This window comes from Vulpes vulpes, chromosome 1 (assembly GCF_048418805.1).
Source record: "Vulpes vulpes isolate BD-2025 chromosome 1, VulVul3, whole genome shotgun sequence".
Taxonomy (NCBI): domain Eukaryota; kingdom Metazoa; phylum Chordata; class Mammalia; order Carnivora; family Canidae; genus Vulpes; species Vulpes vulpes.
This window is the reverse complement of record NC_132780.1, coordinates 175291581-175363669: the sequence shown is the minus strand read 5'-3', so window position 1 is coordinate 175363669 and position 72089 is coordinate 175291581. Positions and strand designations below refer to the sequence as shown.

The 72089-nt window shown below is 38.9% G+C and overlaps 2 protein-coding genes across 2 annotated transcripts; both read left to right on the top strand.

Annotated features, from left to right (window-relative positions):
* The first annotated feature begins 31182 nt into the window (after positions 1-31182).
* CGA (glycoprotein hormones, alpha polypeptide) lies at positions 31183-49771 on the top strand. Its single transcript, XM_025983857.2, has 4 exons — positions 31183-31295; positions 47511-47617; positions 48801-48985; positions 49427-49771. The coding sequence occupies exons 2-4, from the start codon at positions 47518-47520 to the stop codon at positions 49502-49504; spliced, it is 363 nt and encodes a 120-aa protein (XP_025839642.1). The 5' UTR covers positions 31183-31295; positions 47511-47517; the 3' UTR covers positions 49505-49771.
* LOC112908418 (developmental pluripotency-associated 5 protein-like) lies at positions 39366-39726 on the top strand (the record flags this gene model as incomplete). The annotated part of the gene is made up of 1 exon (XM_025983867.2): positions 39366-39726. A coding segment is annotated over one exon (327 nt), but the record flags the coding sequence as incomplete, so codon positions are not given.
* Positions 49772-72089: the final 22318 nt, after the last annotated feature.

Genomic DNA, 72089 nt, shown 5'->3' with positions numbered 1-72089 from the left:
CCAACCTCCCTTTGATCCTAAGAGCAATGAAAACAAAACAAAACAAAACCTCCATACAAACCTCATCCTATCCTGGACGAGGAAGAAGACACTGGAAAGGAAACTGTAGTCAGATGTTAGTGACAAGTCCCTTGAAAAGATGTCTGCACCTCTTCAAACAAAATTCTGGCTTGGGAGAGGGATGTTAACAGACTCTACAGATAAATTTGGGTATCCAAGAGTGGGTGTGTCTGGTGTCCTGCCTTCTTTCAGGTGGCCCCATGGGTCAGATGAGACGTTCTGGGTGGCAGAAACAATAAAGAGGCTTCCAGGAAGAAGTTCAATTGCATACAACTTGCTCTCTCCCCTGCTCCCTCTCCCTCTCTCTCTCTCTCTCTCTTAAAGATTTTATTTATTTATTCATGAGAGAGAGAGAGAGAGAGAGAGAGAGAAGCAGAGACACAGGCAAAGGGAGAAGCAGGCTCCATGCAGGGAGCCTGACGTGGGACTTGGTCTCGGGTCTCCAGGATCATGTCCTGGGCTGAAAGTGGCATTAAACCACTGGGCCACCCGGGCTGCCCATCCCTCTCTCTTTTTAAGAACTGTACATAGTAGATACATAATTAATGGATTAGAGCTATCTATAAAGAATATCAATGAATCAATCAAATACTTATTGAATGTTATATTGACCACCTTTGAAAACTTTTTAGAAAGTTATTGTATAGCCACATAACATGTGTTTTAAGATCCAGAGAAAGGAAAAATTCAGAGAAGAATGAAATAAGATTCATGGAGGAGACAGGTCTTGGGTAGGAGGTGGAGATATATTGGTTTTTAGTAAAAATACAACAAATCCCAAACACAAAAACCAGGCAAGGAAGGAATAGATCTTCAAAAGAATAATCTTTTATTTTTATTTTTATTTTTTTTTAAAGAATAATCTTTTATTCCTGGAATCCCCTGTAGGCTAAATCCCACCACTGTAGCCTGGCTCTACAGAAACTGAAAAAAATTAAAAATGAACAATAAATGACAATGCCTTTTCCCTTCAATGTGTCCAATCTAGTAATGGGCAAAAGAGTGCCTTTGTAAAGGCTTGGTTGTCTATGCAAATATGCAAGGAGACCACTTAAGCAGGAAAAAGGGCCAGGGAAAAATTACTGCTCCCTATTTTTGTTTCTCTGGCTAGTCTTCTGGTGGAATTGTCAAAAAAAAAATAAAAAATTATTCTGAAATGTATTAGAATCATCAAAACTAGAATAGTTTTGATAATAGAATCAAACTAATAGAATCATCAAACTAGAGAGCGCATTGCTGCTTATGTGAAGAACCAAGCACTACACTTTGGGGGATTTTCTCAGATGCCACATCATGAAATCGTGTGTGTGTATATGTGTCTGTGTGTGTATAGTTCACAATAAAGCCCTTGCACCTGTGTCTGACACATCATTCTCTCCAGGTGCTTTTCACACAAAGCTTAGCTTCTGTATAACTATTCCATTGCTTACTTGGAAAAGGTATTATGAAGTTGCTGTGGACTGAATTGTGTCCTCTCTAATGAATAATTAAGCCCTAGCCCCCAATGTCATGGCATTTGGAGATGAGGTTATGGGGAGGTAGTTAGATTTAGATGAGGTCATAAGGGTGGGGCCATTGTGATAAGTTTACTGCCCCTTTAAGGAGAGAAGCCAGAGTTTGCTTTCTCTCTACCATGTGAGGACATGGTGAGGTATTTATCTACAACCCAGGAAAAGAGCTGTCACCAGAACTGACCGTGCTGGCGCCCTGATCTTGGACTTTCAGCTTCTAGAACTGTGAGAAAATAAATTTCTGTTGTTTAAATCCCAAGAAGTATTTTATTATGGCAGTCTGAGCAAACCAAGCAGAAGAATTGGACTCCCTAGTGTGAGGATGTTTTCTGAATGTCAAGTGGTTATTCACTTTTAGTCTACAGGAGTGTATTAAGATGAACACAAACTACTGCTTCTTACCACTTATATATCATTACATCAGTGCCAGAGCTGGTCTGCATAAAATGCCAGTGGCAAAGACATACTAATTGTTATTATTTAAGAGAATATGACTTAGAAAACAGAAATATGCACAGTTGACAGAGAAGCCCTTCATGTTGTCTCAGGGATTAAGAAGTCTCACATTTTCCTCTGTTAAGGCCAAGGTTTTGCAATTTGTACAGCTTACACTTTCTCTGAGACTCTTATGGAAAAATAATCCTGTGCTGCTAATTATCATTGCATACACAGAACTCAAGATTTTTTGTTTGAGGTGTATGTCTACTTCAACAAGTATAAACCTGAAAAGCAGAGTTTAATGCTTAAGATTTGAGCCATCTACCAGAGAAAATGCCTGACTCTGTAGCAATGTCTTCTTGGAAAAGTGTAGTGTGGAGAAACTTCAGGATAATCAGATTGAATGATTAAACTAATCCCAAATTGGTAACGGCTTGCATCAGGTGTGGAGGCATGTGCAGGAGAAAAACTGCTTGAGTTATTTAAGCTACTCATAAGCCAGGAAAAAGAATTATCAGTCTCACCTTCGGAGGAAAGTCACATTATCCCATGAATTATTATGACTGTGCTGCATATACAGAATCAGGGCTGTCTGTATGAAAGTGGCAGCTAGAAATTATATTTGAAGTCTTAGAAGGCCAGCAATCCTTCCTAAGATGCAAGCTCCTTCTTATGAAATTCTAGTATACTTAATTTTATTTCTTTTTTTTTCTTAATTTTATTTCTGTATGCATTTTGATAATCATGAAGATTTTATTTCCAAAACAGGTGCACAATTATTTTGGGACCAATAAAGTAAAGAGAGAGTTGAAAACAGAAAAGAAGAAAATGACAAAAGTGTTAATGGAAAATTAGGAGAATAGGATTTTAGAAATCTAGAGTTAGACAAAGACGGAAAAAAATAAGCCTAATGTTGGAACCAGCCCGCTACCTCTGTTAGGACAAAGGACCCTGAGATATCTCTAAAGGAGCAGGTGAATTGGGGCCTCGCTTCAGGCATGCACTGGGATTCTGCGGACAGCAGTACAAGTTCTGAGTAATGAAAGAGGAAAGGCCTTAGCATTTGGGTGAAGAAGCAGGTGCACAAAAAGCACAACTTTTAGAATGGACGTTATCTCCAGGGAAGTGAAATGAGTTTACCAGCATTTTTGTGGGACTTAAGAAGGAGATTTGGAAAACTTTCTAGAAAGCAGCAAATGGTAAATAAAAATTAGTTGTGTGGTGCCCTTTATTACTCATTTAAAATGTTTTTAGACCCAGCCTCAATCAACCCCAGTCCCTATCTAATAGGTCAAACACGTAGCAAAAGGAAGACTATATTTGGTAGCTGTTTTTATATCTGTTCAGGTTCATAATTCCAGGGACGCCTGGGTGGTTCAGCGGTTGGGTGCCTGCCTTCGGCTCAGGTCGTGATCCCGGGATCCAGGATCGGGTCCCGCATCAGGCTCCTCTGTGAGGAGCCTGCTTCTCCCTCTGCCTATATCTCTGACTCTCTCTCTGAGTCTGTCTCTCATGAATAAATAAATAAAAATTTTTAAAAAGTTTCATAATTCCATGTCTGCAACCCTGGGGGACACAGGTGTTTCAGAATTCATAGATGTTTTAAAAAAAGGCATTAATTTTAGGAAAAGTATATGTATATACATGTTTTGCTGAAAAATATTGGGGTGTTTGATTATTTGACTATGAGTTACTTTCCCTAGCTCTATCAGGCTATAGACATAGATATAGATGTATATAGAGAATATAATATTATTTGGTATCTCTCTTTGGTACAGTTTGGGAAAGTAACTCCTAATCAAGTGTACCAGTATTTCTCAGCAAAACATAAATATTCACACAAAGTAAAATAAAGATTATAAATGGTCTTCTCAGTTTAGGCTTGGATTTACTGCCAAATGAGTGTAAGTTGGGTTGGATTTTACTGTCAACTAAATTATAAATAACATTTCAGGTTTATGGGATGCCTGGGTGGCTCATTGGTTGAGTGTCTGCCTTTGGCCCAGGGCGTGATCCCGGAGTCCCAGAATCGAGTCCCACATCGAACTTCCTGCATGGAGCCTCCTTCTCCTTCTGTCTGTGTCTCTGCCTCTCTTTCTCTCTCTCTTTCTCTGTGTCTCTCATGAATAAATAAATAAAATCTTTTTAAAAAATCTTTTTAAAATTTCAGGTTTAAGAGATTTTTAAATTTCAGACATAGGGCTGTGGAATTATGAACTTATATGACTTTTTTTTTTTAAAACCAAAACTCAGTTTTGGCTAAAAACTATTGAGTTCTGTATGCCAACTTGTACTTTTTCCACTTTTTCCATGACAACTGAGGTCATAAATCTGGGTTGGACAAGGTATAGACTGATACAGCATCCCTCATGAGAGCTGACTATGGAGGCATTTCCTCATAGAGACCAGGGATGCACAGAACCTCTGAAAGAATCTTGTTTTGTGATGCTGGTCAGAAGGACAGGTTCAAATTTTCCACAATTTTATCAAAAGTCTTTGATGAGGTTGAGGAGATATGCAATCTTATTAGAATCTCTTTGGGCCTTACAGATGGTCAGGAGGCCAGGGTGTTTCAATTCTGCACTGCTTCATTTTTTCATCCCAGAATGCTGACTCGTCCTATCAAACTCCAGTAAGCCCCCAAGCAGTGAAGAGCACATTCTGCTCAGCGTTTAAGATAAAGTGTATATTTTATTGCTCACCAATAGCATTCTCTCTCTTTTCATCAACAAGATCTCAATTATGCTGCTAAAAACATGCTGCATGGACTATTACTAAAAGTCAGACTGGGATCTAAACTGCTGAGCCACCCAGGGATCCCGTCAGACTGGGATCTAGTGTGCCATTAACTAGCTGACCCTTATGGCTTCAAAAACTGCAGCCCAGCCTGCAGTTACGCTAGCCTATGCCTCTAACAAAAAAAGAAATACCAACACCAAACTCGGCTACACCTGGACATGAACATTTTGGGAAAAATGAATGAGTGAACAAAGTAGAGAAGCAGAAGATAGGAAATACAGGAAATGTAAGGAAAGTAGATAAGAATCTCCCAGATAAGATGATCCCAAATCTATCTTGGATTGTAACTGAAAAGAAAGCTTGAAAAGCAGGGTAGGACCAGGCAGGGACTGATAGGCAGGTGCTATAGTGTCTCCATTATTAATCTTTGTAACTTTTGTGCCAAGTGTAGGGGGGATAATAATAATAATAATAATAATAATAATTATTATTATTATTAGTATAATAAATTTGCACAGAACATTTTTTTATGTGCTAAGCATTGTCTAAGTGTTTTATGTGACTTAGGCTTTTTTTTTTTTTTAAGAGATGTAGAGATTGGGTTGGGAAGGAGCAGAGGAGAGAGGAAGAGAGAATCTTAAGCAGGCTCCATGCCCGGTGGAAAGACTGAGGTAGGGTGGATATCACAACCGTGAGATCATGACCTGAGCTGAAATCAAGAGTCGTATGCTTAACCGACTGAGCCACCCAGTGCCCCTGAATTAGCTTATTTACTTCTCACAGTAACCCCATGAAAAGGATACTATATCCACATCTCATAGATGAATAGACTAACAAAAAGAACAGGGAAGCAAACTTGCCCAGATTTGTGGAGCTAGGAAAGAGTAGGGATTTAAGCCCAGACAGTCTCCCTCTGAGTGAATGCGTACAGGGATCAAACAAGAGGAGAAGTCAAAGCAATCCCAAGAAAACTGGTGATACTATTAGCAAGATGGAGAATGAGGCTGGAATGGAAGGGAGGTTGCAGGGTGGACAATGGAATTGTGGCCTGGTATCTAAACTCCCTTGTAGTTAGATATAGCCCTCAAGTTTTGTTTTGGGATCTTTCCTCTCAGAATCTCAGTCTGTGTAGCTCTCACACACTGGACTCTATTGGGCCCTGAACTGTGGAGGCAAGTGATTCAGGTGATTCCATCTTGGCCAGGCATTCAGGTCCCCTGGCCCTAGTCATTTATGGGTGACTGATCTCAAAGGAACCCATAAGACAGTAGGAGTCTTTTTTGAGGAGAAAGGCAGATGCTCTTGACTGCTGAGTTAGAACTCAGAGATTGTGAAGTCCAGAGCTGCTGTAGCCATCTGCTGTCATATATATGGAGTCTGTGACTAATGCCCACACAGTAGAGGGAGAATCAAGCTGCGGAGGGTTGCTGAGCTCCAAAGACAAGGCTTGAGCCCTGAAACCAGTCCAACTATCCCTCATAATGAAAGCCTCAGTTATATGAACCAATAAATCCCCTTCTAAAATAAGCTACATTTGTATTAGGTTTTTTTTTGTAACTTAAAAATACATACACTAACAAAAATAGAATAAGAATTTGGAAGAGAAATAAGTTTGGTTTGAACAAGTTGTGCATGAGGTTGTTAGAACAGTAACTGGAGATGTTCCACAGACATTTGGAAATATAAACTAAAATGCAAATGTGTAAAGATGTCTGCTCAGAGAATCTCCCTTTAACAGTTAAAGCTGATGATGAGGCTAATTGAACAATGAGCATGATTAAGCAGGTGATAGAGAGTAAGTGGAAAACCAAAGACTGAGCTCTAGGGCAGTGGTCTTCATCAATCTTCATAATGTATGTGCCCAGTCAATATACTTTTTAGGTTCTAAAATATTTCTATCATAAATTTAAGTAGTTGCAAGTTGTGTAATTTCCTGCATATTCTAAGTTTGACATTTTAAATTAAAATGGTTATATCACTCTTTTAAATGTATCACATGTAATGCAAATGCTATACCAATTTGATATCTATCATGAGCCATTTAAAAAAATATATGAACTCTTCTTTAATAAAGGAATTTTACATTGTCACCTTCTTTCTTTCTTCTTTCTTTCTTTCTTTCTTTCTTTCTTTCTTTTTTAAGAGTTTATCTTTTAAGAGTTTCTCTTTTAAGAGTTTATCCATTTGAGAGAGAGCATCAGAGATAGAGGACAAGCAGGAGGGCAAGTCAGAGGGAGAGGTAGAAGCAGAAACCCTGCTGAGAGGGAGCCTGACTCAGCCCCTGATCCCAGGACTCTGGATCATGACCTGAGCCGAAGGCAGAGGCTTAACTGACTGAGCCACCCAGGCATCCTCGCCTTTTCTTTTCAAATTAATTTCTATTGCATTTCTCCACATAATTTTATCCCAACATAATATATTTCAATATTTGAAAACTTTTAGTGGATAATCCTAACATCCCTTCTGGGCCACAAAAATATTTTTAGTTCTAATTTACCAAAACAATGTATATGTATTATGATTTGAAAAATATTAACACAAAACATTCAGGCAATGTAATGGAGCGGAAGAAGTTATGTTGTGGCAATATTACTCAATTTTTAAAACTTCTTTCAAGTTATATGCTAAAAATATTGCAACTGACAACTTGATTAGGGGCTCCTTCAATTTTGTTGAAAGCACAAAAACTTACAAAGTATTTGTTAGTCATTAGAGTCCGTTGATTTCTCAGAAGTCTCCCAAAGAGGCTTCACTAAGAGTTAGCAAATGAGTATTAGTTACTCTTACTCATTCACTTAGAGGCATCTCAATGTATTCAGAAAGGGTTGGGAATATTGAGAAACTATTGATGTCAATTCACCTTTGCAAATATATCTTGTGATTGACTTTTTTTTCTGAGACGAGGTAAAATCTTTGGAGCTTTAGGTTAATTCATTCAGTCTATTGAAAAATGTCCAACATGTAAAATGGCCACACCAGCCCTTTTGTCCAGCCAATGAGCCAAATCATACTTTCCATCAGATGAAATCTGATTTATTATTTATTATTTATTTATTTTAAAGATTTTTAAAAATTTATTCATGAGAGACACAGAGAGAGACTCAGAGACATAGCCAGAGGGAAAAGCAGGCTCTTGCAGAGAGCCCAATGCAAGACTCGATACCAGGACCCTGTGATCATGACTGGAGTCAAAGGCAGATGCTTGACTGCTGATCCACCCAGGCATCCCTGATTTCTTCTTTAAATCAAATGTATAAATTAGTATACATCCAATCAATTATCCTCCTTCTTAATTCTTTTTTTTTTTTTTAAGATTTTAATTATTTATTTGACAGAGAGAAAGCACAAGCAAGAGGGAGCAACAAAGGGAGAGGTAGAAGCGGGCTCCCCCATGCAGAGCTTAATCCCAGGGCCTTGGGATCATGATCTGAGCCAAAGGCAGACTCTTAACCAACTGAAACGCCCAGGCACTTGGTTCCTTCCTAATTCTAATGCTAGAGTTAAGTGTTTAGATTAAGTCATGGAGCTTTGCTAGGAATTCATTACTAAGTGAAAGAAAAGACTGTTATTTTGCCTAAAATTCTTTTGTTTTGCTCTCAGAGGTATATCTTCAGGGACAATGCACTTTGTGATACTACGTAGATGATCCAGGTAATGAGGTCTTTGAGCAAAAATGGCCATGACTTCTGCTGTCCTCCTCTACCATCCATCTAATATTGAAATATCTCAAAAATAAAATAAAATAAAATAAAATTGAAATATCTCAAGGGGCCTGAATGGCTCAGGATGTGACTCTTGATCTCAGGGTTGTGAGTTTGAGCCCCGCCTTAGGCATAGAGATTGCTTAAAAAAGTAAAATTGAAACATCTCAACAAAGATTTCCAGCAATTTCCTTCACTCTTAATGGAAATAGATTTAATTTTTTTTGTTTATTATTTTTTATTTTATTTATGATAGTCACACAGAGAGAGAGAGAGAGAGAGAGAGAGAGAGAGGCAGAAACACAGGCAGAGGGAGAAGCAGGCTCCATGCACCGGGAGCCCGACGTGGGATTCGATCCCGGGTCTCCAGAATCGTGCCCTGGGCCAAAGGCAGGCGCTAAACCGCTGCGCCACCCAGGGATCCCTGGAAATAGATTTAAGACAGAGAAAGGTGCTAAGGTCTACTGTGGGCTTATGCTATCTCAAGTAAAGATGGCTTCATCAATATACAACGGAACATTACTCAGCCGTCAGAAAGGACAAATACCCACCATTTGCTTTGATGTGACCGGAACTGGAAGGTATTATGCTGAGTGAAATAAGTCTATGGAAAGACAATCATCATATGGTTTCATGCATATGTGGAATATAAGAAATAGTGAAAGGGATTATAAGGGAAAGGAGGGAAACTGAGTGGGGAAAAATTAGAGAAGGAGACAAACCATGAGAGACTCCTAACTCTGGGAAACAATGGGTTGTGGAAGGGGAGGTGGATGGGTGGATGGGGTAACTGGGTGACGGGCAGTAAAGAGGGCACTTGATGGGATGAGCACTTGATGGGTGTTATACTATATGTTGGCAAATTGAATTTAAATAAAAAATTTTTAAATGAGATGGCTTGATCAATACAGATATTTTGAATTTTTTTTTTTTTGATATTTTGAATTCTCCCTATGTTTTCACTCTGTGGTTTTTACTCTCAGGGCAATACAATATGGTAAGTTCTGGGCTGCATGAGAGACATATCTTTATTTTGTAATATGAGAAATGCAATTATAAAAAGAAAGCGAAGGTGGGAAAGGAGCACAGACATGTCTTGACTGTGATATGTTCTTAAGCAGATCAAGTTTAGAAAAGAATGGCTATGGAATTTGAGGATTTGGAAATTTGATGGTCCTAAAACTATTCACACCCCGTTATCCTTTGAAAAGTCTTAGAGTACTCCCAGGGTCATGCAGATCTCAATTAAAGACTTTGCTTTACTTGTAGGAAGTTTGGAGAAGTGGAATCTTCTTAATTAATTATCAAGGAAACACTCGTGGAAAATAGGTTCTAAACCTGGGGTCTGTGGATGCGCTTTAGCATAGTGCATAAGCTCCCTAGAATTATGCTAAATTTTTTTGTGTGTTTGTGCATTTTGGAGGGGGGGGAGGATTTCCACAGCCTTCATCAGTAAGTAACTATTACTAAAAATGTTTAAATTTCGTGTTATGGAGAGAATGTCTTAAGTCTTAATGTCTTACTGTAACTAATGCATTCTTCCTTACTAGTGAAAGTTGAAAGATTATCTTATACCTTACAGGATTCCAAAAAGTTTTCAACAGCTTACAAAACTCTATATAATAAAACAAAATAAAATATTACTTTAGGTATGTGAGGGGCCAGAGTAGATAGAACACAGGGTAGGAAAATAATGTAAAGAGCAAGAGTAGAGCATAAAATGCTTGTTGAGAGGGTCTATGTACCCTTGCTGGGTCAGGCCGTGAATGTGGTTATATACTTTCTACCAGTCAACACGGGAAGGACACAGTCATCTAACAATATCTAGGAGTTGGATCAACTATTCTTTTCACTGAGTCCAAATAGAAATCCTTCCATAGTATTTCATGAAGAGATTTCTGAGGAGCATAGTGGACAGTGTCCTCAGTAATACCTTTACATTTTCTATAATAGTGATCTTTATAGGATTGCTCCTTATAGTAGCCTTCAGTGAAATGATTACGCTTCCTAAGAACTTACCACGTGAGAAACACTTGATGAAGATATTTATTTACATGCATCATGTCAACTAATCCTCGCAAAACCATTGTGATATGGAAGAGAATCAGGCTGAAGTGATAGTATGTAACTCGGAGACAGGTCATAAAAAGCAGTGTGACTTCTTGCCTCATTCTGTCTTTCTCTTGGCTCACTCGCTCTGGGGGTAGACCTCCCTCTCCCCATGTTGAGGGGCACTCAAACAAGTTATGGAGAGACCCACTTAAGTGAGCAATTAAGGCCGCCAGCCAATAGCTAATAAGGAACTCTTCTGTCAACAGCTATGTGAGGGAGCTTGGAGGTAGATTTTTCCAGCCACAGTTGAGCCTTTGCAGGACTGCAGCCCTGGTCAGAAGCTTGACTGCATCCTTGTAAGAGATCCTGAGTCAAAGTACCCAGCCAAGCCATTTCCAAATTCCTGACCCATAGAAACCAATATAATGAACGTTATTTTTTAAAATATTTTATTTTTTTATTCATGAGAGACACAGAAAGAGAGAGGCAGAGACACAGGCAGAGGGAGAAGCAGGTTCCCCACAGGAAGTCCTGTGTGGGACTCGATCCTGGGACTCCAGGATCACACCCTGAGCCAAATGTAGATGTGCTTAACTGTTGAGCCACCCAGGCATCCCATAAATGTTATTTTAAACCACTCAATTTGGGAGTAATTTCTCATGTGGCAATAGATAATTAATAGAAGTGGTAAAGGTACAAACCTCTCTGATTCTTTAGTCAGAAACAAAGAATAATTTAGAAAATATTTTAGAAAATCTGCGTGAATACATTCAAAGCAAAACCTTTCAAAAATTTGATGATGGTCATGTAGTCTCTCCCTAGAAAATGTACAAATGCACAATACTTAAACACAATTTCAAGGGATTTAGAGTCTTCCTGAGGCCCATCCAGGAATCCACAGACCAAAGGTTAAGAATGTGGTTTAGAGTAGTGCTTCTTGAACTTTACTGGACATATAATTCTTATTTTTTTAAAAAAGATTTTATTTATTCATAGAGACACAGAGAGAGAGAGGCAGAGACACAGGCAGAGGGAGAAGCAGGCTCCATGCAGAGAGCCTGATGGGGGACTTGATCCAGGGTCCCCAGGATCACGCCCTGGGCTGCAGGCGGCGCTAAACCGCTGTGCTACTGGAGCTGCCCCTGGACGTATAATTCTTGTTAAAAGTCCAGATTCTAGGGATCCCTGGGTGGCGCAGCGGTTTATCGCCTGCCTTTGGCCCGGGGTGCGATCCTGGAGATCCGGGATCGAGTCCCACGTCAGGCTCCCGGTGCATGGAGCCTGCTTCTCCCTCTGCCTGTGTCTCTGCCTCTCTCTCTCTCTCACTGTGTGCCTATCATAAATAAATAAAAATTTTAAAAAATTATTTTAAAAAATCCAGATTCTAAAAAAAAAAAAAAAATCCAGATTCTGATCTAGTAGGTCTGAGTTAGGGCCCCAGTTTCTGATAATCTAACAGACTCTCTGGTGATGTAAACATGAAGAGCCCCAGGCTTTAGTATTTTACAGTATACTGGTTGTAAGCACAGTTTAGGGATCTGAAAAGGCAGCCACCTCACCTCTGCACAAAGATAGCTATGACAGCATCTTTAGGCGGGCCAAAACTCTTCTCAAAGTGATATTTGGTGAGCACTAAAACATAGACAAATGAGCTCTCAGAAAATCAAAATTCTTCACCTTGATGATGTCTGCAATTATTTTATCCCAGAAAAACTTCAGAGTAGCTGTAACTAGACACTGACCTTGGTCATAAAAGTATTTTAGTAAAGGACCTAGAAGGGGTATACCTTTGAGAAACATAATTTCCTGGTGAACATAGTAAGTTAAACTGTGAAATACTGATAAGTAGATTTACAGTTTTATTTTTATTTTTTATGTTTTAAAGTTTTATTTATTTATTCATTAGAGACACAGAGAGAGAGAGAGAGGCAGAGACACAGGAGAGGAAGAAGCAGGCTCCCTGCAGGAAGTCTGATGTGGGCCTTGATCCTGGGACTCTGGGATGACTCCTTGAGCCAAAGGCAGATGCTCAACTGCTGAGCCATCCAGGTGTCCCAGATTTACAGAGTTTTAAATCATGAGCCCATTTAATGTTGGGTAATGATTGAACAAGTATAATGACTTTAATTCTAGAATACTTAGTCTCTACCCTTTTTTGGGGAAGTAATGGTTAATTCTTTCTTGAAGCCCATCTTGGAATGTTTGAATAGAGACATCATCTATATAAGAGAGTGTTTATCTTTCTTTTCTTCATAGTTGGGTCATGTATCCAGATCATGGAAAAATGTCAAATACAAGGGCAAAAAAATATCAAAGGGAGAGACCATTGCATGGGAGAGACCCATTTTGCCTCAATGGAAATCATTAGCTAATATATCAAGAAATCACTCTTAAAAAAAAAACAACACTTCTTTTTTTCACTCTTTTTCTCAAGCTACTTTAAGTATATACAGATTTTAAATGAGCATAAAACAAAACAAAATTTAAAAAAGATTTCTATTTGAGTTCATGTAACCTAACCAATAATTTATTCTATTCTCAAAGGAGAAGATGGATGAATAAAAGATGAGATAACTATTATTTGTGGCAAAGACAGTAATGGTCATTAAATGCTCCATTTGATCTCCTAATTTATCAGTCCTCTTATACTTTGTAAGCCCATGTAACTAGTTTGGGAACAAAAGTCATCTTCAGATTGAGGTAGTGAAAAGTCTATGTATGATTTTTCAGTCACTCTTTTCTTCTGATCAAGGATGCATGTGTTCCATATAGAGCATCCACACGTTGGTGGGGCCTTGGTCAGCCTGGGTCCCAGAAACTCCTCTGATCTGTGATGGATGTGTAGTATGAGCAAGAAATAAATGCATTAAGCTTTTTTTAAAAAAAGATTTTGTTTATTTACTCATGAGAGAGAGAGAGAGGCAGAGACATAAGCAGAGGAAGAAGCAGGCACCATGCAGGGAGCCCGATGCAGGACTCCATCCCCAGACTCGATCCTGGGACTCCAGGATCACACCCTGGGCCAAAGGCAGGCGCTAAACACCACTGAACCACCCAGGGATCCCCTAAATCTGCATCAAGTTAAGCCACTGAGAAATCAAGATTAATTTGTAACCACAGTGTAACTTTGTATATTTCAACTGATACTTTAAAAAAATTGTATTCGATAGAGTGTATTAGGGGGAGGTGATGACTGCCTAGGGAGAAAAGAAAGAGGAGAGGGAAAAAAAGAAAGAGGAGAGGAGAAGGAGGTGCAAGGAGATGTGATGTTAAATGTAATGCTCAGGGAAGGCTCCACTGAGAAGTCGACACCTGAGCAGATAGGTAGTGAGGGAGAGGGTGAGCTGTGTCTGAGGAAAGTGTATTTGGGGCAGAAGGCATAGCCCTTAAGTGAAAAACTGTTATCTCTAGAATCAGCAAGAAGGATGTGGCTGAGCAGACAGAGCAATGAGGAGAGTAGAAGGTCAGGTCAAGAGAAGAACAAAGATGGGCCAGTGTGAAAAGGTTTGGATGGACGGTCTCACTCCATCCCTGAAAGGGAAGGGTGGGTGGTGGGGATGACAAGCACAATGCAAGTCAAGGTTTAGTAGGGCAGCACGTGCAAAGGCGAGACACTGCTATGTTCCAAGAACAGGTGCCAAAGAGAAGGCTGAAGAGGTGGGCCTGAGTCAGGCAGGCCCCTCAGGGCTCAGGGGACCATGGGAGCAGGCTGGGATATTGCCCAGTTGGCAAGGGCAGAGATGAAAGGAGTGTAAGTGGGGGGTGGATGGGGCAGATGTGCTTTAAAAGATTCTCCTTGGACTCCTAACTCTGGGAAATGAACAAGAGGTAGTGGAAGGGGAAGTGGGCGGGGGGTTGGGGTGACTGGGTGATGGGCACTGAGGGGGGCACTTGGCGGGATGAGCACTGGGTGTTATGCAATATGTTGGCAAATTGAACTCCAATAAAAATAATAATAATAAAAGATTCTCCTTGCCACTGCTGAAGAATAGACCGGCAGGGTTTTATGGGAGGAGGGGGATGGCGAGAGACATCCAGGTGAACAGATTTGCGACAACTCCGGAGGCTGAATCAGTAGGAATTGCTGGTCAGGACCTTATGTGAGTGGGAAGGTGGAAATCACACCCTTCCTATTGGTTTTCAACTAATACATTTTTCTTCCTCCCCTCCCCCACTGATACATTTTTTTGTAAAAGAGTTCTCCGACAAGATAATCGAAGAACTTAATAATGTTAATAGGGAAATGGCTTTCTCTAAAGAATGCCTGCTCTTCATAGCAAACATTGGTTCGAGAAATCCAGCATTAGTTTAAAACACACAGAATTGGCATGCACATTGGATGGAAGATGTAGTAAGTTACCAGGTTAAAGAATTGCCCTTTGAAAATGGGATTAAAGTACTATTGGTATCTAATTTGACAGGTTTCTATGTGTAGAGTTAATGAAGGTGAACAAAGTAGTGCGCATTCAGGAACAGTGCTTCAGGCTTGACAATTTACAGTCACACAATCTCCTGTGCTCCTACTCTTTTATCCATTTAGGTTGAGCTTTTAAAGTCAATATACAGGAACGCCTGGGTGGCTCAGTGGTTAACCGCATCTGCCTTCGGCCCAGGGTGTGATCCTAGAGTTCCAAGATCAAGTCCCACATCGGGCTCCCTGCATGGAGCCTGCTTCTCCCTCTGCCTGTGTCTCTGCCTCTCTCTTTCTGTGTCTCTCATGAATAAATAAAATATTAAAAAAATAAAGTCAATATACAACAGATGAAAACAATACTGATACTTAACCAGAGAGCATCCTAGATTGTGGGAAGCTAGGATTTGAGTTCAAATGTTGGCTCTACTGCTTCCCAGTTTTCTAATAAGTGTCTTTTCATTTCTGTCAAGATTGTTCCTTTCATTCAGAGTTGTTATGATCATATTATGGTGATATGATGTATATCAACTGCTTAGTCTGGGTTCTGACCCCTAGAAATAGCTTATAACTATGATGATAATAATGATGGTTTCATCAACCAAGATCCGAGGTTCCACAGTTTAACTCACAAATTTATACCTTGAATAACTTGGCCCCAGATCTTGCCCTCCTTATCCGATCTGATCTGATAGTTAAGCTCAGATCCTGCTGTAACCCAAGATGAGTTTGTTTGAGTGTGTGTGTGTGTGTGTGTGTGTGTGTGTGTGAGGGAGAGAGAGAGAGAGAGAGTGAGAGAGAGATTTCTTTCTTCCTTTAAAAAAAAAGAGAATGAAGGAGATTAATCATTTTTAGAGAATAATAAGCCAATAGCGACTTCTGATTTGTTTCAAATGTCTTGTTACTATTTATGGCTTTTGGCTCCTGCAATCTTTATCAAACTGCTTGCTGAGAGAGTCCAGTTTGTTGAGAGACAGTGGCATATATGTGATCAGCAATCCATAGATAAGACGTGAGAGGAGCAACCTTGCCCTTGAAGTGGCATTGCTGAATTTTAGAAGACACTGTATAGCAAGAAGCCACCCATAGAATCGAGAAGATTCCTGATCCCTTTAACCTTTCCAGGGCCTTAAGTCTTACCATCCAATCCTGAGAGTAAATTACTTCTAGGTAAACGATATAAAGGAATGGAAAAGGGGAAAAATAATCATTTTATCCTCGTCCAAATATTCTATTTGAGAGAAAGCAGGGGGAAATAAACATGATATTACCTGTAACTATATCCAAGGTGGAGATACAGCCAAAACTTTTTCTAGGTTTATCTTACTTGCTACCTTTCAGGATACCTAAGAATTTTTTTCTTTTGAATAAATATGTTGGAATCTTAAGGAGTGACTCACCAGAAAGCTTAAGTCGGGGCTCCACAGGAAGTCCCCACCAATCCTTCATGGGTGATTTAGGAAAAAATGAAAATTAGAAAAATATAAAAGAGAAGTTATATATCCAAAATTCAGGGTATGCCTTTATTAGGGAAATTTGAGAGTTAAATTGCATGAGGATGAGAGAAGTAAGCATGGCTAATTCATCTTTATTTCTGATGGATTTTTTTTTTAATGTGGAGAGAAAAACTCTAAAAGTTCTCAGGCCTATTTCTCAGCTAAAATTTGTTTCCTTTAAATTTTGAAAAAAAAAATTTGTTTCACATTTTGTCTCTTTTCTTTCAGAACATTGTTACAATTTGTAAGTGTATATTTATTTGTGCTTATTTAGTACTTGTTACCCCTACACAACCATAAGCACTGGGAAGGCAGGGATCATACATATTTTGTTCATGTATAAATTTTTTTTTTGTCCATCATTGGTGTCTGGATGAACAGTATCTGGTACATGGGAGGCATTCAATGAAAGTTACTGAATATACAGTTACATCTTATAATGTTATATTTTTATATATGTGATAAAGCTAAGTTCTTTTTAGAATATATACATATATTTTCTATCTGTAGAATATATATATATATATGTATATCCCAGAAAGCCAATATATTAGAATCCTTACCTTTAACTTACCAACTGGTGATATTACAATAAAGAAATCTGGGGATCCCTGGGTAGTTCAGCCGTTTAGCATCTGACTTTGGCCCAGGGCATGATCCTGGAGTCCCAGGATCGAGTCCCACATTAGGCTCCCTGCGAGGAGCCTTGCTTCTCCCTCTGCCTGTGTCTCTGCCTCTCTCTCTCTCTCTTTTAAAGATTTATTTATTCATGATAGACATACACTCACTCACACACACACACACACACACACACACAGAGAGAGAGAGAGAGAGAGAGAGAGAGAGAGAGAGAGAGGCAGAGACACAAGCAAGCTCCATGCCGGGAGCCCGATGCGGGACTCGATCCCAGGACTCCAGGATTGCACCCTGGGCCAAAGGCAGGTGCCAAACCGCTGAGCCACCCGGGGATCCCTCTCTCTGTGTCTCTCATGAATAAATAAATAAATCTTAAAATAAAAGAAAGAAAGAAATCTTAGCTGCTGAGGGTAGTCAAGGGAGTTTAACAGATGAATCAAGTAAAAAACTGTTCACTCTCTAATATTGTCTGGAACCTAGACATGGTATATGGGTGGTATGCTTCAGTCTGTGTCAGGCACCATGCTACATAAAGAATATGCAATAGAAAATAGTCTTTACTCCAAAGGAGACAACAGTTCAAGGGGAGGCAGAGCACTGAATCCTCACCATGTATGATGGCAGGTGTTGGACAACATCGAAGGAGTACTCTTGGGGATGCTTCACTCAGGATAGGGCAGACCAGGGATGATTACCATAAAGGTGTTGCTAGGGCTGAATCTTAGAGGATAATAGGAATTTTTGGATAGTCAAAGAAAAGACATTACAGGCAAAGTCATGAGACATGGTAGGTTCAGTGTACCATGACTAGTATGTATTAAAAGAACAACAAGTTGGGTGGCTCAGTTGGTTGAGCACGAGACTCTTGGTTTCAGCTCAGGTTATGATTTCAGGGTTGTAAGATCAAGCCCCTCATGGGCTCCACTCTCAGCAGAAAGACTGCTTGGGATTCTCTCCCTTCCTCTGCCCTTCCCCCTGCTTGTTCACACACACACTCTCTCTCTATGTCTGTCAAAAATAGATAAATATTTTTTAAAAAAGAAAAAAGAACAAACAGTTGATTTAGAGGAGTGATGACAAAGGAGTTAGGGAGCTTGACAAAACAAAATTGAAAAGGTTTCAAGGGTCACGCTAGGTAGTTAAGATTCTGTTTCCAAAAGCAATTGCACAGTACCTGGCATAGAATATTGACCATCACATTGCTGATGGTTCTGATGTAGAGGCTGCTCACAATCGATCCAGAAATCAAAAGGCATGGTCACAGAATTGATGTGTGGCATCAGGACTGTTACACTGACATCTTTCCTCTGTGAGAGAAACATCATTGTTGAAACACTTAATTTTCTGCATTTTTAAAATCCAAAGATCATAGGCATGAATATGATGGGGCAGCTGTATATGAAAAGAATGATGAATAAAATTGAAAAGCTTAGACTAATACACATTTAATACTTACTCAGAGCTCCTTTACATTTCCAATACAATAATTACTGATATCAGGGATCTAGGCTAGGAAACTATTGATGAGCTTCTTGGGGTTCTTTAAATATGCTGAAATTTTAGATAAAATTGTGAGAATGTGTACATTTATTTTTCAAGGGAGAGGTTTTTGAGTTTTTATCAGGTTCAAAAAAGTCATTGACTCCAAAAAGGTTAGGATCCACTGGCTTCTATCATAGGCAACTAATACAAAAGGGCATGAAGCAACATTGCTTGGACATCGCACTGTGAATTATAGTGGCAGTGGGAATTTCTTTTCATGGTAGAGTTAGCAGGTGGGCGGGCCAACACCCAGTGGTCTAATAAACAATCCCCCAAACCCCAGAGACTTCTCAAAATTGCAGTTTAACTCCAGCTCACTTCACAGATCAATGCAGTCAGTGGTGGGAGGTGGAGAGTTATGGGGCTGTGCATCACAATGTCGGGAGGGTCTCTGTATACAGACCTTTATTTTTATTTATTTATTTTTAAAGATTTCTTATTTATTCATGAGAGAGGTAGAGACAGAAGCAGGCTCCCTGCAGGGAGCGTGATGTGGGACTCTATCCCAGGACCCCAGGATCATGACCTGAGCCAAAGGAAGATGTTCAACCACTGAGCCACCCAGGCACCCCTGTATACAGACCTTTAGATATTCGGCTCCTTCCATGCTGTGGCTCTGCCAGATTCAACGTGTCACCTCAAAGGACCTGGCATCATCCAGATGGCACAAAGGGGAAAAATGAGAATACATGGAGGAAGGTATGCTCCTTTTAACTGCCATGATGGGGCAGTAACACATCCGTTCTCACATTTCACTCAAAAGTAGTAATCATATGATCCTACCTTTAGGTGCAAGGAAGTCAGGAAAATGTAATTTATCCGGGTACAGAGGAGGCCAAAAGACATTTGGCATATATCTAGCTAGTCTCTGCCATGGGGAGTTTTAAAAAAAACTATTTGAGGGTCCCTGGATAGCTCAGTTGGTGAAGCATATGGTTCTTGATCTTTGGGGTTGCAAGTTTGAGCCCCATGTTGGGCTTAGGGATTACTTAATAATAAAATTTAAGGAACACCTGGGTAGCTCAGCGGTTGGGTGGCTGCCTTCTGCTGAGGTCCTGATCCCAGGATCCAGAATCCAGTACCGCATCGGGCTCCCTGCGGGGAGCCTGTTTCTCCCTCTGCCTGTGTCTCTGCCCCTCTCTCTCTCTCTCTCTCTCTCTCTCTCTCTGTGTCTCTATGAATAAATAAATAAAATCTTTTTAAAAAACCTATTTAGATTTTTATCCACTGGTTATGATTTTAGTCTAGATCTAAATGTAAAAGAGGGATTGAACTACATATCTTTTCTCGAAGACTTTCTTATAGTTGTATGTAAGGGTTTTTAAAATGTGTGTTTGTTTAAAACATATATTTTTTTAAAGATTTTATATATTTATTCATGGGAAGCATACAGAGAGAGAGGCAGAGACACAGGCAGAGGGAGAAGCAGGCTCCATGCAAGGAGCCCCATGTGGGGCTCAATCCCGGGACTCCAGGATCAGGCCCTGAGTCAAAGGCAGACGCTCAACCACTGAGCCACCCAGGCATCCCTAAAACATATTTCAGATCAGGAGCACACCCTGAAGAATTCACTGGTTCATCAATGCCCTCAAAGGTAGTCACCCATTCACTGTCTCAGATGAAATGTAGGCTAGGCATCTAAGACTTCAGTATGGAAAAAGTTTTCTCCCTCTAATCTTTTATTTACTAGAGATAGCTAACAGTTTATGAAGGCCTAGTGTATTTTATTGTCAAATAAGATTCACTTTCTGCTCTTGTTCTGATAAGCTTCTTTTTAAATCATTAGTCCAGGGGCCCCTTAACTGAGACTGTATAACAAGTCAATTCCGGAGGGGAACATGAAGATCCAGTAATACGGGTCATCTAAGAACTGAAGCATATTAAAATGCTTTGCTCTAAAAGACATTTTCAAGTGACTACTTTAATCATATAGAATTTTGCTAATTAAACAGCCAATTTAAATGCCAACTCTACTAACTGGATTTTGAGTTACATTTAATCTTAATTGTTTCTGTTCTCTAAAAATATACATAAGAACTTTAAAATTTTAATTTCACTTTTTTACGCAGCAGTTAACTCTCCCACACAGTTAGCTCCAGCAGTCACAAAAACAGAAATAAGTGCTTGCTAAGGGTATAGTTTCCCAGCTTTAAGTTTTTAAAAAATTCATCTGTTGAACTGTTTATTTATTTAATTTAAATTCAATTAGCCAACATATAGTACATCATTAGTTTCAGATGTAGTGTCTATTTACTTATTTATATTTTTAAAATATTTATTTATTTTTAAAAGATTTTATTTTTAAGTAATCTCTACACCCAACATGGGGCTCGAACTCACAACCCCACAATCTCATGCTCCACCAACTTAACCAACCACGTGTTCCATGTTGAACTGTTTAGATTAAATTCTGCTCTTTGTCTTACCAGTCTCACAAAAGCCGAGCAGACAATGTGGTCACTTTGAATGTAGTCGTGGTCAAATTTTGACTTCACATAGTCTTCTTTTTTTTTTTTAGATTTATTTTATTTTTTTATTCATTTATGCATGAGAGACACAGAGAGAGAGAGAGAGGCAGAGACAAGCAGAGGGAGAAACAGGCTCCATGCAGGGAGCCTGACCTGGGACTTGATTCCGGGTCTCCAGGATCACGCCCTGGGCTAAAGGCGGCGCTAAACCTCTAAGCCACCGGGGCTGCCCTACACAGTCTTTTTTGGACTTTAAATAGTTTCTTCTCCATTTAAATGGTTTCTTCTCCTCTTTGAATACATTGAGTTAAGTAGAACATATTACAATTTTGTAAAACCAAACAAATAAGTCTTGCCTCTTCCTCTTGATTTCCAAGTCATGATCCTGGCTCTGTCTTCATTTGTTCATTTAAAAAATATATTAAAAATTTTAGGTGTACCTGAATGGTTCAGTTGGTTAAGCATCTGATCCTTGGTTTTGGCTCAGGTTGTGATCTTATGGTTGTGGGATTGAGCTCCGAGTCCAGTTCTGAGCTCAGCATGGAATCTGCTTCAGATTCTCTCTCCCTCTCTCTCCCACTTACTCTCTCTCCTTCTCAATTAAATAAATATAATCTTAAAAAATATATACATTAAAAATTTTCTACTTAAAAAAGTTAAAAATAAATAAAAATGTTCCACTTAGCAGTGTGACCTGGGCAATTTACAGTGCATTATGGAGCCCTACATTCTTTATCTCTGAGAAAGGAACTATCTCATCGGTTTGTTGAGAAGACCTCAAATAGAATGAGGAATAGGAAGGGCTTTGAAACTTTTCAAGGGCTGTAGAAATACAAGCTACCATTATCAATCTAACTCGAAGACCTCAGAAGGGTGGAACAAGAAGCGTTGCAGTTCGGAGAAGGAATAACGTGTGACTGGAAGAATTTCTTTGAAAGGGAGATGTGAGAGTGGGGAGGCAGGATTTGTGCTGGGCCATGGTGGACAGGGAGGAGGTAAATATGTGGAGAGGAGAGGAGAGGAGTGGGTACCTTGGGCAGAACTGTAAACGCACACAGGTAGGAATGAACGACTCAAGCTGGTCACCTCTGAAGCAGGTTGTCGGCTTAGGTGTATTGAGGAATAAACTTAAAAAGTGGATTGGGATCAAGTAGAGAGCATCTTTTCATTGACAAGGACCTTGAACTTCTGATGAGGATGTAGTGGGATGGGGTTGGTAGCTGACAACAAGGGGGAGTAATCAGGTGCACGAAGACCAGGCAGAGGGCTGCCTGGTGGGAGGAAATAAAAGCTTGAACTGTATGACAGCAGTGGGGTAAGTAAGAGGGTATATAAGGGAAGTAGAAAATCACTTCTGTCATCATCGCATGACTGCTGCCCCCCGTAGACACCACAAAAAACACAACATTGCAAGAGAGTAGCATGGATTTGGTAGGACAGGTAACAGAAGTAGTCAAGAATGATTCTGAGCTTTAGAGGTTCAGTGATTAGGGAAATGACATCATCAATAGGCAAGATGGTGCTCTTCTGGGGAGAGAAGGAAGCAGGTAATGTTGGATATATTGAATTTGAGGTGGAGATGGAGATGTTTGTGAAAAGGTCAGGATTTCACTGCCTGGAACCCCTTGCTTTGATTGTTATGTCCTTGTAATATTGAGTGTTGTAATATTGTAGTCTCTTTCTTGCATGCGCGCTACTGGCATACTTCCATGCCTTTTCTCTTCTCTTGTGTTACCTCTGATGAAATGTCTTTCCTACCTTTATTTTTATTATTTTTTAAAGTCAGATTTAGTGATGTATAATCTACATACAATAAATCAATCCTTTCTGAGATGTATGGTCTGAATATCTACAAAATATACAGTCATGTAATCACCACTATACTCAAGATATAGAAATTTGTGTATGTGCCTTTGGAGTCCATCCCCTCACTCCATCCCCCAAACACTAAACTGATGTCTGTCCCTATGGTTTTGCCTTTTCCAGAATGTCATGTAAGGGAATCACACTTTGTATATAGCCTTTTGTGTCTGGTTTCTTTTCTTATCATAATGATTTTGAGTTTCATTCATCTGTTGCATGTATCAATAGTTCACGTCTTCTTTTTGCTTAATAGCATTCCTATGTATGGAGGTGCCATACTTTGTATATACACTCACAAGTTGAAGAACAATTGAATTATTTTTAGTTTTTGGTTATTATGCTTAAAGCTACTGTAAACTTTCACATACAGGTTTTTGCATAGGACATATGTCTTAATTTCTCTTAAATAAATACCTAGAAGAGAGATTGCTGGATCATAATGTAAATATACATTATATATTTAACTTCATAAGAAACTGCTAACCTGTTTTCTAAAATGATTTGCATTTCCACTAACAACGTATGAGAGTTCCAGTTACTCTGTATCCTCATAGGCAGTGGCTAATTTGGGTGTCTTCTCTCTTTCTCTCTCTCTCTCTCTCGCTCTCTGTCTCCCTCAGGAAAGCCAGTTACCATGTTGTTAGCAGCCCCAAGGAGATGTCTGCATGGTAACCACCCTGTCCCTGCCCAGCCGCTACTGAGGAATGGAGGCTTGCAGCAACCACATGAATGAGTTTACAAGTGGATTCTTCACCTGACTGAGCCTTGAGATAACTGTAGCCCCATCTGATAGCTTGGGTGCAATCTCATGAAAGAACCTGATTCAAAACCACCCGGCTAAGAGGCTCCCAGAATTCTGACCCTAAGAAACTACGTAAGATAATAAAATGTTTTAAGCTTCTAAGTGTGGGATAATTGGTTATACAGCAATAGGTAGTTAGTACACTGAACTAAGTAAGACACTGGTGTGGAGTTCAACAATGATGCCAGGTGTGGAATAGAGATTTCATGTGAAATTATGAGAGAAGACTAATTTTGTGTGGATTGTGCTTAAGGTCAGAGCTTACAACCCTAGTTCTGAGACCACATCCAAAATGTCTTTATCTCAAAGGATATAAATAATTTTCAAAATAAAATTAGTTTTATTAATTTTATTTTTTAATTATTTATTTATTTGAGAGAAAAAGTGAGAGACAGCATGGGGGAGGGCAGAGGGAGCGAGGGAGAAACAGACTCCCCACTGATCAGGGAGCTCAACTTGGGGCTTGATCCCAGGACCCCGGGATCCTGAGCCACACAGACACCCCAAAATAAAATTAATTTTAAAAAATACAGTATTTGGGGGGTAAGGAGAGGGGGCCACATACTCAAATAAAGATTGAGTTGTCTCATTTCTCTGAATTCTAGGTGTCAGTCCCCACATTGGTTTTCACCATATCTTTATCAACAGTTCTAATGCTGTATTATATGACGTTCTATTCTTTTGACAATTTTCAGCTATATGCAAATTCCTTATCTCCCAATCTTCCTCTTTCTTCTTTTTTTCCCTCGGAATCCAGCTTTAGTGTTTCACAGTGACCCAAGTTAAAACAGCTCCCAAGGAATCTGATCAGGCCTAAAGAAGGATGAAGTGGGGAAATCTTTACCTCTCTTTCCAGCTGGTCCTCCAAACCCGGAGAGTACATTTATCCTGAAGATGTGAGTATGAGGAATATGTGGGTGTGGAGTAGGGTTGGTGGGTAACTGACTGACATTGCCTCTAAAAGGCTAGGGATGCCTGGGTCGCTCAGCCTTTGAGTATCTGCCTTTCGCCCAGAGCATGATCCCAGGATCCAGGATCAAGTCCTGCATCGGGCTCCTTGCGGGGAACCTGTTTCTCCCTTGGCCTGTGCCTCTGCCTCTCTCTCTCTGTGTGTGTCTTTCATGAGTAAATAAATAACAACTTAAAAAAAAAAAAAAAAACAAAGCTGGCAAAGCATGGAGGCACCCTGTGGGAGGGATAGTCTCCCAATGAAGGATGATTGTAACTCACATCAGCCCAAATGAGTGCTTGACAGCAATGAGAGTCTGAGAATACACCGAATCCTCCCACCCTCCAATTCAGTTTGAGCTCCAGGGTGGTTGGGTTTGTGGGGAGGGGGATGTCAGGATAATGTTTGTACAGGGTCTCCCTCTCTCTCTCTCTCTCTCTTTAAGAGTATTGTCTTTGGAGTAGCTGCCAAGGTTTTAGGCCAGGACAACTGGCACCATTGGCACCTCCTTCTCATGGAAACAATGGGATTTCTGTTACCTACACGAAAAACATTGTCCAAAGGAAATCTCCTTTACTTAATTAAAGTGGCTCCAATTCCCTTCCACTAAGTTCTTCACTGTCTCTAAAGCTGCACATGGCTGTGTATTCAGCCACAGAAGGGAAAAAACACAGGTTTCTCTATGTAGCACCCTTTCCTCTCCGGGCAAAATAGCCAAGCCCGTTAGGACAGAGATGCCTTAGGAAACCCACGTGACATCTCATTTCCCAAGGTTTCCCCTGCAAAATCGGCATAGGAAGTTCTGTTGGGCTTCCTTTGTCCCCTCCCAGGCTGCACTATAAATACAACTGGACCTTTCTCTCAATCAGTACCATTGCTTCTTTTTTTTTTGGCTCTGCGCAAGAGCCATTTCTCTTGTGAAGCTTTTCATCCATAGCCCATCCCTGAAAGCTTTCTGGAATGGAATTGGGAGGAGATATGTGCAAAGCGAAAGAAATGGAAAAATGTTAAACAAATTACTTTTCACCTGTGAGATTTTCCTCCCTTTCTTCGCCGCCTTATTTGCCTTGTCTATTGACATTTCAGACTAGAGGAAGATTATGCATAATCGCACCGGCAGTTTCTTTATCTCTCTGAGGGTTCAAGTGACAGAGGTTGTTAGCCTGAGAAACAGGATGTTTGCATTATTGATTAGGCTCTGCTGTTTTGACTGAAATAGTAAAGAATATTCTTGGCTGCTTTGCATGTGTCAAGTCGGCCTGCTTCTTGTCCATCAATTCTGGGGAGATTTTTGTCGCCGCCGCCTGTGTTAGACATCACGTCTCACGTTGTTCTTTCAGACTGTCAGTCACCCTACCTGCTGCGCTGATTAAAAACCTTATCTCAACCAAGAAACTGCTGCTGTTTTTGTGTCTGTGACCGTGGGGTAGTTGTTCGGTGCTTTGCGCTATCTTTATCGTGTTCCCACTGCTGTGTGTTTCAGGGTTTGTGAGAGTGGAGGCTCACATAGCTGAACAAATGACTTTACCATTTTCAATCTGGTTGTGCTGCAGGGGCAGCTGATGATGAAAACAAACCATATTGTTCCTTAACTACATTTCTGGCTTACTAAACAATGCTGTACAGTCATGGTTTTCATGCTTTGGTACATAAAATGCAAATTTCTCAGCTCAACTAGCAGAGATCTTGATGCAGTAGGTCTCAGATGGGACTCAGGAATCTGTATCTTAAACAGCCTGAAAATTCTGATATTGATGAAAAATGGGACATACCTCAGGAAACATAGCTACATAGCATCAACGAGCTGAGTGGAAGTTGGGAAATCCGGGTTCTGTCTTAGTAGCTTCACAATAAGTCAAAGAGAATTGATGAGGGAAAATCCCTATAGCTCAATTTATAGCAACCAGATTGTTAGCAACTTAAGGATATGATTTACATCTAATTTCTCTTTGGTTGCTAATGTACTCTGGTTGGTACAGAGAGTCTACTAAATAATGAAATCTACTTAATTATCTTAACAAATTTAAGACATCTATTATCATTTATGGAATGATTTTTGTTGATATGAATCACAATAGAGAACCCAAAACTAGATCTCAAATATTTGAGAATTTAGTATCATTTCAAGTTAGATCAGAAAAATAAAGGATTGATTACTCCCTACATGGTATTATATCAACCGATTTGCCATTTAGATTTAAAAAGAAGCTGGGTTTCTACTTCACTCTTCATTCCCAAATAAGTTATTGGTGAATTAAAGATCTAAACTGAAAATAAATAAAGCAGTATATATTCTAGAATAAAAAAATGAACACTTCTTTTTAGTATCTTGGCATTGCATAAAACCAACAAGTCTAAAAGTTAAAGATAGATATCTTTGCCTACATAAACTATTGTGTGATAAAAATATCATAAAAGAGTCAAAACTCAAGCTTAAAATTAAAGATGAAATTAACAACTTGAGAAAGATTTTTGAATAGTCAGTTCATAGAAAAATAACCCATAAGTGAACTGTAATTTAGGAGCTGACATTTAATCCTGCTCGAAATCATATAGAAGCAAGTGAAAATAAGATAAATTTTCATCTATCTCATAAAAACAAACATAGTTTATAGCATTGGCTTTAAGGAATGGTGAAGAGCACTTGAGTAATCTCTATACAAGTTTAAAATACTCATATTCTTTGATCCAGCAATTGCACTCCTAAAAATGTTTTCTAGGACTATAATTGTACATGCAACCAGAACAAGGATGATAATTATAGCATTGTTTGTAATAGTAAAGAACTAGAAATGATGCAAATGATTATTAACAGAGGGCTACTTAAATAATTAATGGTCCATAATACTTTGTGGTATTTAAAAAGTATGGTTAGATCTGCATATCTGGATGTGGAAAAAACCCACCAAAATACATAATTAGGTTTAAAAAGAAGAAAGGTACATCTAGCTGGCTCTATTGGAAGAGCACATGACTCATGATCTTTGGAGTTATGAGTTTGCACCCCACTTGGATGTAGAGATTACTTTAAATAAATAAATAAATAAGTAAATAAATAAACTTTAAGAAGTGGAAAGAAGTCAGGGTCCTAAACATTGTGTATATTTCTATACAGTTAAAGGGGTTCAGTACGGGCCCCCCTGTACAATGTGCCATTTTGGCATGGGGATTATTTTGAGCTGAAGGCACTTGAGACCCTATAGGCTCAAGAGAAACATTTGTCCTTTTCTTAACCATACAGAAGAACCTAAATTTAGGGGTCTTTCCCAGAATAAGGGTTATTAACAGAGATAAATTTTATCTGAGTGACCCATCTGTATGGCAGTGCAAACATCTAATTACTAAATATCTGTGCTTCTTATCACCCTGTAAAGTGCATTCCTCTCCTTAGAAGTCCCAGACTCCTCTCTCGGAAGTCCCAGACCCCTATCTCCCAGAATCTCATAATCTCCCTCTCCTTAGTTCAGAATGGCATATATACTTCATTTTGACTGTCTTTGGAGTTTCTATGCCTATGTGGATTCCCTATATGTACGCCTATTAAATTTGATTTTCTCCTGATAAACTGTCTTGTGTCAATTTGATTCTTAGTCCAGCTAAAAGGACCTTTAAACGGGACAGGAATTCTTGCTCCCTGACACAGGTTTTCCAACTTCAGAAAATGTGTCTATATGCCTAAAAAATGTCAGGAAACAGTAAGAGATCATTAAGCATGGATTAATTTTGGGAATGGGAGTGAAGATTTTGGGGTAGAAGGAAGACTTATTTTTCATTATATATACTCTTGGATTGCTTGAAAATTTAAAATCGTGTCATGTATTATTAAAATTATTGAAGAATAAACTACTGGAGAAAGCAAGTATTTAACATGCCTCAGCTGTTCTGATTGTAGCATAATGTTTGTGATAATCATACTTTGCTATTAGAAAGATCAAATTATGTTTAATAAAACAGATCAATTAAGCATATGAAACATTTACAAAGGTGGTTATTTTAAAAAATTCAGTGTGTAGATGACAAAACTTCATCAGGAAAAATTCAGGCATTTAGCCTAGCGTGTATGAAATTCAGTGTTATATTGCCAGGCAAAGATGTCCCTGACACACTCTCCATGGCATGATATGCTTTCAGGACCTTGCCTAGTAAAAGTGACTAGTTGCCCAGTCATCCCTGTGTCTGCAGCCAGTCTACCTTCTCGGAAATGGGCACTCCAAATTGTACATCTGAAGAGTAACTATAAATGAATGAGGAGGGGTTTGGATCTCTGACCCACCAGCCCTATCAGTTATCCAAGAGGAGAATTTGTGGGGTATGGGATAGAATTGTCAACAGAATGGGAAAGCAGCTATACAAAACAATGAGACTTAAAAAACATATTTTCCCTACCAGTACTTGAAGATTGTTATTTTCCCATTAACTAAAAATTCATTTCTCCAGTTATAATTAAAAGTAACATACACTCAAAAAAGTAATATATGTTTGATTTTGAAAGTATGGAGAACTATAATTTGTACTATATTAACAGAAATGTCTTTAAATTATGAACACAAATTCAGTTTCCTCCAATTTTTGTATTCTGTTTATCATGTTAAAGAGAATTTGGATGGACAGGGGGAGTTATGTATCATTTACTTATATATACATAGGATAAATGCAGAAACATATATAAAAACTAAAAATATTACTCCTTTCTTCTTTTTTTGTTTCAAGTTTTTATTTAAATTCCAGTTAGTTAACATACAGCATAGTATTGATTTCAGGTGTAGAATGTAGTGAATCAAATGTCACTCCTGAATAGAGAAATTGAGAATCTGGGGAGGATGAGAGGTCACATGTGGAAGGGACTGTTTTGACAACTCTTTTGTCTAATTTATTTATTTTGCCACATCATGTTTAAAAAAAATATAAATCAATGTAAACTTTAAAAATACTATAAAAGGGATCCCTGGGTGGCTCAGTGGTTTAGCGGCTGCCTTTGGCCCAGGGCATGATCCTGGAGACCCAGGATTGAGTCCCGCATCAGGCTCCCTGCATGGAGCCTGCTTCTCCTTCTGCCTGTATCTCTGCTTCTCTCTCTCTCTCTATGTCTCTCATGAATAAATGAATAAAATCTTAAAAAAAATTAAAAAATACACTATAAAAACCTTCATATGATAATATAATAATAATATTCCTCATTCTTATCAGAAACATGAAATAAAAATGAAACCTATTACTAAATCATAAATCAAATGAAAATGATTTAATAAGAGAATATAAGAAACATCATATCTACTTAATCATGTAAATAACAAAGAAAGAAGGATCAAAAGAAGGCCCAAAGGGAGGGAAGAGAATAGACAATGTCTGAATGAAGGGAAGGGAGGCTAATAAGACTAAGAGAGATTTCCTTCTCCTGGAGCTATAAAGTCTCAAGATTTCCACAATAAGTCTGCTATTTTGAAAATAGACTGTTAATCCTTCAAGATGTAACTGATAGAAATTCGTGAGTAACGGTGACAACAATTGTCACCAGAAAAAGGTGAATGGATAGAGTGGATCCTAGGAAAAACCATTGGAAGGAGATAATGGAAATCTGAAAAGGTGTAAGAACTGAAACAAATCAACTTATCACAGATAATAAATCACACCACAATGTTTCTTTCTTCAGTCTGTGTCTTTACCTAAACAAGAGTTGCTTTTTGTATCACACGCGTCTCCTAAACTCTCCCCTGGAGGTCCTTGTTTATTTCCAAGCCAATTCCTACAGAAATGGTACTGAGCTGAGTATATGGAGACAGGAAACTTTGAGGGATCATAATCTCTGGATAAAAGCCAGAGCTGAATGCTGAGGAGCTGGGTAGTTTTAGAGAGACATGTATTGGGAATCTTGGAGTTAAGTGTCCCACATCTGGCAAGTTGTAGACATGTATTTTTTGTTTAGGAAGAAACTGGGTTTTACCAAAGTGAAATTTAAAAAAAGAGAAGGAAAAAGAGAGTACAATATTGAGAATGAATCGGTCCTTCTCAGAACCATCTCATACTTTCTCTATGCATCCTTATCAAATCCAAATACATACTTAATGTTAGAAAAATTTAAATAGGTATGCGTTTTGGTTTTCTGTTTCCTACTAGAATAAAGTAAGCCTGGTAATGTTCTGTATCTATTATCTGAAATTTATAGTTTTCTCCTGTTTTCAGTAAACATCAGGTACTTAGCTAATTAAATGTGATACTCATAGAGTCTTGTTTATAGAAAAGTGTCAACTTTCAGGATGTTGTATGTAAGTCTTGATAAAATTACGTAGAAAATGACGTGTACTGTCTTTTCATAGGCTGACCTTGCAGTCACCACCTCCTGAAAATGGCTCAAAACAAAAAATGATCTAAGGATTGAAACAAGATAAGATCAAATTGATGTCATAGTAATTACATGAAGGACCATTCAATCACTGGATGGAATTTACTGTTGATCCCTGGGCTTAGATGCAGGTGGGAACATGCAGTTTTTATTACTCTGCTGGTATAAAAGACAAGTGAGGACTTTATTAACTGTAGTTACTGAGAAATCACAAGGCAAAGCTAAAATCCATCTTCAGATCCACAATCAGCTGCCCTGAGCACATCCTGCAAAAAGTCCGGAGGAAGGTAATATGAATGAAACAATTTTGTGGGATTTTAATTGAGTGAGGTATAAACTATTTTATAATATAGGTCAGCTATGCATAAGCCTTAGTGAGGAGAGAGACAGACATTTACACATTCTCTTTTCAGCACTCATGATTGAATTGGGAGGAAGTCTGCAAAACTGTGGTCTGATCACAGGCTAAGATGTTATCTAACAGAAACCAGAAACCAAATGTCTCCTGCTGAGATGTGCAAGTGCCTGTCAGTATCTAAACATTTTCTTCAAGAAATATTGGGTATCATTTGAGACATTTGTTTGAGTGGCTTACAGGCAGAAGGAGAGTAGACATTATATAAGTTGCTGATATTGTTTTACCATCAGTTTTTATTTATTTGTTTATTTATTTTAAAGATTTTATTTATTCATGAGAGACACACACACACACACAGAGGTAGAGACATAGGCAGAGGGGGAAGCAGGCTCCCCCTGCCTCAGGGAGCCTTTTGAGGGACTCAATCCCAGAACCCCAGGATCATGACCTGAGCCAAAAGCAGATGCTCAACCACTGAGCCACCCAGGTGCCTCTATTTGCTTATTTATTTAAAGATTTTATTTATTTATTTATTTTAGAGAGAGGGAGAGAGAGAGCACGAGCAAGCCTGTGATGGGGTGGGGGGGAAGCAGAGGGAGAAGGAGAGAATTTCAAGCAAACTCCATGCTGAGTGGGGAACCAGACTCTCAGCTAGATCCCAGGATCCTGAGATCATGACCTGAGCCAAAATCAAGAGTGGGATGCTTAACTGACTGAGCCACCCAGTGGCCCCTACCATCAGTTTTTAAATGATGCATGATTGTATCTTCAAGTTGGCCAATCATAAAGCAGCTCACTTGTTTACTCAGATGACCATAGCTTCTGATATCTTTTGAATAGATGATCTCCTATAGACTTGCATATAGTAACACTGACAATTTTTGGACAACATTGTTTCTATTTTCTTCTTTCCTAAAATGCTACAAAATTAAACTCAGTGCTATTTCTCCAAGTATTACTGATGACCTTGTAATTCTGAATCTCTTGACCAAATCTAGTTGGTGTGTTCCAGTGAGAGTTTCTGGAAACTTGCTAACCTTACTTGTATTTACATGAGCAGTAGTTGAAATGGCAACTTATTGGGAAATTGAGACTAGAAAATAAAAGTGGTCTCTTGTTCCTCTTTATTAGTGCTGAGGAACAGGATTTGGGCACATGGAAGAATTATGGGTCCCTTGGGAATGCAGAAGCTCCATTTAAACTTCATAGGAACTTTTATTTCCTAAGTACTTACAATCCTTTTCCTACTCAAAAATAAGATATTTTATATTAGATCAGAGGAATCTTTTTAATTTTCTGAGGATATCTTTTAATTATTATTATCAATTAATTATTTAATTACCCGACTTAATACCAAATCAATTATTAAAAATATTGGCCATCCAAATTGCATTGTAATCCTTTGCTATAGTCTTGAATTATTTTAAAAAGGTAAGAACAGTTACCACTTATGAACAGTTCATGTGCTTTCATTTCAATTTTAACTTTGGTTTTGGTTTAAGTTTCTTTTTTCTTTTTTTCAGTAATAGAGTTTTTGAAATTTTGAGTCATATTTCTTACCATTTCCTGCTGAAAAAGGTAGCATGTGTACAATGTTAGAAAAGCAATTGATTATGTTCCAGAATAGATTCTCAGTTTCATTGTACATTTCTTATAAATGTGGGACTCAAATTTACATGAAAACTCACAGTAAGAGCTGGGAAATAGAAATAGCAAAATTAGAAGGTAATATGCATCTTGTTCAAAAATAGATCAAGATAATTTGTTTTCACAAAGAGAAGATGTACAGGATCAATTAATATTTCCCACTGAGAACAGTATGACCCATAGCACCAAACTTCTATTTTTACAGATTGTGAATCGTGGAGTAGTTTGGCATTAATTTATGATCTTTGCAAACTTCTGTTTTGGTGTATAACATGTCAGCATTACCTATTGTAATGTAGCATAAAGTAATCTGGTAATTTCTTGGTCCATCAGAATTAGGGATAATATTATAAAAATACTCTAGCATCCTTATACACCAGGGTCTAAGAGAAAGAGAGGGTGTAGACAGGACTGATGCTGAACCGAGAGTGGAATCAAGGCAATATTGGAAATCAAATTAGAAAAGACAATTGTAACAGCATGATCTCTGTGTAAATCAATGTCTTAAAGGAGATAATGGATTAACTATGTACTTCTGGGTCATAGCAGTGGTATGGGTGGAAAAGTATGATTTTAGGATCAGATCACTTTCTGAGTGACTTTGGCAGAGCCCTTTAATTTTCTGAAGTGTAGTTTTTCTAGTCTATGAAGTAGGTGCCATATTAATGTTTTCCTCATAGAGGTGTAAAGAGAATCAAACAGAAGAATGTATGTGAAAGCCAACGTTACCCTCTTTCTAGCACAGTCAGACAGCAGTCCTCATAACTTAAGCAGGTATAAAATGCCTCCTAATCCACATGAAATGGCTTTCTCAAGGCTGTTCTGAAGAAGGTGAAGTCAAATAAACATGTAAAATAAAAGATTACATAGGTAAGTTATATTTAAGCTGGCACAACATAATGTTGCTCTCAACAAAAAATGTCAGCATCTTATTTAGGGATATACCATCTGAAAAAAATCATTTAAGAACTTCATTGTAAAATATAAAGATTTGAAGGCACTACAGTGAAGCGTGGTTCAGAGCTTGAAATTGTAAAGAGATATTCTAAAATCTTGGCTCCACCCGCAACAAATTTTGTGACTTTGTCTGGGTTACTTTGCCTCAAGAATTTCTTTCACAAGATTGTTGTGAGTATTGAATATGTTTGTGTGTTCAAAGATGCCCAAAAGAACATCTAGCACACGAAAGTGCCCCATTAAATGTAGGAATTATTTTTAAAGCATAGTTATTGTTATTATCAAACCCAGTATTACAGATACTGTGTAGAATGCTAACTCCAAAATTTTTTTCACACATCACTACATTTCCTAAATAGAGTAACTGAATACCTGTTATATAAATAACCTCCCACAGAAGAAAAGTAAGGAGACAGTAGAAAGAGGAGAAAGCAGAAAGGCAAGACTGGGGTCTGATATTGCAGACCGTGGAAGAAAAATTTTTGTTATAAGACAGAGCAATAGCTGATTGTTCCAGGAATCTACCATGATACATCAAACTCCCCAAAACCTTAGTGGGTAAAGCAACAAGTTATTGTTTTGTCTTGGTTCTGTAGGTGGCCCCAGGATCATCTGGGCAGTTTTTAACTTGGATTTCTCATGTATTTGTGATCAGATAGTGGCTGGGGTTGGAGTCATCTGGAGATACAACCAAACCGGTCATATAGGATGACTTCTTCATTTCTTACTTCTTGGCCTTCTTTTCTTTCTCCATGTGGCTTGGCTTCTTTCTTAAATTTTTTTTTTATTTAAATTTTTTTTTAAAAAAAGATTTAAAGAGAAATCAATAATTCTGGCCTGTCTATTCTATTATTGAAAAACTTCAAGGCAAATGAAATATGTTTTTATGATTTAATGCTTTTAAATTTTTTTAAAAAAAGATTTTATTTATTTATTCATGGGAGACACAGGGAGAGAGAGAGAGGCAGAGACACAGGCAGAGGGAGAAGTAGGCTCCCTGCAAGAAGCCCAATGTGAGACTCAATCCCGGATCCTAGTCTCACACCTGGAGCCAAAGACAGATGCTCAACCACTGAGCCACCCAGGTGTCCCAGTGGCTTTGCTTCTTATCGCTGGGTGGTCTCAGAGTAGTAGCACTTCCTATGGAAGTCTTTCAAGAGACAGAAACCAGGGAACTGCCAGGTTTGGGCTGGGATCTACCAACAACCGGCCCAAAGTTGCACCTGCCATATTCTGTTGGTTCCAGTAGGCAGAGGGCCCACCTCGCTCAAATGTGGTACAAAAAGAAACATGGTGTGTTTTGATGTGGAAGTGGAAGTGTCATATTACAGAAGGAATATAAGCTGGGAGATATTTTTGTTGCCAACTTTGGGAAGTATGACCTGCCATAGCAATGAAACATAGGGGCTATAAAGGAGCTTCTCTTTGAAGCTCTTCTGCTGTTTTTACCACACACACACACACACACACACACACACACACACACAAATCCTTGTAAAGTAAGGTTCTAGGGAAGAGAAATCAATAATTCTGGCCTGTCTATTCTATTATTGAAAAACTTCAAGGCAAATGAAATATGTTTTTATGCTTTAATGCTTTTAAATGGGAATGACATTTGGTGTGTCAAAAGATTGCATAAAAATAGCTCAGCTAAACATAACAAAATACAATGCACAAATCTGAAAAGTTACAGGAAATATTCTTATATTCCTATAATAATGCTCCATATAAAACTTTTCTAGCCTTTGGATATTTTACTTTTCTGAGTGATAAATTGATAACTATCTGATGTTCTATTCCTGCCAGCATTTATTACTTCAATAATGTTAATTTAAAAAATTGGGCATTTTTAAACAACAAACATTTGAAATTCTCATTGAGAACAATATTTTATGGGGCACAGAGTTTGTCTTATCAAAATTCCTTATTGATTTCGTATGCAGACGATTTAAAAAATGCTCATGTGCTAGGAAAACCAAAGGGTAATGGAAAAACTAAGATTTTAATTACATAATTAAGTTAACATTGTAACGTGCCTTAAATAACAAAGTAGAAGGTATGCATCTTATTATAAGCCCCTTAAATTTATTCAATTAAGAAAAGAAACTTCTCAAAATATAATTGTTAAAAAAGAATGGTCATAAAGGGATTAAAATCATTTTCATAAGTCCAGAAGTCCTTCAATTTTCTTCTAATTATTGCTTGTTTTTTTCCCCTTTATTCTTATTTATTTATTTTTAAAATTTTATTTATTTATTTGAGAGAGAGAGACAGAGATAGTGAGAGGGAGCAGGAGTGGGAGGAGAGGGAGAAGCAGGTTCCCTGCTGAACAGGCAGCCCGGAAGTGGGGCTGGATCCCAGGATCTAGCCCTGAGGTTATGCATGACCTGAGCCGAAGGCAGATGCTTAACTGACTGAGCCACCCACGTACCCCATTCCTTTATTTTTAAAAATAAATATTTTTAAGGTAAATATTTTACTGTCATTCTTTTGTTCAGTGCTTCTTTATGGAAACTTTTTTTTTTGTTTGTAAAACATAGTGGTACAAGCTATGCTATATATTTCTATCTATGAGACCCCTTTTCCCCCCATTTCCTTTCTCCCCATTTCATCTGGAAAAGGAATTGGCTCCCTTTAAAGATTTTGGGAAGGCACAAAGCACTGCTGTTGTTGTGTTTTGTTTTGTTTTGTTCGTTTTTTGAAAAGCACCTGTTACCATTTAATAAACCTCCTTCCACATGTCCTGAAGCTACCAAGATGCAGCCCCTTCCCCCCCGCACCCCCCCCCCCCCCATCTTCTCCTCAGCTCTTGTACTGAAAATTTGGCTTTCACGATGACAGGCTGTTCTGGAAACTTTCCCTTTCCCAAAACTTTGTAGAGCCAGATCGCAGCACATCAATGATAGGAGCAGCTCCAGCCTTGTTTCTGGCAGCATTTATCTGTGTCTGCTAAGGGACAAGGTCCACAGCTTATCAAGGTTGACAGCTGGCCAAGAAGCTCTGGTTCCTCGTTAAGTAGCGCCTCAAACCAACTTTCCCCCAGTAACCTCGGTGTTATTTGTCAGAGTTGATCCTGTTGGATGATGCACTCTACCAGCATTACCCTGACCTCCTGGGTGCTTCTGGCGCTTGCCCATGCGGCTGGGGCCATGCCTCACGTGCCCCTGAGGTTTCTGGATCTTCCTCAGTCTGGATGGCATGTCTACAGCCCAACGAAAGAAGCACAAAACACTGTGAAGTGACTGATAGACCGAAATCCCATCCCAAATGGTGCCACTGAGCTGTGTGGCTTCACTCTGCCTTATTTCCCTCTGGATCATGGGGCTCTTTGAGGCATATTATTTGCCACCTCTAGCTGCTTCATGAATTATGGGGACTCTTGCACAAATCCATGAAGCTCTTGCACAAATATCAAAATCCTAAAATATGTATTAACTGCTGTAGAGATTCTCTTTCAGTCAGGTAGACGTTCTTAATTCTCATTTGCTTGTCATTTCTCCTTTGTCATGTCCTCTGCCCAGCGAATGCTCAGTGTCTACAAAGGCTTTCATTACAACATTCTTCACTCTCATGGTTACTTGCCTTTGTATCTGGGTCAGATAGCGGGAAACTTATTCAAATTTGTGTCATCCGTACTTGGCACTGTGCCTGACGTGTAGCAGGTGCTTATTCAGTCTTTAAATCTCTCAAGAGTTCAATTTTGCACTTCAATTTTGCACTTAACTCCCGTCAAATTATCCCAAACTCATCTTTTTGTTTATTTACTTTTATTCTATTTTTTAAAATTATTTTTTAAAGGTTGTATTTATTTATTTGAGAGACAGAGCACAAGAAAAAGAGTGCGTGACTGGGGAGTGGGTGGGGGGCAGACAGAGAGGGAGAAGTGGACTCCTCACTGAGCAGGGAGCCTGATGCAGGGATCCATCTCAGGACCCTGGGATCATGACCTGAGCCACACACAGACACTTAACCAATTGAGCCACCCAGGTACCCACCCAAACTCATCTTATCACAGGATAGAGAAAACAGTAATTATCTATATTCAAGAGTCGATGAGATGATTGGGGACAGATTGAGGGAGTATTAACCAGTCTCCCTTTGTCCCCACAATTGGTCAGCCATCCACGTCACCACCTTTGGAAAAACTATCAGTGAATATGTTAATGGGTCTGAAGGTCACTGTGGTGCCTGGAAACAATGTTTGACTGTCTACTTGGAAGAACGGGGAACCTGGAGGACTACTGAGGCTAGGGCCTGGAGTAAGGGATCGTGAAACACTCTCATGCTCTACCTGCTGTGAAGAACTTGTTACAAGGACAAAGTAGAAACCCCCTTACTGCAACTAGAGAGCATGGGCAAAGAAAAATAGTTACCAGGGTCACTCCAAGCTGAGTTTTCTTACTACGGGCCCCAGGCTCTTTAAATTCGTCCAGCTGGAGACAGAGGTGGTCACTCAGCAGGAAGTAGAGATGAGCTGACTCTGTGGAAGTTGTGGGATGATGGATTCCAAACATTCTACTTTCCCTTGTGACTTTCTTCCTTCCAATCTTTCTTCAAGGTGAGCCAAGGCTATCTTCTCTCACCAGGCAAGATGCTAAAACTTACAGGCCTATCCTCTGTTTAATAAACAATTATTGAATACCTGCCTCATGCCAGGCAATGTGCTAGGGATTAAGGGCTTTACCTTAGAGGTTCCCTTCATTAGTTACTGTTCACTGAAGGGAACTGACTTTGCCTCTCCTTGGTAGTTAGCTGAGTTAGATGTGGCTAATGAGAAGCCTCTAGAAGTCAGTTAGATTTCTACTGTTTTGTTAATAAAGAATTGTGCTTCTAACCCTAACTAGTCATCTCAAAAGTGTGCTATGAGTCAGATGACTTCTGGGTGTGCAGAGTATAGATGAGTCACCCTTGCCATCACCACCATTAGAAAAACCGAAAACCTTGCTCTCTGGCAGTTGGGGAACGATGGCATCATCTTTGCAAGTGAAGGGCAGGATTTCACATTGTACCAAGCACTTGTAATCTTGGAGCTATCTTTTATATGTACAGATGTGTACGCACATAGAGACACACACATCTACTCACATATAATAATGTAAAAACATCTAATTAGCCTTGAAGTCTTTCCAGGCTACAACAGACAGGGCAGGATTGTTGATAGACATACACCAAACTTTATAAGGGCCTTTTCTGTGGTAAAAACAGAACAGAGGAGCTCCAAAGAGAAGGCCCCTGGGTATTCACTGTCCCTAAGTTTTCATGTGATAGCAGGTTGTATTTCCAAAGAAGGCCACACAAATATCTTGGACTAAATTCCCTCTGTAGTATGAGAGTATGTGTGCCACTTCCACATCAAAAAGTGGTGTGTCTATTTTTGCACCCCATTTAATGCCCATTTATTCCACCATGGGTGAAAGTTCCGGAAGACTTGAAAGACCCCGAGGTGTTGCAGGCCCGGATGCAGCTCTTGGAAGCTATGTTTGGCCTAGCTGGATCTCGAATCCCGTACATCAAGCAAGTGAGCAAAGTCATGCTCGAGCTAAAGGTTCTGGAATCCTCGGGCCTCACTGAGGTCTTGGTTTATGGCTCTTACTTGTACAAGCTCAGGGCCAAGTGGATGCTCCAGTCCATGGCCGAGTGGCACCGCCAGCGACAGGAACGAGGGATGCTCAAACTTGAGGATGCCATGAAAGCCCTACAGCTAGGTCCTTGGATGAAGTGAAGCCAGTTTGCCACCAACGTACCTGGAATCAGGATTTGAAGAGTAGATTGTTGTCTCCAGAGCTGGAATGTATATGGTCTGGTTGAAATTCTGCTCCAGCCTGACAGGGAAAAGCCAGCTGATTTGGGGTCTCTGCCTTTGTCTGAGTCCTAATGTGGCTTCTCCCCTACCCCCCAAATTTGCTAATTAAAGGATAACATTTTAAATTAAAAAAAAAAAAAAAGAAGAAGTCCTCGGCCCCCATCAACAGTGGAGATGCCTGCCCCACCATACTGGAGTGACTCCAACATGAAGGACCCCCCCAGAGCTACCATCTGGTTATCTGCCAGTTTTTCCAGCTGCCCCCTACCCGACCCAGCGCCCTCTCCCCCTTCCCAGAATTCATGACATCAGAACACCGGCTTTCCCCTTTTCCTTGAGACTCAGGAGGGCTGAAGCAACAGCCTTTTGCTTTTTCTCTCTCCCCTACCAAGGGGTGAAGGAAGGGATCCATCCTATTGTTCATAGGCACCAGCTCCCTCCCCTAAATCAGGCTGAGAAGGAACCAGCCAGCTCTTACCTCCTCCTGGTTTTCTTTCCCACCCCAGTTTATTTTTTGTCTCCCCCCACCCCCCACCAACCCCAGCCCATACCTTTGAAGCCATTTTATGAACTGTCATGTGCCACCTGAGCTTCCAGTAAGAACAAAAAACAGCAGCCAGTGGGCCTAACTCTCCTTCCCTTCGACCTTGAAAACTGAAGATGACCGGGCACATAACTCATAGTGGCCTGGTGTTGCTCCACCTCGTTGGGCAGCCACAGAAACCAGCTATACTACAAAGGCCTGGTTAGAGACCCCATAAATAGCTTTCCCTGGGTCCCTGGCATCAGTCATGTTGGCATTTGGGCCTGTGTCCTAGAAGGAGCTCAGGTTTGCTCGTATCATTCGATGCTTCTCACTGGCTTCAGATAAAACTTTCACCTAATAAATAGTGTGTTAGCACTGGAGCCTGAATGAGCTCCTCGGGGCCCGGGAATCATCAGATGAAATACTCCTCCTTGTCCCTGCCCTTGGCTGAGTCACTCTCCATTTGGAGGATGGCGCTGGGCTCGCCTTCTGCAGGTTCATAGGTGACGTAGCTGCCTTTGTTCTTGTACATGCAAAAGAAGATCAAGATCACGACTGAGAGCAGGGTGAGGAAGACCACGGTGATAACCACACATGCAGGGTGTGTGTGTGTATAGGATACTTGGTCTATCTGTCTAGCTTGTATGGGGTACTGGTAGAGTGTTTACCTACTTCGTAAATCATTTAATATATTAATTATATATAATCACAATAAATAACATGAAAACACATTAGATAATAGTAGTAAATTATGACAATAATATTCTTTTATACTTTCAAGCATGCTATATTTTCCTGTTTTATCAAGAATTAAATTTTATGCACACATACAGTTTGATGTAAACTAAATCATAAGAGACCCCTAATTTAAGCCTTGAAGGAGGCTTTTTATTAATGCTTTCTTTTGAATTCTTATGACTTTTATATCAGCATAAAGTGGCTTCTACCTGTGACGTATTTAACACGTATAGATTCTCATATTAGCCACCTACAAATTATAGAGCTTAGTGAGAACATACAGTTTCTAATGAATTTATTATTTGAAATTATTTTGTTTTATTAAACATTTATTTTAAGTCCTCATTTGAGAGTTACCTTGTTCCTTAATGACAGCTCTACATTAGCAACTTTGGTTTGCTATTATTATTACTGTTCTAAAGTCCCAGTGCAACATAATGACATCTACTCTGCAAACCCTTATGAGGTTTTCACAGAATTGGAGAGACAAACATATCAATCACTGGCTAGAGTTCAGGGCAGATTGCGGAACTTTCATCTAGGAATTCTAAGCAAAGTGATAGGTGAATGTAGTGGAGGGAATGATGTATTCTGGCTTTGAGGTCATGTGAAACCTTCATGGGGAAGCTGACAGCTGGGCAGTCCTTAAAGGGACTGAGATGGATGGACTGAGGAGGAAAAGAAAGGCTTTACTGGCCAAGATGAGAAAACACACATTTCTTGGATTCACACCATTCTGCTGTGGCAGGTGGCAGGAGGTAAGAGCATGTTGAGTGGACATTGGGGAGGCACTGTGGGGTCAGATGTATAAAGTCTGTGATGTTTGCGAGGTACTCACTTGGAATGCCAATAAAGGCTGAGCGAGGTTAGTAAATCTGATTTAGATTGAGCATATTTTGCAAAATAGCATAAATTCCAGTTGAACCTAATTCTTTTTCCTGTCCTGATTCTTAATGTTTTTCTCTCAAATTCCAAAACATAAAGACCTAAAGATGATTAGAATGATACAAATATTTATTAAAATGTTTTCAAGATTTGAAGGTTAATCCTTTGATGAATCCCATTTCTTTGTAAAATAAAGATAAAGGCACTTCTGTTATTGAAAGCTACAGCAATGGTGACTTTAGTTCTGTTTTTTCAATCTTCACTTTATCATAAAGCAAATTCTGAAATGTGCATTGACTTCATGCTCTCACATTCTGCAATCTTGTTATAAATGTTTCTCTCTGAATTAATTCTGATATAATTGTTCACTGCATAATGCTGAATTTTCATAAAATATGAGCTGCAATATCAAAGCACAAAAATGATACTTAGTTTAAAAAAGGAAACCAGTTTCAATTCTGAAAACTTCCTTGTGGCTTTGTGTGTCACTTAAGCAGTGGTTCTCAGACTATTTGGTCTCAGAAACTGTTTATGCTCTTAAAAATTGTTGAAGAGTCTAAAGAATTTTTTTATGAAGTTGTATTTTCCAATATTTACTTATTTAGAAATTATGTTAGAAAAAGTCTTAACATATTTATTTATTAAAAAACAGAATTAACTATCACATGTTAACAGAAATATATATTTATAAAAAAAATGACAACTTCTAAAACAAAAAACTAAGAAAGGCAGCATTGTTTTATCTTTCTGCAATTTTAAAAAAAAGACTGGTCCAGTGGAACCTAGCTAGATTCCCATGTGCATCTATACTCAATCCACTGCAATTGCACATTGTTATGTAGCCCTTGGAAAATTTCTCTGAACACCCATGAGGGGCTGAGAGTGAAAAAAAGTCAGTAACATCTTAGGACTACTATGAAAATCATTTTGACCTCACAAACTTACTGAAAAGTGTTTAAAATTCTCAGATCACAATCTGAGAACCACCAACTTAGAACAATGTTTATTTGGTGCTAATTAAGTATGGAGATAAATAAAACCCATAATTACTGATGTATAAGTATATACATCAAGGAGAAATAATGGCTTACTTTTGTTTTAGCCTTACCAATATTTATGCAGTTTGTCTTTCTATAATTTAAACTGTTAGTTCTGCTGACATTTTTTTCTTAAACGATGTATAAGTTCATATAAAGCTTTGCAAAAATATGGTCTCTTTGTGTCAGTCTGCATGAAAAATAACCACAAATTTTGACTCATGCAAATTTAAAGCTTATTTTAGAATGCCTTTTTTAAAATAAACTTTTGTTTTGAAGAATTATAGATTTAGAAGAAGTTGAAAATATGTACAGAGAAGTCCTGGATATACTTTAGCCAGTTTCTCCCAAAGATAATACTGTGCCTAGGTGTAGTACAATGTGAAAACCAGGAAATTGACATTGGTACAACTCATGGAGCTTATTCAGCTTTCACTGGTATTGTGTGTATGTGTGTGTACATGTGTGAGTGTGTATAGTTCCATGAAATTTTATCCTGTGTGTACATTAGTGTACAAATATCACAATTAAGCACAGAACTGTTTCATTGCCGCATAGTTCCCTTTATAGCTGCACTTATCCCCCCTCAACTCCCTCCCCAACACTAACTCCTTAAAACTGCTAATTTATTCTGCATCTCTCTAATTTTATTATTTTGAGAGTGTTATATAAATGGAATCATACCGTATGCAACCTTCACTCAATGCAATATTCTTGAGATCCATCTGCGATGCATGCATATCAATATGTATTCCTTCATGTCGCTACATGGTATTCAGTGGTGTGGATGTACCATTGCTTATATAACCATTTATCTGTTGAAGACATTTGGATTGTTTCCAGTTTTTGCTTATTATAAATAAAGCTGCTCTGAAACTCTGTACACAAGTTTTGTATGAACATTATTTTCATTCTTTGAGGTTAATGCCTGAGTACAGCTGTTGGGTTATATGGTAAGTTTTATAAGAAACTTCCAAGTGATTTTCCATTTTATATTCCCACCAGCAATGTTTGAATTATCCTGTTTCTCTGCATCCACAACAGCATTTGGTATTATCATGATGTTTTGTTTGAGCTATTCTGATGCATATATACTATTTTGCTATAGTTTTAATTTGTATATTACTAATGGCTGATAATGTTAAATGCTTTCCATGCACTGATTTGCCATCTATATATCCTTTCTCTTTCTGCTGAAGAATCCATTTTCTTTTTCTTTTTAAAGATTTTATTTATTTGAGAGAGAGAGAGAGAGAGAGAGAGAGAGAGAGAATGAGCAAGGGGAGGGGCAGAGGAGAGGGAGAGAGAATCTCCCTGCTGAGTGTGGAGACTGATGTGGGGCTCGATCTCATGACCCTGAGACCATGACCTGAGCTAAAACAGAGTCAGTCACCCAACTAACTGAGCCACCCAGGCACCCCTGCAACACTCATTTTCTAATTGGATTTTTTCTGTTGAGTTTTGAGAGCTTGTTGTCTATTCTAGATCTAACCCTTTGTTAGTTATGTGGCTTGCAAAAATTTTCTTCAAGTCTACCTGGGGACGCCTGGGTGGCTTAGCAGTTTGAGCGTCTGCCTTTGACTCAGGGCCTGATGCTGGGGTCTGGGATCCAATCCCACAACGGGCTCCCTGCAGGGAGCCTGCTTCTCCCTCTCTCTGTGTCTCTGCCTCTCTCTCTCTCTGTCTTTCATGAATAAATAAATAAAATCTTTTAAAAAAGCCTGTTCATTGTATTTTTATCTACTTAACAAAGGATTAACCCATAATTTTTTATGAAGTCCAATTTATTAATTTTTCTTTTATGGGTCATGATTCTATTGTTAACGCTAGAAACTCTTAACCTAGTCCTTGGTTCCCCAATTTTTTTTAAAGATTTTATTTATTTATTCATGAGAGACACAGAGAGAGAGGCAGAGGAAAAAGCAGGGTCCCTGCAGAAAGCCTGATATGGGACTTGATCCCAGGACCACGACCTGAGCCAAAGGCAGATGCTCAAACACTGAGCCACCCAGGTGCCCCTTTTTTCTCTTTTTTAATAAAAATGTTTGTAATTTCACATTTTACATTTGTCTATGATTCATTTTCAATAATTTTCATATAAGGTATGAGGTTTACATTAAGTTTTTTTTTCCAGTTGTATTGGCAGCTATTGTTGAAAGGTTGAATTCCTCTGTTAAATTGTTTTGGCATCTTTGTCAACAACTGGCTGGCCATATTTGTATAGGTCTATTCCTGGGTTCTCTATTTTGTTCTACTGGTCTATGTATCTGTTCCTCTGCCTATATCACAGTTTTGATTACTGTTGTTGTATACTAAGTCCTAACACTGGGAACAGTGATTCCTCCTACTTTCTCTCTTAAATTGTTTTAGCTATTCTAGATATTTTGCCTTTCAATAATAATAATCTTGCCCATGTCTACAAAAGCTGTACTGGGATTTTGATAGGCATTTCATTAAATTTGGAAATAATTGACATCTTTACCATGTTGAGCCTTCCAATTCATGAACCTGATATGTCTCTCCATTTGTTTAGGCTTTCTTTGATTTATTTCATCAATATTTCATAATTTTCAGCATACAAATCCTGTATATATTTTGGTAGATTTATACTTAAGTATCTTCTTTGTAACAATTGTAAATGGTATTATTTTAAAAAAAGATTTTATTTATTTATTTGAGAGAGATAGAGAGAGAAGGAGAACATAAGAAAAGGAAGGGGAGGAGCAGAGGGAGAGGGAGAAGCAGGATCCCCACTGAGCAGGGAGTCTGACATAGGGCTCTATCCCAAGACCCTGGGACCATGATCTGAGTGGAAGGCACTTAACCAACTGAGCCACCCAGGCACCCCATGTTATTGTGTTTTAAATTTGTTTTCACATTATTGTTTTTAGTATAAAAATGTACTTCATCTTTGTTTGTTGATTTTATGTCATGCAATCTTGTTGAACTCACTAATTAGTTACAGGACCTTTTCTGTAGGTTCCTTTTCTTAAAAAAAAACATAGATGATTATGTCATCTACATATATGGATAGTTTTATTTTTTTCCTCTCAATTTGTGTGCCTTTAATTTCTTTTTCTTGTCATATTGCATTGGCTAGAACTTCCTGTACTATACTGGATAACAGTGAGAGTGGACATCCTTGCCTTGTTGCTAATCTTGGGGAGAAAACATTCAGTTTTCACCATTAAATATGATGTCAGCTGCAGGTTTTTTATAAATGCTCTTTATCAAGTTAAGAAAACTCTTCTGACTGTCATTTGCGGAAAATTTTTGTTATGAAAGAGTACTGAATATTGTCAAATAACTTTTCTGTGTCAATTGATACATCATATACTTCTTTTTCTTCTTTATCCTATTTCATTAAATGATTTTAAAATATTGAACCAACCTTTCATATGTGAATTATTCCCAGTTGGTCATATATAAATCCTCTTATACATTGCTGGGTTCAATTTGTTATTATTTTGTTTAGGATTTTTGCATCTAATTCCATGAGGTATACTGGTCTTTTGTTTTCTTTCTTATGTCCATTCTTTATTTCAGACTGAATTGGTTTGGGTTTTGTGTCAGGGTACTCCTGGCCTCACAAAATGAGTTTGGAACTATTCCTCCCTCCCCTATTTTCTGGAAGAGATTCTGTAAGGTTGATGTTAGCTCTCCTTTAAATGTTCTGAATGGTTTTTTTTATTGGTAATTGATGCTCTGTTCATATTATCTCTCATGGTTTGAACATAAGTAATCCATAACACTTTCACTTAAAAATAGGAATAAAAACTTGCCCATTTTATCTTATATGAGATTTCTGTAGGATATGTGTGGATACAATCCAATTCCCTGTCTGTCCATTCTCAGTTGCAGTGAGGTCAATGCTAGATATGGTCAATCACTCAGCTGACCTTGGCTAGCCTGATCATATGCACTCAAAATGCTCAGGTAAAGTTTAACTACTGGCAAAAAATAAATCAAGAAGTGCATTTAGAAAAACTGATAAACATTTTCTGCTGTTTATTCTTGCCACATTGCTGAATAGCATTTACTGTCCCACAATGATAGCGAGCATTAGAGTTCACCTACCATTAGTGAATAAAAAGCAAGAGAGACACTGTCCTTTCCTTCTGTTTTCTCACCTGGGAATATAGGAATGAGAAGGTTGAACTCAAATGCTCATACATTTTCATATCATATATAAGCTTATCTATTTTATATGAGTTTATTGATCTGTCTTCTTAGACATTATCTAAAGTTCCATGTCTTACAAATAAGGACACTGAGGCTTAGCAGAATGATATATTTAAAAACAACATTTTAAAATCCAATTTTATGGGTTTATATGAGCAATAGATTCTATTCCCTAGCTCTTCCCTAAGGAAAAAAGTTTATTTTGTTTTATTTTATTTCTTATTTACACAGTTCCAGAGTGTGTTGGGAGATGTAAGCAGAATGATCAAGACACTCACTGATGACTATTATTAGTAATGTTAAAACTACAAGTTGTTATGAATGGTAAACCAATTTCAGAGTAACTTTGTTTCCTCGTCTGTTTTGCAGGAGAGCCATGGATTACTACAGAAAATATGCAGTTGTCATTCTGGCCGCATTGTCTGTGTTTCTGCATATTCTCCATTCCTTTCCTGATGGAGAGTTTACAATGCAGGGTATGTGACCAAACGGATTTGCAGTAATAAGAAAAACACACATTCCTACATGTACATCAATAACTCCATTAATTACATTTCCACCTCCTTTCAAATGTGATAAATCTTTGCTGCTGGCTACATATCCAGGCTCTTTTGGATTGTACACATAAAGTCAAATTAGGTTCAGAAAATGTATAGTGATAATTTATCTAACATGTCCATTTAAATAGCAGCATGTACATATTCATCTGAAATAGATTCCTTATTATTCTTTATCTGAGTTTTACAAGCCGAAAACGCTCCTTATTCAGTTAGCCTAGTTTTTTTTTTTTTACATTTCTCCCAGAAGTTTTGAGAAGATTTTAACATTGCCTTTGTAGATGAATTCACATCAGTTAACAAGTGAGAAAAACAAAACCATTTTATGCAGTACATTTGTTTCACTGTATTGTTTGAAAAATCTCATATAGTCACTGATATAATTCCATCTGTTATGAAGCTGTGAGCTACTATTAGTTATGATTTTTCTTAGAGAAGTGGTAATATTTCAATTCCAGTTCTTATGTGTAGCTGCTCCATCTAATATCAGGCTCTCCACTCAGCAAGCTTTCTTAATTCTGACATATTTTTCTCTGTCAATATTTGGAGTTTCCATGGGGGAAAAAACAATAGCAGAATCTAAAGGGGAAAATATTTTGCCTCTGGGCAAAATCTTCCTTTCAGATGAGCGTGGTGCTTTCATCTGTCAAGTTTTGTGCTCTCTATAGGCATTGGGATACAGAATTCATGGTTGAAGAGACAGAAACTACTACTCTTTTTTTAAAATATATATTTGTGAGAAACTACTACTCTTGAAATCTCCCATCCATATTAACAAAAATTGTTTCCCATAAAGATAAATATAATCAGTACAAATAATACTATGTATGAAAATTAAGAGATAGCCAAAAAGTGTTTATTATTTTCCTTCTATTTTTAATGGAAAAATAAATTCACCATCTCATAATAAGGGAAAATTGAGTTTCCTTTTTTTATTATTATTTTTCAATTTAAAAGAATAAATTCTGTGCCCAATGTTGGGCTCAAACTTAGGATTCCAAAATCAAGAGTCACATGCTCCACTATTTGAGCCAGCCAGGTGCTCCTGTTTCTTTTTGAATCATTCTTGGATTATTTTACTCTTTGCCTTTTTTGGTGATAGGTTGCCCAGAATGCAAGCTAAAGGAAAACAAATACTTCTCCAAGTTGGGTGCCCCAATTTATCAATGCATGGGCTGCTGCTTCTCCAGAGCATATCCCACTCCAGCAAGGTCCAAGAAGACAATGTTGGTCCCAAAGAACATCACCTCAGAAGCCACATGCTGTGTGGCCAAAGCTTTTACCAAGGTGAGAACTTAAGGGGTCCCAGAAGTTTTCTAACAGTCTAACCTGAGAAATGTCCCCAGAGCACATGCATGAGGTTTAATGTCAGAGGTGTCTAATGACCCATCCTTGGCTTGAGATTTGTACAGAGATTTGTCCCCTTAAATCAAAAATAACCTTGTGGAGACAGGCTGGATTTATTCAGAATGAAAGGAATAGCTGTGGAGGTGATGAGGGGTAGGTTAGAAGAGAGTATAGCATACACACACACACACACACACACACACACACACAGAGAGAGCAAACCTAATCTTTTAGAGTGAAATATTAGCTGAAATGGAGAATGTGCAAAAGTAGCTAGCATTTATTTAGTCTAGCTGGCTACTGACAATTTTATTTAACATTCTCAATTTTGTCTATCCATCAATCCATCCATCTATTCATTTTTTTTCCCTTCCCTTTTAGGCCACAGTGATGGGAAATGCCAAAGTGGAGAATCACACGGAGTGCCACTGCAGTACTTGTTATTATCACAAATCTTAAATATTTTGCAAAGAGCATATTGATGATTGCTGATTTCCTGGAATGAAAATTAATTTTTTCAGTGTTTATGGCCTTGTGAGATAAAACCCTCTTTTCTCTTACTATGTTCTTTTTGGCATGCTTCAAGGATGTACTGCAGCTTTATTGCTTTTCTCTTTATCCCACAGTATAATCAGAAGTCTAGTTCTTTTCAATTGGCGTGAAATACAGCATTTAGTGTGACCATAAAAGCTGGTTCCTCTGCAAATAAACCCTTTTAAATCATCATTCTATCATTGGATTCTAATTTTTTCTTAAGAGTTTTAAGCCAGTTACTTTTGATAAGGACAATTGAAGACACCAGTGGGTAAGCTGGGTCCCATGCACTCAGTGATCCCACACTGGAGAACCTTGATCCCACCAAGCCTTCCAGAGAAAGCTGTGCATCCTTTAGCCAGTGGGATAGCTATAAAACAATCTGTTGGGGTGAGGAAAGAAAACATAAAAACTTCCACTGCTATTCATTTTTATATCACCCCTTTGATGAATTTTAGGAAAGTATATAATATTAGTATTGTAATAAGTGTATGCAATTTCTAAATAAATAGTTATGCATATATTGAGGATGTTTGGTCAGACACTTTTTACTGGTAGAAGTGTGTAGAATCAGGGAAAAAAAAAAAGAGAATACTGCTGTAAGTTTTAAGCCAGATAAAATCCTTCCCAGCCTGAAGTTTTTATCCACTTAGCTTATACCTGTCCAAAAAAAGAGTACATTATATTGGTCCCTGGCTACTAAGTTATGATTGAATGGTGGTTAAAGAAAGGGCATTATTGTCCCCAACTGAAATTGGTCATTGCTTTGAATATTCTAGATACGTTGACTCTTATATTCCACATTCAAGCTTGGAAGGGAATGAATAAATGATGAGCTAAGTGCTCACTGAGCCCTCACTGTGGGCTAGGTGAGGTGCCAAGCTTTTTACTTTAGTAAAATTTTATGTAGTTATATCCAAATGCTTAAGAGCAATGCCACATTTATTGAGTATTTATACTTAAAAAACAGAGATAGCCCTTCCTCTGAAGATCATGCTTTTATACATAAAATTATATTAGCTATGGAAGAGATCAAAGTCACTCAAAAATTCTACTCCTAAAGGAGCCTGAAATTAAAAAAAAATCACACTGGTCACAGATAAGGTTTTCAAAAAAACATCAGTTATCATCAATTTGTTAAGATTCCATTTCTAAGTGAAAAGTTGGTTCCTAACACATTGGTAAACATATCAGGTGTCAGGATGAAAAATTAAGATGAATGCATGTACTTTTTAAGAAAAACACAACATATGAATTCATTTGCTCATTCATTCATTTTTTATACATTTATTTAGTGTCTTGTAAGTGTTGGCACATTGTTACATTATGGGGATTCAGAGATATCAGGATTCTCTGAAAGATAAGATTGAGAAAATATAATGTAGCTTGATTTGAGAGACAGTGGTGCCAATCATTAGTACATCCAGATATTTAGTAGATATTCATTGAGAATCTACTATGTGTCAGGTCTGGAGAGCTCATGAGAGGATTCAGCAGGAGAGGAAAGCTACTGATATGCCCTAGACTAGAGTGCCCTTGTCCATCTGGGATCATCTAACTGACAGAGGGGAAGGGGAAATCCCCCATGGTCATTCAGATTAGTCAAATCAATCCTGGAGAGCACTGGGATGAAATATCTTGGCCATATTGACCTCCCATCAGGGCATGTGCCAGGCATGGTGCTGTTTCCGGCAAGGTCAAGATGAATAAGATATAGACCTTACTATGAAACAATCCACAGTCCAGTGGGGCAAGAGAGACCTAAATAAATAATTACAATCTAGTGGGATACATGCTATAGGAGAGGTGTGGGACTTTGGTGGCCCCAAAACAGGGATGGTTAGCTCAGCCTTGTAGTGTTTGTCATGGACAGCTTCACAGGGCAGGGGGTACTTAAGTTGGATCTAGAAGTTAAGTAGAAAGAAGGGGGATGGGTTCAGTCTAATTTGAGGAAAACAGAGTAAGTAAACATCCTGAGATGGGAACCAGTATGATGATCAGAGAATTGTAAGAAGTTCAGTGTGACTGGGTTGCAGGGAGATGGATAAAGAGCCAGAGCTGCACAGAAAAATGGACATCTGTCAAGAAGGTCCTTGTATAACGTGCAAAGAAATGTGCATTCCAGCTAGGATAGTAGCTTTTCAAACTAGAGAGCCTGGGGTTCCTGAAGCTACAGGATAAACATGTCCCTTTCTACAGGATCAATTTTGCTTGAAGATTTGTGGAAATGTTACTTTAATTTTAAAACAAAGACTGATACATTATAGAATAGAATGCAAAATTGCAAGAATCAGATTTAAAAAAAAGAATGTTTTTGCTGAAGGTGGGCCTTCCAGATCCTGCTCTTCTGACCCCTCCCAAACCTGCTGGGAGCGCCTTCACTTTTCTTGCCTTAGGAGTACTTAAATGGAGGAGCTATTATTGTAGAATTAACGTGGTCAGCTTTGTACTCTGGAAAAATCATTCTGGCAGCAAGCAAAGGGGGATTCAAAAAAGTGAGAGACTGGACACAGGATCATGAGTTGGAGTCTTTGCAATTGTCTTGGCAAGAGATGGTGCTAGCAGTGAGGGTGAGGCTATGAGGGAGGGACAGATTTGGGAGGAATTAGGAGGAAATGAAGATATAATTGTGAGTGTGGCTCCTGGCTTTTTGGGTGGCTGGTGAACAATTGTGTCAATAACTAGGAAATGGAAAAGGTTGGTATGGCAGCAGAGTGGGGAGATGACATTCACTTTAGGGCCTGTTGAGTTGAGCTGTCTAAGGAGTACCATGTGAACATGTTTGATAGGCAGCATGTACAGTGATATGAAGTGATATGAAGCTCAGGAAAGGACTTCAGCCTGGAGGTACAGGCTTGAGAATCATCAGTGGTGGGTGGTGCCAAAAGCACAGGGGTGGCTAGGATTGCTCGGGAGAGTGTGGAGTTGTGGCGAAGAGAAGATGCTGGACCACCAAGGATAGATTCTGGGCCAGCCCAGCTGAAAAAAATATTATTATGTCCTGTGGTATAGTCAATTTGGAAGCCCTGATATGAGCCCTCTAGAGAACAGATGACAATCTAAAATATGTAAGCAGGGAGGAAGAAGAGAGGCAGGCGTGGAGGCTGGACATTTTATTTCAAGCCAATCTGTGAAAAATTCCTAAAAGAAAGAGGTAAAATGAGCATGTGTTTGAGGGATTATTCCATCAAAAAATTCTCTACCATTTATCTCATCCAGAGAGTTGCCTGAAATTCTCCCATTTGAGATTCCTTCCTATCCCAGGTACCTTCTTTCTACATGACGACACATATGACTGAGGCGACGCAGTTGACCATTAACACCACAAGATACATTAACCAGACCACTAGGTATTGTCTGCACGGATCCTGGATCCTGGTCACTAGGAAGAGAGGTGCCAGGCAAAATGATAAAAGGATAAAACAAAAATGCAAGACTTCTTCTACTTTGTAGTTGTGTCAAGAATTAACCATGAGCAGAAACTCCTAAGTGATTACAGGAATGTCACTGATGATGAGGGCTCAAGGAGGTCAGGGAATAGGGATGGCTCCTGTGCATCAGTCTGTCTCCTGAGAGTGTGAGGAGAGGGCAGGAGAAGATGAGAGGGAAAAAGACACTGGGAAGGGAAGAGAAAGAAGAATGAGGGAGTAGAAAAAGTTGGGGCACAAAAAATGTGTGAGAGCTATGGAGGAGAGACAAGAAGGGGTGCTGGAGGAGTCTACAGCCTCTGAGGTGGCTGACTTGGATTAAGCAGAAAGAAAAAAGCCATGGTTCTTCACACTGCCATCTCTTCCTTCACCACCACTGGAATCCAAGTAATCACCCAAAGTCAAGACCTCTAGCCTCTATGGAGCCTTTGTACAAATGGATGAAATGTGCTCTCTGAGCAAGCAGAGCACCTTAAGTTAATGGCTTCATAACTAAATGACACAGAAAAGTGGATATCAAACAATCCTTAACCCTTTTGTGTAGTCCACACACTGTGCAACTGTACGTGGCAGCCATAACCATGATCTCTTTATCCTGATATGACCGTGGGGAGATAATGTCTCAAACTGATGAGAATCTTAGTTGATGTCTGAGATTCCAAATGTTGATTCCTAATTATTCTTATAGCGCTGGGAGGCTTCTGGAGAAAATATTCCCCCAAATAGTTTGGTTTTGCTTTTACTAGCTATGGGGAAACTAGAAGAGCAGCCCATAATCTGGTCCAACAGGAAGGTAAAACCAAAGAATCCACGTGTAAATGACCATGAAGCTGACATGAAGAAGTTGGTTAGGACCACAAACCTCAAGAGGTCCAGAGAGGTCACTTTACTTAATAAAAAGTTAATCGATGTCAAACCACCTGTCACTAGTACAGCACTTTTACTTTCCCAGAGCTTTCTGTGCCTAATGCCGGTGAGTCTGACTCAGTCCCTTGTGGACTGCCAGTCAGGACAGGTGGTACTATCTCCATGGAAAATTGAATAAATGGAGCCACAGTGAACTCTAGTTGTCTAGGGACTGAGAATGTGTGGGATCGTGGATCTCCCCATGCCCAGTTTTTTGCTGCTTCTTTCAAATTCCAATTTTCTCTCAAGGTGTGAAGTGTTTGCTTTAACTGCAAAGAACCTATATTTCCCTGGATAGGAGAACCCTTTTGGAGATTTGCCCAGGGTGAAAAACCATTATATTAAAAGAAATGAAGTTTGAATTATGAATTGTCCACTGATGTTTTGTCTGGAAGTTGGAACTTCAGTTTTACCTTTATGGCATTTTTAAAAAATTCATTCAACATCTCCTTCAGACACTTTCTTTTTGAACTTAATTAGGAGAAACACAAAGAGATTTCTCTGTTCTGAAACCCAAGTAGGATTTCCATATTCTATTCAAAACTGTGTAGCATATGGAATTGTAAATATTAAATGCTGTTTTCACAAAGAACTGAAGCCAAGTCTGAATTTGCTTGAAGCAAAGAGAGAAGTTAATTATTGTATCAAACTTCAAAATGGGAGACATAAAAAGGAAATAACGGCTGGATGTTTTTTTTAATGAATTCCCCTTCTGAACACCAGAGAAGCACATGCTCTGAAAAGTACTTGCCTGTTGAACCTGACTTTCAGAGCTCACTCATCTGAAGGGCTTACCAGCTGAGGGTTTGGGAGGAGAATGAGGGAAATGGGGGTTAGGGAAGAGTCTATGAAGAAGCAGCCAGGGTGGTTGGCACATAATTGAAAGTTGGTAAGAATGTTTCCAATGAAGATATTCTGCTGTTTTAAAGCCATTATCCATGAATGAAATGTTTGCAGAAAAGTAGGATAGGGGGACGCCTGGGTGGCTCAGTGGTTGAGCGTCTGCCTTTTGGCTCAGGGCGTGATCCCAGAGTCCTGGGGTCCCACATCGGGGACCCTGGATGTGGCAGCCTGCTTCTCCTCCCTTTGCCTATATCTCTGCCTCTCTCTGTCTCTCATGAGTAAAAAAATAAAAAAAAACCTTAAAAAAAATCCTTCCCTCTTTAAAAAAAAAAAAGTAGGATAGGAAAGCTGGAAAGAACAGAAAACTACATGACTTTTCTCCAAATGCTCTTGATCAGAAAGTGTTTGACTTATAGTCACTTATTCAGTTGTAAATTGTCTCTAACAGTAATTGATTCTCAAGTGAGTTGACAGTAAGTAGAATTTCAGCATGTGCAAATTTCCTTCCACATACCTTTTTCTCAATTGCAGTTCATGTTGGGGATAATTAGAACAAGGCAGCATAAGGGTTAGGCCTAGGAAACAGAGGGGAACTGGGAGGTAAAGCAGAAGTAGTGGTTTGCCCAAGGTGGTTTTAGAGGCATGAAAGAAGAGGAAGAAAGGAAACCTGGGCTTGACCTAGAAATGCACCTGCTGCTTTGTGAGGACGGAGGAAGTGGGATGATGGGCATGTGGATATGAGAATTTTTTAAAAAAGATTTTATTTATTTATTTGGGAGAGAGAGAGAGAGAGAAAAAGTGGGAGGAGGGGCAGAGGGAGAGTGAGAAGTAGACTCCCTGCTGGGCAGGGACCCTGAGGCCAGGCTTGATCCCAGGACCCCGAGATCATGACCTGAGGTGAACCGACTGAGCCACCCAGGTGTTCCTAGAGAGAGAATTTCTTAACTATTTAAATTAAATTATGATAAAAATAACAGAGTGTCTCTCTTACCACTCTGTGATGTGGAAGACAGTCATAACATCAGGGATATATTCACTGTTTAGACGGAGTAAGCTCTGAAGGTGTGCCCTGTGGTTCCTGAAGCTGAAGACACTAGCGCTCACTGTGACATGGTGAAGCTGAGCCTGGCCAAGGAGCATCTCTCCCATGTGCTCTCTCCTCTAGTCCATCAGTCAGGAGCAGAGATACTGCTGTACCTACTGGACAAGTGGCTCATTGAGGATTTGGAAGAGTTGGTGTGTGAGGCTGGCGAGCCATGTGCTTTTCCGAGGATGCCAGCAGGATGGGTCTAGCTGACTGGGTACATTTGTCTTCATATTGATGGGATCCTGCTGTTCGTTTGCCTCTGATGTGTCCTTTTAGTGATACTCAGCCAGCTGCAGGGTGACAGGTTTTATGCATGGGCACTCAGCAAATTATAGCTTTAACATTATTCAGAAATATCTGATGAGCTAAAGTTAAAGCTCAAATTCTATTCACATGATTACATTAATTTCAACATGACAATTGTCAATGAAAGAAAAAGAAAAGCCATTGGCTCCGTTACATATAGTTTAAACTATTATAAATTTTTGAATGCTTGTGAAATAATGGCTCTAAAATTCTTTTATTCCCAACATGCACAAAGTTTTCATCTGGTAAGGACTATCATGAATTGGAAGAGAGAGATTGTCATTAGAAAGTCTCCATGATGAATTTCATGTCTTTTTTTTTTTTTTCTTAAATCAAACTCTATATGGATATCTCCAAATACTCTCCAGTTCACCCCATTCTGTGTGCCATGAGGGGAAAGGTTGGGAAGCAATAGGACAGAAGACAAGATTAGAAAAAAAGACAAAAAAAGACTGATTGCTCTCTACAACAAAGCATCACCAACTCATCTACTGAACATTCAGTAAAGAGAGATCCTGAAAAATGTTTAGTAAGATAAGGATGGGAAATAGAATTAAATATATAATAACCTATTATATAATTTAAGATATGTGAAATGCCATTAACATTATCATAATTTGGTTTGCTGTCTTTATCGTTTTACATTAGTGAACATAAAAATATTTATAAGTGCTTTCATAGGTTCATTCTGCCAAGTTCATTCTCTCTTCTGTGGTTGGAAAAAGGGCCACAAATATTTGTTTCATCTCTGTGGGCTCATTTACTCGTGTGTCTCTTTACTTGAATTTGAGAGCTTAATTTGGGTAGGATGTGAGAATGACTTGCTATTCAGGTTTCAGAGAGTTCTGGGCCCAGTTTACTGTAGAGATGAACTGGAACCAGTGATCCTGGCTTTTTTTTTTTTTAAACATGAAATTAAATTTTAAATAAGTTTATTCAGAAGATAATGTTGAAAACCACTATGCTTTTATCCCTCCCCCACTTTTACTGAGATATGACTGACATATAACATTGTATTAGTTTAAGGTATACAACATAATGCTTTGATATACATATATTTTTTTCTTTGATATATATTTATTGTGAAACAATTGCCACAAGTTAACATCCATCACCTCACAGAGTTACAATTTTTTTCATGTGATGAGAACTCTTACGATCTACTCTCTTAGCAACTTTCAGATATACAATACAGTATGGTTAACTATAGTCACCATATTGTACATTACATTCCCCAGGACTTATTTAGCTCCTGAACTTTGAAGGAAATAGTTTCCCTCCACCTATCCATTGTTTGCTAGGGGGAAGGGGTTGTAGCTGGACCCCTTTGCTACAGAAAAGGAAATAGAGGTAAAGGAGTAGTAGAGAAAAACCAAAGTTGGGCAGGTTTATGGCTCTCTCATGGGCACCTCACAAACTTTCTTCTCAAAGAATTCTATCCCACACCTGTTATCAGTTCCACAATTTTCCAAAGGGCACCTCCAATTGCATCGGTCTTTGAAGTTTTTAGGCTCTTTTATCTGGATAGCAGAACCTCAGTAAGTCTTTGATTATATTTTAGAATAGAAATAATATACTTTTACTTTTTAGTGTGACCGGTTTCGACATAAAACTGGGAAGCAGCAATTTGTGGTGAAAGTTGGAGGTGAAGGAGATCTTCTCGAAGGCTGATGCTTACCCCACACCAGGAATATTAAAATCTCTGAAATTCTTCTAGCTCCCAGATGAGGTCCACTTGAGTCCCAGATGGTCCCTTTGCCTTTCAGGATTGGGCTTTAGGAAGGTTGATGAGCCTGGGAACTCAAGAGTTATAGATTAAAGTTATGTCGTGAAAGGACAGTAAGTCCATGGCCAAAGGCAGGTTACAAGGGGGTTTGACAAACTGCTGTCTTCTCATTTTCAGAACTTCTTGTATTAGTGTTTCTCTGCCTTCATGTCCCCCCACCCCCTTGCAACAACTGACTTGGAGGATTGTTTGAATACACATTAGTAACGGATGCTCATGGCTGCTTTGAAGGAGATGGTGTGGTTGGGGCCCCACAGGTGATTCTGACACTCACTCCAGGAGCATGTGCCTCCTTCACACCTGCTCTCATACCCATCTCTAAGATGGTAGCACATAATTTAAAATGTTACTGGCTACTTTATAGCATCTTTGACATTACCTAAGGCTCCTAATAAATCTGTTCCAAGGTTTGGGGAGGAAATGAGTGGAGAGTTTTTATCAGAGTATTATAGCACAACCTTTCTACAAGGCTGATTTTGTTTTATTATTTTTAAAATTTTATTTTAAAAGCTGAAATCAAATCTCTAAGTGAGAAACTTCACCTGATAGAGGCATTTTGAAAAGCACAGAGCCAACCTAAAATAATTCCTAATGACCAAGGTTGGAACAATTTGAGCAACAAGATAAATAGCAATAGTAATGGATTAAGCTCATAATATAAATATCCACGAATCCATGCTGACATAAATGCTTAACTGTATGGGTACATAAGGACAAGATGCAGCTTTCCCTTATCGTGGAATCCCAATTAATAGAAGGGAAAGAAATGAGAAAAATAGAAAGTCACCACCACAGTAATAATTGTCATAGGCAGGTCCACTGTTGAATGCTAAAATCGGTGGGCAGAAGTTTAAGGAAAAACAGGATATATACATTACCAAAAAGAATTTGCTCAAAGACACCTACTCATTACAAGGGGAAACCGTCATAACTTTACACCAATAATAAGATGCTGTCAACATCAAAGCCCCCAGGAAGACACAAGATGGATTGAAAATGCATAATCTCATTCTAATTGTGAGAAACATCAGATAAACACAAATTGAGGGAAAGCCTACAAAATAACTGACCAGTTCTTTTAAAAAAAAGTCAAGGTCATGAAAGACAAGGAGAGATAGGAAACTGTCACATGTGCGAGAAGACCTCGGAGACACAACAGCTAACTGCAAAGTGGGGTTTTTGGGTTAGATCCCAGAACAGGAAAAGAACAGTAGTGGAAAACTGGTGGAATCCAAATAACATCTCTACTTTAGTTGATAGTATTGTGCCAATGTTAATTTCTTGGTTTCTGGTTGTGCAAGATGTTAACATCAGTGGGAGGTGAGTGAAGGGTATATGAGAACTCTGTTCTACATTCTGACCTTTCTGCAAATCTAAAACTATTCCAATGTAAAAACTTAACAGAAATCCTCCTTCTGACCATATTCCTATATCCCTTACTCTAGTGTATTGAGTCTTTTTATGGCCACCACTGATCAGTTTATGTGCCAAATTCTATTGTTTTTGTCTCTTTGTAGCATCTGACCTTCTGGGCCTCTTCCACTGTAAGCCTCTTTTTTCCTTGCCTCACATCACATTTTTTTCTCCTGATTTTCCTTCCCTCCAATTGTTCTGTTTGAACCCATTTCCCATCTCTGTCTCTCCAGAAGGTATTTCTCAGAATTTTGTCCTTTGCTCTCCTTCTCTTTTGCCTGTATGTTCTAAAGTTGCCTGATAAATAAGTCTCCACTTCTTAGTGTGATTACAGCTCTTTACAGTGGGCTCCAACCCAACCCTCCTGCCTCATTTTTTCATATAATTCTGCCTACTTTCTGGCCACACCCAACTTTTGCTTCACATTTATATCCTTTCATGCTTCTGTACCCTTGCTCTGGATATCCTGACCTCCTAGAAATCTCTCCTTCTTCACTGTCTAGAATCCTGTTTGTTATTCCATTCAGTTGAGTTCATGTGTTTCCTTCTCTATGATGCCTTCTTTGATTTTCTCTAACAGTATTCATTCTTTTCTTTTTTCCTCAAGGCAGGCTGGATCCCCTTCTATTATATCACATATTTGTTTGTTCACCCGTTCATCTAGCAACAAATATTTCTGAGCAGATGCTCTGTAGGCATCCATCAGGCAATGAGGATTTTGGAGCAACTGCTCCATACCAGGCCCAGAGCTAGGTTTTGAGTATACACTGGTGAGTGAAGGAAGGGTATACGGGAACTCAAAGGAAGGGTAAACTCCTTCCCTTGAGGAGTTTGTGGTCAAGAGGCAAAGACAGAAAACAAAGAAACACATGAATTAATAAATATATAACTACAAATTGTAGTAGGAGCTATAAAGAAAATCAATATCATGAAGTGATAGAGAATAATGTGGTGGGGGTGCATAGACATTTTTAGATAATATAAAGTCTCTTTTAAAATGACTATTAATTTTATAAAAACATCCTTATTAAAACAATTTCATCAATATGGAAAAATATAAAAATCAGTGTAAAAAATTACTCATAATCCTACCACTCAGAAACAATCATCATAACCAGATATTTTAATACATACACCAAAGAAGGATAAATATGCAGACTAGCATGGTCACACTGTATATGCTGTTTTAATTTAGTTTCATTTGGATTCAATCTAAGTGAAAAAGAGAATTGTTGGCTTTCAAAAAATGTGTAATAGACACTCATTCTAAGAGAATAATTCTCAACCTTGGCTGCCCATGAGAATGCCTTGAGATGTGCTAGCTTAAGGTAGAGAGAGGGGTATTCAGCTCTGCCTGGGATAGGAGGTTTGGGCAGGGACCACTTTCAATAGGTGGTAATATCTAAGCCAGGCTTTGACCCATAAACATCACCTCACATGGCAGGAAAGGAAATCCAAGGACGACATTCCAGTCAGAGGAAATAGCTTGTCTCCATGCTCTGGGACCTGCTATGACTTGGTGTGAGTGAGGAATAATCCAGTACTCTGATGCAGCGGTTCAATGCTGTGGGCTGGGAAATGTGGAGCCCTGGCTAAATCTGTATGAGAAGCCCACAGGACAAAGGAGCTGCTCTAAGGAAATTATTTTGTTCTCAATTGAGTTTTGCTCTCAATCTATGTAAAGGGGTCAGTAAAAAGAATTATTCATGTTTTCATTAAAAAAATTAGTAAAGAAATTCAATTAAGCTGCTTAATTGTTCTATAATCACAGACAGTTGTGACAAAATCTTCCTGACTTTCAATGTTATTGAACATCATCTAAGATACTTTTCTATGTTTATTAGAGCAGAAAATGAATCTCATGAAAATCAGCTTATTGACCCTTTGCATGTTTTGAGGAAACTCGGAACCAGGCATGGACCCTAATTTCAATGCCTTTCCAGACTCTGAATGTCTGGTTGCTAGTGGCTTCCCAGGTTTCAATTACCTTTGAATTATGGGTGATCGTGTACCCCCACATACTCCTTACTTTGTGGTGTGCCTCCTGACACTGACTGGTCACTCATGTCCTTCCAGCTAGGCTGGACTGTTCCCAGGGCCACAGCCGGCTCCCTGCCTCAGTTCCTGCTCCACGTAGTCCATGTTCCTTCCCCACTTAGAGTCCAGCTGACATACTGAAATAGAAAAAATCTGGTATTGCTGGAATGGGTAAAGGTAGATAAGGGCCACATCACAAAAAATTTGCTTTTGTCCCAAGTACAGAGAGAAAATAAATGCCAATTGTTCTCGTGTCATGGACTAACAATCTACTCCTAGCAAGATAAAGACCATACACAGTTCAGAGAGTAACTTTGATGAGCAGGATTTAGTTATCGCTTATGTGGCTGCTAATAACAGAAAGATTATTGGTTAAGAAATCCTAGATGTGATTTCAGTAGTGATAATGACTCTTTCCCTTGGTGGCTTGACTCAGTTTCCTTAGTTCAGTAAATGGAGGATGCATTGATGATTGCACTGAAGACTAAAAGGCAGAATAATATGTTCCTCTAAGTAACAGAAGTCTTGCCTTTAGATGCATTTTCTAATTTAAAAAAAATCATAATCTCATCTAAGACTTTAAAAATGACAGATCGTTGTGCTCAACCCCAGACCCAGTGAATCAGTATCCCTATGTCTTTGAACCTAGGTATGTGCATACTTCAAAACTCCATAGGTGTTCCTTTTTCTTTCCTTTCCTTTTCTCTTTTCTTTTTAAAAGTAGGCTCCATGCCCAGCATGGAGCCCAAAACAGGGCTTAGAACTCATGACCCTGTGATTAATACCTAAACTGAGATCAAGAGTTGGACACTTACCCAATTGAGCCACCCAGGTGCCCCCATAGGTGTCTCTTAAGGATTTTATTTCTAAGTAATCTCTACATCAACTCTGGACTTGAGCTCACAACCCCGAGATCAAGAGTTGCATGCTCTACCAACTGAATCAGTCAGGCACCCCTGCATAGGAGTTTCTAATGTCCATCATTGATTGAACAATGCTGTTCCAGATGATTCTAAAAGTCCTATTTGGTGTAAGAATACAAATAAGAATGGCGACTGGTGTCATCTATTTTTATTTTTGAAATTGCTTTCCTTAGGGACATTCAGTCTTAATTTTGAAGTACTGCTTGAAAATCCTTTATTTTGCATTTCTTCTCCTTTTACTCTCTCAAATAAATATCTTGGACTATATTTTATCAAGAGAAAGCAGCAATGATTCTTGCCCTCAGTCCCTGTAGTTTTGGCTCAACTCAAATTAGAGGAATTTCCCAATAGATTCGTCTGTCATGTTACCTCATATTTTTATGTGAAGAAAGCTGGTTAGGGGGCTCTTATTAATGCATATTCCTTCTCATAGGACACAGGCAATAAAAAAATCACTGCTATCACAAACAACAACTCCATGAAGTCAGAGAACAAAGGAAAATCTTGCCTTTTAACCTTGTTCTTAATCAAATAAATTCAAGTGTTTATTGTCTGTCCATTCTCTACTCAGAAGGGAAGGAGAAAAATGTTCCACTTGGTCACATTCTGTGATTGTTCCATTAATCAAAATATCAAAGATGGCCTAGATGATTATTTTAACTCAAAAAGACAGATATTGGTGGAGTTCAGAAGTAATTTAATTTCCTAACCAGGAATTAAACATATTGAGGTAATCTGCTAGGACTATTTGTTCTTCCCAATGTGTTCACTTATTTAAGTAACATTATTGAATTTCATGTTCCTTTTATTGATATCTATCAGAGGAGAAATGTAGATCAGTTGTCTTGGATGAATGCAGAAATGCTCATCAAGAGGTCCACATATATTCCCTGCTTAGAGCTGGGTAGACCTAGGTGACTACTTCTGACCAATAAGCTATGAGTGTAAGTGACTTTCATGTAAGTTCTCTTTGCCTCCTGCTTGACTGTTCGGGGTGAATTTCCAGATGATGGGGCCTCCATGAGTGGGGGTCCCTGAGTAACTACTATATGCAGCAGGGCTCCCCATATGCAATGGGCATGTAGCATAAGTGAAAAGTTAAGCTTAGTTCTATTGAGCCACTGAGAACTTGGGATTGGCCCCTGTAGAACTGCCTACATAGACTCAACCAATGCAAGCATTATGACCTACCAACAAATTCTCTAAGACATGAGCCGTGTTTTCCTCAGAGTGGTCAGTGTTTGGAAAATCAAAATCAAACCCATGGGAAGAGGAGCAATTTAAAGCAATAAAATATGTAGAAAAAGAAAAGAAAACAAAAAACCCCACATTATATTTCACAAGCTTTTTGGCCAGAAGACTCTGATACTTAGGGAATAGCTCCTTACTCAAGAATGTTAAAATCATTAAAAAATATACTGTATGTTCTCTCTTGATAATTCCTAAAATTTCTTGGTAATAGCAGTTCTGTTACATCCTTAGAGATTGCTGAAGTGTTTGGTTGACCAGAGTCTTTAGGAAAAATTAATCTGGTGCTTGGCGCCAGTGAGGTTGCTTTTCTCTCCCTTTGGCAATTCCAACAATACTTTGCTACCTCAGGAAGTCCAGAGGACCAAACACCTCACATCCACCCTCTTAAGAAGCTTCCACTTAAGCTTTCAGTCTCTCAGGACCACAAATATTGACTCCTGTTAGTCTGGGGGAGGAGTTCTGTCTAGCTTTGTTCTGGAAAATAATTCCTTCAGAGTTTCTCATATACCAGCTCAGGACCTGTAGGTATAGAAATCAGTATATACAATTTCATTAGTCTTCACCCTCATTCTGCTTATAACCTACTTGAGGAAAAAGCCATAAAAGCAAGGGTGGAGTAACGATAAAACAAGTGAATAAGTGCAGAGGAATAAATGAGTGGCCAAAAAGGAAAGCTGTGGTAATTCCTACTAGAAAACAGTTATTTCAGGCTGGAAGGAAGTAGAATTTAATCTATGTCTTGGATGGTAAGTCAGCTTTTGACAAATGGGGTGGGCATACAGGCATGTGGAACATTGTGTACAAAGGCTTGGTGTGGTCAAGAGGCATGACTGAAATAAAGCAAGAACTGAGGAGAAAAGCTTGGAAAGATAGGTTGGGAGCAGATTGTTGAAAGCATCGGATAGTGAGCTAAGAATAGAAAACTTTAGCTTCTAGATAATGGAGAAGCATTATTATTATTCTTTAATATGGACAGTGTGAGAAACCTGGTGGCATTTTAGTGACACTAGTTTTGTCAGCCAGCTGCAAGATTCTTGGAGAGGGAGGGACCTGGAAGTGCAGATACTTCTGTGGTGGACTAGCAGTCATGTGTGCAGAGAGGTGGCAGGTAGAGAGACTGATTAGAAAAGAGGGTGCAAATCTAGAAATGTAGGATCAATGATACTGATAATGGTCAACGCTTCTTAGCTTGTATAGCGTGCCAGGCAATGTTGGAAGCATTATGCACATTCATTGAGTTCTCCCAACACTCTAAGTGGTAGATATTATTTGTGTTTCAATGACTCAAAACCACAAGTGCAGTTTAGTAACCTTATGGCCCATTAGATTTGGGTGATCTCTAGGAACTTCCAAGGATGGAAATGAAGGTCCGTAGAATCAAGGCTCCACCAAGCTTCTCCTTTGGGAGCAGAGGGGATGCAGAGCTTATTTTGGGTAAAATTCATGCTGGAAGGTCAGGCCTTCCTTCACACTCAGATTATAGTGCTGCTCTGTGAGACCAAGTAGCTGATGGGGCAGGGCCAGCAAGGTAGCTCATAACCAGGACACCATCCCTTAGGCGCAGTGCTTTAAGTAGGACATCCGAAATCTCAGTGAAATGTGCTTCTAGAAAAGGAAGAGCATGTGCTTTGGTGCAGAAATGCATCTGAGCCTGGTACTGTCATTTTCTAGCTGTGTGTCCTTCACAAATTACTTAACCTTGCTGAGGTTTCATTTCTATACTTGCAAAGTAGATATAATAATAATTCTTTCCTTATAGGGTTGTTGTATTAAAGGAAATGAGGAGGCAAATTGCTCAGCACCTGGCATGTAGTAAAAGCTCATTATTTGTCAGCTTCTTAAAAATTACCCAGCACGGCGAGCTATTTTGTTATTATCCAGTGGATATTTTGCTAAACTTGTATCAGGTAAATCAGTACAATAAAAAGAAACTGAAAATTGAAACAAATGTTATTATAGCTACAAAAGAAAATACAAGAGCCATTCAAGGCACATCTGATTTCCATCTTTTCTTTGTCAAAAGACCTTTCAGCACATGCTCTATAGGTAATGAAAAGCTCATTATTCTTTTCTTCTCTGGTTTGCAACCCTTCCTTTCAGGAATTTGGTACAGGCAGAAAGGGCAAGTTGCCTTATCTAAAACAGTGCAGTAATTGGTTGTCCGAGTGGCATTTTGTATTTGATTTTCCCAAAGGGATAGATGCTGGAACCAGACAGACTGTCTGGGTCCCAAGGGCATCCCCTGGCCTTCTTTACAGGAACATGTTTAACATATGCCTATGAGAAGCACGTATCCACACAGCGTCCATACGCAAAACAGAGCTTCAGAAGAGGCAAGTGCCTCTGTGCTAGTGAAAAAGCTGAATAAAAAACCCCATATTTCTCTGTATAAGCACCTCGATTCTGTCATTATTGTAAGCGACCGATCACACCTTCAGGAGATTGCACATTATCGATCTCTGAAAACTGCTTCAGCAGTCTCTTTTCATAGCTGGCTGGTTTTTTTGTTCTGTTTGTTTTGTTTTCCTCTCAGTAGCAGAGATGCATTTTTTTTCTTTAAAGATGGCTACTTCCTTCTCCCTCTTTCCCTTCGGTATTTGTGCTCCTTTATGCATCAACACAAGAGAGAAAATATTTTAAATGTTTTGTACATGTGTCTGAAAACCAGTCCAAGGCTGCCTGCATATTATTGCTTGCTGCAACCCCAGATACTTTTGTGGACTTTGAGCACCACCCAGTGGTGATATGTGACCAAAAACATTTAAAAAAAAAAGAATTTGGAGTTGGAAGAAAATATTAGAAACAATTAGTTTTCTTTGAAATGAACTGAAGAAACTGGCGATTCCAAAGCAGGCATGTGAAGAGGTCATTGCAATCACCATGACTGTAATTCTTACCTTTTCTTTCTCTTTGCTTTTGTTCCTTTGATTGTTTCATGACATTTCATTATATTGTTGCTGCCACGATGGTTCAAACCAAACCAAACCAAAGCAAACCAACAACACCCCCCCACCCCCGCAAAATACAAACCCAAGTTTTTGTGATGGTTTGTAATATCTATCCCTGGAGGCTGTTATTGAAATAGACACTCTAGCAGTTTAAAAATTGGTTCCGCATCCACATAATCCAAGTCTGTGTGTTCCCACCACCACTTTACAAGGGCCTTGAGAAGGCTGAGAGCTTCCTTCCCTGGCTATTGCACTGGAGCCTGCCATATCCTGTCTCAGTTGCTTCCTTTGGACACTGCCTGTCTTGTCAAGTATAGTGGTCCTTCCTTATTTGCACTTTTAGTTACACACTATCAACTGTGGTCCAGAAGTAGATAATCCTCCTTCTGACATATCATCAAAAGGCCAGCAGTGGCCTGATGCTACATCGCAAAACCTAGTCATTCACCTCACTTCACCTCGTGATAATAGGCATTTTATCATCTCACATCATTGCAAGAAGGGGGAGTATAGTACATTAACGTATTTTGAAAGAGAGACCATATTCACAAATTTTTTTAATAGTATATACTGTTATAATTCTTCTATTACTAGGCTTAATTTATAAATTAAACTTTATGATTGGTATATCTGTTTAGAAAAAAAGCCATAATATTATATAGAGTCTTATTGTCTGAAGTTTCAGGCATCCACTAGAGGTCTTGGAATGTACACCTGTGGATAAGGGGGACTAACGTAGCCTAAATTTGCATCTGTGATAGGGCTCTCATGTTAGGTCATATCAAACTCAAAGCCACATAGGTCTTTCAGACGTGACTGGGTACTGGTGCACAGTGCGTACAAATGTCAGAAAGATCACGCCTGGGGCCTTTGATCCATTCACATCAAATTTTATCTTTTTGGTGTTGGTCCCAGTGTTCTTGGGGAGTACTGAATTGTTTTATTCATCTGGTCTAGTTTTATGTCATCTAGAAATGTAATGATCATTCCATCTGTGTCTCACGCTCTTGATAAACATGCAGAATAGGGGATGGCCAACAAGTACAGTGGTTGCACACAGAGTTCTGTCCAGGACTCTTTGGCAGCATTTTTTTTTTTTAAGATTTTGTTTATTTATTCAGCGACAAAGAGATTGAGAGAGAGGCAGAGACACAGGCAGAGGGAGAAGCAGGCTCCATGCAGGGAGCCCGATGTGGGACTCGATCCTGGGTCTCCAGGATCACGCCCTGGGCGGAAGGCGGCGCTAAACCGCTGAGCCACCGGGGCTGCTCCTTTGGCAGTATTTTGTAGGTTGGATTCAGAAACTTAGCTGGCTGGTTCGTATGAAATTAAAAACATAATCACAACGACATCATTTTATTTATGTATTTGTGTATTTTTATTTTACTTTTTTTTTTTTTTAAAGATTTCATTTCTTTGAATAACCTTTACACCCAAGATGGGACTCGAACTTATAACCTCAAAATCAAGAGTCACCTGCTCCAATGACTGAGCCAACCAGGTGCCCCTCGACTACATTGTTTTTAATCATCTTTTATATCTAGACAGATATTATTACCACATATGATTTTTAAGGTTGATGAGATTTCTGCAAAGTAGATATTGAAGTCTGCATTATAATCTTCAGTTTTTAAGATACCAAATAGAAGAATGGAGACATTAAGTGATATGCCTATGTTTGTACCCAATTTGGAAGTGATTGAGCTGGATTGGCACATATATGTGATGGATTTCAAGGTCTACACATTTTTGCTATACCAGATTGCCTCATTGTTTCATCTTCTAATGCATGGATCTCGAAAAGGTAATCCATGGCCAAAGGAAGCAGAGAAAGGAAGTCCACAAAGTTCAGTTCAAGGCAATTAGTATCGTTGGGATGCTTAGTTCATTATTAAATGAGTTGGAATGCATATTTGTAATTGTTCCTGGGAATATGACAAAGTCACATTATGATGAGAATGTTGGCCTGCCTTTTGTCAATATGATAAATGGAATAAGAATCAACTACTTATTAATGAATTAAATGTTTTCAAATTCATTAAAAAAATCATATGCTTCTTATCCAGAATGAAGACTAACAGTGACAGTGTAGCCTTGCACTGCTCCTGACCCTACTGGGGATGTTGTTAATGTTCTGCTCTTACTTGTGATGCTTAATGCAGGTTTCTGTCTGATAGCTTTCATTAGAATGCAGAATGCAGAATTTTCCCTATGTGTAGTTTGCTGAAAGTATTTTTTAAAAAAAGCAAATGTTTTTTATTATGTTTAACGAAATGGCTATATTAAATATTTTTATTTAATGACCAAATACCTCATATATAGAAAAAAGTCTATGAAACATATACGTACTGTCCAAAGAAAAATATTAAAATTAATACCCTTGCATGAACCCATTTGTCAGGTAAAGAAAAGTCTCTGCGCTAAACTGCTGAGCCACCTGGGCTGCCCCAGTTTGGGGCTATTATATGCACTCTGCTCCAAATATTTTTGTATATACCCCTTTTAACACATATGTCATTTTTTCTCTGTGGCGGCCATGGACATAGTCTTTCCATAGTGCAAATCTGTTGGTTTTTTTCCTTTAAATCAGTGACTTTTACCTTTAAGTGGGTTTTTGGCAAGACTTTTAAAATCCCTATCAGTTTTTCCCCAATATTTGATTCTGAAAATTGGTATTTTCTCATTGATATTCAAAGGCACTGTCCTCCCCTTACAACCAGATGGCTGGATGATCTTTCCTGACTCAAATCTCTCCTTTCTTCCCAACAATCACAGTAACAATACATTATATGTTCCTCTAACTTGGGACTTTCTATATCGCACAAACTTATGTTGTCACAGCAGGCTATATAATTTGCATGGTCCAGTACAAACTGAGACTGTGGGGTCCTTTTCCCAAAAGCAGGAAAAAATATATAGTTTTTCCTTTCTTCCACAGTCTCTCTGTCCAGTTGTTATAGTGTTTTTTTGTTTGCCACTTTATATCATTGTAAGTAAAGAAAAATTAAAATTTTGAATCATCATGAGTTTTATCATTCATCTTTATATATTGTGTGATGCCGGTTTTTAAATATGTATAAGAGCATTTTTCTTGTACACTTAATCACTGAAATTATACAATTTGTATTTCTTAGTTCATACGTGCATATGTATTTGATTCTCTTCAGTACAGAGGATACACTTCACAAAACTATTTTGCTTTCGCTTTTGACACACATACATTCTCATATCAACACTTCCTGTCTTCATCTACCGATGAGTAAGGAAAGACTTAAATTAAAATGAACTGTGAGTTACGCTTTATATCCCTTTCTTTTGAAGTTAATTTTCAGCGTAAGTGGTTCACTAGTACAGAGAAGTAACAGTAAGAAAAGATATTTTAGGTCATTGATGTTTCTTAAAACACCATTGTCTCCTTTCTTCACTTGAAGCAAGTTCTGGTTGGAACAGAACATGTTGACAGCCCTCACTCACCGAATCAAAGATTAACATGCTTATTTTTTACTTGCTTTGAGTCTTGCTGAACTTCCACATACTGTGAACCTTCTAGAATTCTGTGCTTGTCAGATGGATGCTGTAGGCAAATGGAGCCGCAAGGGATGGTGGATACCTACTGTGTGTTGTGAGTGTCTCCTCTGCTCAGGCATATACTCCATTATCTTTTGGCCTTCACTCATAAGTTCAAAGATAAAATCATTCAGAATTTCAAGACAGTGAGAGCAAAATATTAAACCAAGTGGCAAGGGGTTAGGCTTCTGAGCACGAGACCTGAGAACAGGTTGCATGCCCATTAAACTGCCCCTGTGCTGCTGGTTGCCTCTGAACTTTTGCACATTCTATTCTCACTGCTTGGAATATCTTCTCTCCTGCCTCTGCTTCCCCTGCTGGCATTTACGTATCCCTCAAGCTGGGTGTAGACCCTAATGTGTCTGGAAAACCTCTCCTGAGTTTTCTCAATGGGATTTTGTGCTGGTCCTTTGTGTTGTAATATCATTCTTTGCTTTTCTCTATTATTTTATTGTGATGCACTATCAACTGTATTGAATTAAAATGGTATGCATCCTCATTTAAATTAAACCTTCCTTATGAACAGGAACTTTGTCTCATTCATGGTTGTGTCTCAAGCAACTAGCCCATTTCTTGACACATACGAAGTGCTGAATAAATATTTTTGAATATACAGAGGAATGAATAAATCAAGCAGTTCCGTCATTATAATTTGTTCTAATTTAGGGATTCCCTGGGTGGCTCAGCAGTTTAGTGCCTGCCTTGGGCCCAGGGCGTGGTCCTGGAGTCCCATGTCGGGCTCCCTGGATGGAGCCTGCTTCTCCCTCTGCCTGTGTCTCTGCCTCTCTCTCTCTCTCTCTCTCTCTCTTTGTGTCTCTCATGAATAAATAAGTAAAATCTTAAAAAAAAATAAGTAAACAGATGTGAAAATAAAACCTGAAATGGATTTTGAAAAAAAAATAATTTGTTCTAATTTAATGATATCATGGGGCTACTAAGATGTGTAAGGTTTTGTTTTTGTTTTTTTTTGCCTTTAGATGAAGTGTGGTCAGACTATTAGGCCTCTGATTTTATCTGTTTCTTCCCACATCTAAGTATTGTCTGCTATTTCTTGTGGAGTTTGGTATGTTGGCTTTTGTCCTGCTTCTAATATGTTGAGGGCTCGGAATATTGAAGTTACACTTGATAGAGTTTCGCATAAAAGAAGAGTAAGCAGATACAGAAAAAAGCATGAGTTGCTTCCCTGGGAAAGTGTAGTGGATGAACTATATTGGCTGTTCAGTCCCACTGCGGCTGATTTCCTAGTTCTTATCTATGTTTGGAATAAGTGATATGTTATCGTGTTCGGAGTTGTTGTTTTCAGCCTACTCTCCATCCTTAGTCCCCCTGGAAACATCACTGTGGGCTGGCCTCTGCTGTACGTACGACAGGGAAGAGGCATCCTGGCGTGCCTTCCCCGTTCTGGTTGGAGCCCTTTTGGGGCCAATCCATGGGAAAAGCAGACCACTTACCTTGACTTCTCCTGCTCCTGGTTCCATTTCTTACTCTGTGTCTCAAGTAGCAAAATTTCCTGTGAGTTTTGAAACTAGTTTGAGATAGCAGAGGCCTCCTGTAGGATTGTAGTGTGATGCTGCCTGGAGCACCCTCCCCTCCCGGCCCTGTGTCTCTCAACAGTCATTCTTCCCTTTTCCCCAGCCCTCCCCCAAGCCATTGATCCATCCTGCCCAATAGCTTATCCCCTAAACCAAAGCTTCCTGTGTCATATTCAAGAACGATCAGTCACCTGAAAAACCATCCTTGTCAGTTAAGATTAGTCAAGTCCTGACCTTGTTTCTCCATCCCACCCTGATTTTTAGAATGACTGTAAATCCTTTTATTTAAAAATTCCTTTCCTGCTTAATCAGTCAGCAGTAGAAGTCTGTCATTGATAGCCTAGACCATAGAGAAAGATCTTTTGGTCTCTCTTTGTCCTCTCTCTTCTTGCCTCTCCTTGTTCACAGAGCATCTCCTCTTCCTGTGAAACCGCACTCAGAGGACTTTGAGGTGGGGACTGTTGGCTCTGCTGCATTAGTTTC

Bases quoted from the DNA above. Each gene is read 5' to 3' on its own strand.
- CGA (XM_025983857.2), top strand. From the start codon at position 47,518: ATGGATTACTACAGAAAATATGCAGTTGTCATTCTGGCCGCATTGTCT. The intron at 47,618-48,800 runs GTATGTGACCAA...TTTTGGTGATAG, and splicing joins TGGAGAGTTTACAATGCAGG to GTTGCCCAGAATGCAAGCTA. The intron at 48,986-49,426 runs GTGAGAACTTAA...CTTCCCTTTTAG, and splicing joins TGGCCAAAGCTTTTACCAAG to GCCACAGTGATGGGAAATGC.